This window comes from Hyperolius riggenbachi, chromosome 4, assembly GCF_040937935.1.
Source record: "Hyperolius riggenbachi isolate aHypRig1 chromosome 4, aHypRig1.pri, whole genome shotgun sequence".
Classification (NCBI taxonomy): Eukaryota; Metazoa; Chordata; class Amphibia; order Anura; family Hyperoliidae; genus Hyperolius; species Hyperolius riggenbachi.
The window spans coordinates 489,824,135-489,896,223 of NC_090649.1; the positions used below are offsets into that span (position 1 = coordinate 489,824,135).

At 43.9% G+C, this 72,089-nt stretch overlaps 1 long non-coding RNA gene across 1 annotated transcript; it reads left to right on the forward strand.

Moving 5' to 3' along the window:
* Positions 1-8,795: 8,795 nt before the first annotated feature.
* On the forward strand, positions 8,796-45,424 carry LOC137571026 (uncharacterized). The gene is made up of 3 exons (XR_011031288.1): positions 8,796-8,892; positions 19,086-19,481; positions 45,053-45,424. It is a non-coding gene; the product is annotated as an uncharacterized lncRNA (long non-coding RNA).
* Positions 45,425-72,089: the final 26,665 nt, after the last annotated feature.

A 72,089-nucleotide genomic window follows, 5' to 3' on the forward strand; every position in this document is an offset into this window, starting at 1 on the left:
CTGGGGTTCAAATTCAGAAAAGGGGGTGGAGCCACACACACCCCATATCAGATTTGTTTCATTTCAATGCAGATTATTGATACCAAAGACCGCAAAGCTCACAAACTTGGTCAGTGAGTAATTGTGTGTTAGGGTTAGAAAAAGTAGGCGGAGCCAACACCAGCCAAATACATACCCGGGCAACACCGGGCAATCAGCTAGTATACTATATTATACACTGGTGATGGACGGAAGTACTACTGATCCCAGCAGTACAGTGGCAATAGAAGAAAGTGCTATATACTATGTTATACACTGGTGATGGACGGAAGTACTACTGATCCCAGCAGTACAGTGGCAATAGAAGAAAGTGCTATATACTATGTTATACACTGGTGATGGACGGAAGTACTACTGATTCCAGCAGTACAGTGGCAATAGAAGACAGTGCTATATACTATGTTATACACTAGTGATGGACGAAGTACTACTGATCCCAGCAGTACAGTGGCAATAGAAGACAATGCTATATACTATATTATACACTGGTGATCGACGGAAGTACTACTGATCCCAGCAGTACAAGCTAGCTGACTGGCAGTACAGTGGCAATAGAAGACAATGCTATATACTATGTTAAACACTGGTGATGGACGGAAGTACTACTGATCCCAGCAGTACAGTGACAATAGAAGACAGTGCTATATACTATATTATACACTGGTGATGGACGGAAGTACTACTGATCCCAGCAGTACAGTGGCAATAGAAGACAATGCTATATAGTATGTTATACACTGGTGATGGACGGAAGTACTACTGATCCCAGCAGTACAAGCTGACTGGCAGTACAGTGGCAATAGAAGACAATGCTATATACTATGTTATACACTGGTGATGGACGGAAGTACTACTGATCCCAGCAGTACAGTGGCAATAGAAGAAAGTGCTATATACTATGTTATACACTGGTGATGGACGGAAGTACTACTGATTCCAGCAGTACAGTGGCAATAGAAGACAGTGCTATATACTATGTTATACACTAGTGATGGACGGAAGTACTACTGATCCCAGCAGTACAGTGACAATAGAAGACAGTGCTATATACTATATTATACACTGGTGATGGACGGAAGTACTACTGATCCCAGCAGTACACGCTGACCGGCAGTACAGTGGCAATAGAAGACAATGCTATATACTATGCTATATACTGGTGATGGACGGAAGTACTACTGATCCCAGCAGTAAACGCACGCTGAGCTGACTGGCAGTACAGTGCAGTGGCAAATATAGTATAGGAGGCTGGGGGGCCCTGGCTAGCCTAGCTGGTGAGAGAGAGTCTAACCTGCCTGCCTACCCAAAGCTAAACCCAAACGCAAGTGGCGGAGAAATGACGCGGTTCGGGTATTTATTTATCCAAACCACGTGACCCGCTCGGCCAATCACAGCGCGAACCAAACGTTCGGGGAACGTTCGGCCATGCGCTGTCAGGCCGAACATATGTTCGACCGCATGGTCGAACACATGGCCGAACACCGCGAGGTGTCCGGCGAAGCCCGAATCGAACTCGAACAGCCCGAAATCCGGGCGAACCCGAACAGTGGCGAACACTGTTCGCCCAACACTAGTGCAGATCTCCGCCTCTCCCCGCCCTTCTCTGTGAAGGAAGACTGAGAGGGGTGGGGAAAGGCGGAGATCCACAGCGATTGACTTCAGTGGAGGCAGAGCAATGCCTCTTTCAGGAAGCACTCCCCGGATTTTCCTCCGGGGATTTGTTCTAAAGCCCTTGTTTTGCCACGGGGATGCGGCAGTTTACCTTTTCTAAGACTGCTGAAGCGAACTACGATGTAAAAGTAATTTTTAGTTGCTTCAGACTCTCTTTAAAGAGACTCTGTAACAAAATTTTGAGCCTTATTTCTTGTATCCTATAAGTTCCTATACCTGTTCTAATGTGGCCCATCTTACTGCAGCCTTTCCTACTTGCACTGTCTCTGTAATAAATCTTATCTCCTTTCCTCTGTCGGCTCTGTCGCTGAGGCTGGAATGTGTGGAATGTGCAGCACTGCTTGTCATTGGTAGAAGCTTTTCACACACCCTCCAAGCTCTGCATGAGTCACACAGTAAGCTAGTTCTCAGCCTATGATACTCTGGTTAGAAGCAGAGCCGGATTAAGGCTAAATAGGGCCCTAAGCAAAGTAACTGATTTGGGCCCCCCCATCATGTCGTAATAGAATCAGAAGATGCAGCTGCACAGCAACATGCCGCACACACCGGGGCAGCCGAGCTACTGGTTGCTATGGGCAACAGCCCGCTTTCCTCTGTGGGTGCATAATGCAGGGAATAGCAGCGGCAAAATGCAGAGTGAGAGATGAATGGCTGGGACATTTGCACTCAGGGGCTGGGGCACCCCTGTGAAGAGGGCGCCAGATATCCCAGCAGCAGCACTTTCCCCCTGCATCTCCAGCCTGGCAATAGCAGAAAGCTCTGGACACTGCCAAACCGGACCAGACAGAATTACATAACCACCCCCACCACTGAACAACCGATTTCCTCCCAAACTAGACAGCCACCATGCAGCCTCCATCCCAGTGAATACGATAGTCCAGCAGAGAAGGCAGCCGCAGCGGGGGAGAATGACAGCACCAGATGACTCACATTCACCTATTGCGATCCAAGCAATAGAGGTCCCGTCATCCGGAGCCCATCTGTCTCCTCTAGAGTGCTGTCACTCTGTTACTACTACTATTACTACTTCCTACTTCCTGTCTGATCTGAGAACCAGGAAGTTCAGAGCGAGCGGCTGCACTGTAGAAGAGACAGGTGGGTTTCAGATGATGGGATCTCTATTGCTTGGATCATGGATAGGTGAGTGAGCGTTTGCCATCTGCTGCTATCATTCTTGTTGATTGTGGTTCTCTGTGGGAAGGGAGGGAGAAGTGGGCAGCGGCAGAGCGTACAGTAGCAGGAGGGGGACCTAGGAGAAGAGCCTGGCTCTGAAGACAATCAGCAGCGCACGGCATCATTTGACAAGACAAGACAAGACAAATAACATTTATATCGCGCTTTTCTCCTGGCGGACTCAAAGCGCCAGAGCTGCAGCCACTAGGAAGCGCCCTATAGGCAGTAGCAGTGTTAGAGAGACTTGCCTAAGGTCTCCTACTGAATAGGTGCTGGCTTACTGAACAGGCAGAGCCAATATTCGAACCCTGGTCTCCTGTGTCAGAGGCAGAGCCCTTAAAGAGACTCCGAGCAGTTCCTGTGGGTATGCCTTTAAGCATACCAACAACTAATTAATTACATCCTCACACCTACCAGCATGATGTGTGTAATTATATCCCCCTGGGTTCCTTATATTTCATTGCATTGTGCTGAATCGAGCTGCCGACTTTGGAGAAAAGTCGCCCTGTGTAATACAATGTAACTATGGAAAGATGCATATCATTTTGAAGCTCTCTTTCTCCTCTTTCCAATGATAGATAAACTGCCACCCTATGCCTTTTAGTTTTTGCTATTTTCGCGATCGAAATTGCCGTGGCCGTGATTTCGATCGCGAAAATATTGAAAACTAAAAGGCATAGGGCGGCGGTTTATATCTCATTGGAAAGAGGAGAAAGAGAGCTTTAAAATGATATGCATCTTTCCATAGTTACTACACTGCTCAGAGTCCCTTTAACCATTATACCATCCAGCCACTGCTGACAGGATGGCGAGGGCTGGTTTATGTGCTGATGGGGCCCCTTTGACTCTGAATGGGGCCCCAAGCGACTGCTTTTGTTGCCTGGTTGGTAATCCGGCCCTGGTTAGAAGCCATAACTTTTGTTTGTAAACACTGCCTAAAACTGTTAATTACAAGCCAGGATTGCAGCAGGGAGTGGCAGAAACAGCACAGAGGGGCCCAGGAGAACATAAGGAATAGAAAGGTATGCTTTGTATTGTAAGAATTTTAGAGTACAGATTGTCTTTAAGGGTAGCACTGTCCAGATCTGATGCTTTCGATTGTAGCTAAGCCAAGAGGTTGTCCCATCCAGGGGCGTGGCAATAGCCATTGCAGCCATAGCAACTGCTATATATAAACCAATGTTTGTGATTTTACATTTTTTTTTTTGCAGCTTCCAGGATGCGATTGACAGGTTAGGGAGGGGACCGTGTGGGAGATGTGCCTACATGGGGCGTCCCTGTAAAAGATGTAATCTACGACTACGTCCAACCGAAGCCTCCCACCTGAATGCTACCTAATTTATGCAATTCCTGCTAGATTTGGTACGGCAGGCAAAGGGTGTATGACAGTTCACATGATTGGCTGACTAGCGCCTGCTGACCAGATAAAGGTAGGAAATTGCTTCAACTAGTAGTGAGTAATTGTGTGTGTTGCAGTTAGCATTCAGTTTAGAGGCAATGGGGGTGAATTCCCTGGGGGTGAGAAGTCCAGGGCCCACCTGCACTTCCCTCTAGGTATCGCATAATGGTTTGGGGGCCCCAGCCAGTGAGAGAGACTGGGGCCCCCGGCTGTCGTGCGAACCAATGTTTGGGAACTGCTATGGGGCCCTGGAGAAGAGGGGGGCCTAGTTGTTCTTGGTGTGTTCACTATTAACTCTCCTTTGTTTCTCTGCCCTCTGACTGTGTCTCTCTTAGCTCTAGGACTATACACACTGTACATTGCATGGTAAGGTCATTTGCCCAATCAACTCATGTCCATAGGGTAGGGGCAGGTTGCATTGATCAAGAGTGACTAGTTCTGAGGGCCCCATGACAATTTTGCTATGAGGACCCATAATTTCTACCTACAGCACTAGTCCCATCAGCATTTTAATTTTTTAAAAGATCTCCATTTCTGAATTGCAGCTCCCTGCAGAGTTGTACTGATGGGAAGGGGCCAGGTTTGGCCTACAGCATTGAGGGATTCAGTAAAGAGGAGCCATTTTCTTTCCCACAGGTTACAGCAGACAGTGAGTAAAATACTTACCTGCTCGGAGTTCACCAGCACAATGGTCATGTGACCAGAGAAGTTGTGAGAGCAGCAGAGGAGGATTGGAGGAGGCAAGTATGCTTCTCAGTATGTAACATATACAGGAAATGGTTGAACACATCGAATACAGCGCAGGAGATTTGGGCGCAGCCGACACCACCATAGACGGTAATAGGAATTACGGCTATAGCTGTGCACAGTGAGTAACTTTGGCGCCATCAGAAGACTGAGCTGAATTACATTATTCCCCACCATCCACATGGACCTGGAGGGGGAACAGTAATTAACACCGCCGGGATTTGTGCAGGAGCAGGGTGAGCCATAGATCGGCTGTATCCTGCGCCTAAGTCTCCCAGCGGCGATTTCATAGGTACGCAAAATGTTAGGCATGTTAGTTAGTAAGATCTTATGTGGAATAGATCTTGTCCACATTCTCTCTGCTGTGTCCAAAATACCATCCTATGAAAAGTGCATACATTTGCATTTCATTTCCTTTGAAGAGTGCTGTAATTTGACATTTGAATATCACCTAGCCAACAGCCCCATTTATTAGCCCACTGGAAATAAGGGAAGCTGGCCAGTAATTGGTATAAGCTATTGTCAAATGCAAGCAGCAACACAATGTGTAGAATAGGAAGCTGTCTAAGCACATGAATAGACTGTCTGATGTGTTGGAGACAGCTAATAACGCAGGAAACTGTCTGATCAGTGCATACATGTAAACTGAGGCCTGTTGTTACCAAGAGGATATCATTTCTATCTTTGATACAAGACAGAACTTAAAATTATTTCCTCAGCAAATTGTTTTTCTAGGATAGAGCTACATATTGGGCTATGAAATGGATGCTCATAGATAGGATCAGTAAGTGTAACCCCTCTGGAAATTACTGCACAGCAACGGTTACCCTGATCTAAGTCAGCATGGGGTTCTCCCACCCAGGAATCAGACTTGCAAAAGAGTAGAGTTTTATTTCTGTTTAATTCCCTTTAAAATGAAATCTTTAATTAATAAGTTAGCCCTTTGTGTACGAAGCAGAGAATTTCCATCCCCTAGAGAGAGAGACTACAGAAACATTTCATTTGACCCGGAATAGGATCTGACACGTACATGACTCCGGCCGGTTTCACACTGCAAACTGGCGGCAGCGATGGGGTACGTCACACCTGCTGCACCGCATCGCACAAAACAGGCCTTTAGGTAACATAGTATGCAGTTAGTCTGTGGTGTTCCTTGTCTGGCCACCAGTCAAGCAGGAAGTGACGCGTGCTTGCGGTCACTTCCTGCTTCAGAGTATACAGAAGTCCACGACGGCGTGTTGTAAAAATAAGCCTCCGCGCATGCGCGCCACTACGTCAACTGACGCAGATCGACGTAGATCGCCACAGATCACGGTAACGTAGTTCTGTGATAGCGTTAGATTAGAGACTTCCGGCACAGCGTACTGCAGCGCGGGAAGCATGGACTTCACCATAGTGTTGCATTAGGCTGCGGTAGCAGTGCATCAATTTGACGCACCGCCCAGTGTGAAAGGGCCCTCAGAATAGAGAAACAGAAAAAATATAAATAACAAAACAGAGACACAATAACAGCAATGTTAGCAAGATACATTAACCTCCCTGGCGCTCTGGACGACCTAGGCTCGTCCAGAGACGCCGGAGGTCGCCGCTCAGGCCCCGCTGGGCTGATTTGAATATTTATTTTTTTAAAACACGCAGCAAGCACTTTGCTTGCTGCGTGTTGTGCCTGATCGCCGCCGCCCATCCGCCGCTACCCGCTGCGATGCAGCCTCCCCCCCCCAGACCCCATGCGCTGCCTGGCCAATCAGTACCAGGCAGCGCTGAGGGGTGGATCGGGACTCCCTGTGATGTCATGACGTCCATGACGTCAAGACGGTCATCACCATGGCGACGGGGGAAGCCCTCCTGGAATCCCGTTCAGAACGGGATTTCCGGACGGGTGATTGCGCCGGCGGCGATCGGAGGGTTGGAAAGGAAGCTGCAGGGAGGGGGGAATCATGTAGCTAGCGCTAGGCTAGTTACATGATAAATGTAAAAAAAAAATTGCAAAAAACGTTCCCGCGGCCACAGGGCCTTGGGAATCAGAACGCCAGGCAGGTTAACCACTTCGGCCTGCATGTGTTTTCACCTCAGAGCGATAATCCCGTGGCTGAGTGAGTTATATGCAGGAGCTGCTGCAGATCTCTCTGTGGTAAGTTTTGTCTCTTGTTTTTTAGACCCTAAACCTGAAAATAATCATAACGCCTGGGAGATTTTATATATATATATATATAAATGTTTGGGTACTATGTGGGGAGTGTGGGAGGGAAATAGTGAATTTTAGGTGTAAGTGAAGTGTAGGTATTTTTATTAAATAAAATGTGTTGTGATGTAGTTTTACTATTTGCCCACAAGAAGTCCTCAGTCATTATTTCCGATTCGCATACGTAAGGACGGGAATGGGAAATAATGCGTGGCAGTGTAACACCCGAAAGATACAATGACGCAGGCATCTAATAGATGCCAGTGTTCATTGACTCGGGGACTTAGATTAATGAATGGGAACTGCGTTGCCATTCATTCATTCCCCGCTAACGGGCGGTAATGGTAGCGCGTGCAGCTAGTGCCGCCCCCAGCTACCATTGACTAATTTTGGCGGCCCTGGGACTTCAAATGAAGACACTGTAGAAGCGTTTCCCTACAAGCGCCTACAAGTACTGGCACTTAACATCTTTTCCTTATGCATTGCCCCAATCGAAAATGGCGCCGCCGGTACTTCCGGCGGATGCCTCTGTATGCGATGACGTCATCGCCTACTTCTGGTTCCGCCCCTATCTCTCGGCGAGCGCGCAGATCAGCGGCCGCCTTGGATATTACAGAAGCTATTTAATACTGCTCCACAGAGCCCCCTGCAGAGGCTCCCTATGCTGGATCGATTTATTTCATTTGGTAAGTGACCTAACACTGATGTGATGTTTGCTTTAACTGACATCTGAGTATTAGAAGCTCCCCCTGCTGTTCATCCTTCATATTTATACTTATACTTAGCACCACAGCGAGTATTACAATTCATTTATTTTATCAGTGACCAGTTTATTTTTTAGCTATCAGCTGATGCTGTTAAATGATACTAGGATAACCTGAGATATGTTTATGTATAATAACTGGCCAAGTCTTATTTGTTATTATTATTGATGATTTATGCACAGATTTTAATGAACTTACAAATACCCATTATGATTTTATTACAATTTTTATCAGTAATATGATTATTTATTTTTACTTTATTACGTGGCTAACATCCTTTCTCTAGTGCTGACTAAGTCAGCTTTCACTATGTATATGTACTGTATGTACGGACACACTATATGTATACATATATATATATATATATATATATATATATATATATATATATATATATACCTCTGAAATTAAAAGTCCAAAATTGGACTTTCCCATTGCTATTTATTCATTTTTATTTTTATTTTTTATTTTTTTTATGACTACTTTCGTACCTCCTTCTAAAAATACCACCTTCTTTTTGGATAAAAAAAATCATTCCAGCCTTCACCCTACAAACATCAAAAGGCTTTGCAGAAAAGTTATGTGTATATGTATATATATATATATATATATATATATATATATATATATATATATATATATATATACAGAGAGAGAGAGAGAGAGAGAGAGAGAGAGACGGATTTATTGTGTATATATGTATATGGAGATAGACTTATTGTTATGTCATGCATTATCTATGATCTTGTTATTATTACTACGATTGAGTTTGATATCCGCGAATGGGTATATTGAGGAGTTCTTTTGCTATTATAGGCACTGTTACTGGCCTGAGGAAGCGGGCTGAGACCCGCGAAACGCGTTGCCTGTGCTAAATAAAAAATCTTTTGTATTAATACAGAGATTTCGTCATTGAGGTAAGCCACCTCATAATACTTATCGTCTTTAAGCTGTTTTTAGATGCTTTTATTACACCAGGGCGCCTCTTTCCCCCGTTTTCTCAGGATATGATTATACTGCAGTGACTGCACCTGGTGCAGTAAGTAGTTAAAGTAACCATTCCCCCACCCACCATATCAGACCCACTACTGCAGACCCGTGTCGGCAATGTATATAAAACATGTATAGGCCCACTTTCATAACTGCTGGCATGGTTGACGTCTTTATGGACTGAATGCAGCCCATATGAAGAGAGGTGGCAATGCTAAGAGTCAGCTCATGTTCCCAGCCATGACCTTGCCAGTCACGGGCCGCACTTGGTGGGAAACCCTAGAAGCATTTTACAACATATCTGACATTATATCGCAAGGCATTCGCCGTGCCACTCTAACTTCCAGCCTCCGACATATGGAAAGCTTCAAAAGAATTGGAAAAGTAAAAGCTGTCTTAATGAAGAATGTGAATGTAATCTGCAAATAAAACAAACCAGCTCATGTCCCACACAGAGTCCTCTCTCATCCATCACAGGCCCAGAGAATAACAAGTCATCTACCGCTAACTCCCAGCAAAGGTTCACAGATCACACTTCACACGTCTTCCACCGCTTCTCCCCAACAGCTGAACTCATTTCTGCTTCTTTCTCGCGTGAATATTTGCCAGAAACTATGACTCACCATGGTAAAGAATAGCAGGGGAAAAAAAGGCAGACGTTCGCAGTTAAGAGTAGGTTTGGCATTTGTGCCACTACTCGTATATTATGCTGTGAGCTCCAGTTTCAGGTCTACGGGCGCTATTATTGATGAATAAAGTGTCAACATATTCCGTGGCGCTGTACAAAGTAAGAAAACAAACAAGGGGTACGTAATGATCCTAACATTGCTATATATCAAATATGGACACTGGTACAAAATATTTTCGCAATATATATTTTTGGATGTGTTGTGGAAGGGCATTCCAGTGGAGGGGTGAGGCACATGAGAAGTCTTGTATACGAGAATGTGAGGAGGTAATTCTAGTGGAGGATAGAAGAAGCTCATGTGCAGATCTGAGATTCAGGTTGGGTTGGTATCTGGAAACTAGTGAGAAGATACAGTGGGATGCGAAAGTTTGGGCAACCTTGTTAATCGCCATGATTTTCCTGTATAAATCATTGGTTGTTACGATAAAAAATGCCAGATACATATATCATATAGGAGACACACACAGTGATATTTAAGAAGTGAAATTAAGTTTATTGGATTTACAGAAAGTGTGCAATAATTGTTTAAGAAAAATTAGGCAGGTGCATAAATTTAGGCACCAAAAAAAGAGAAATGAAATCCATATTTAGTAGATCCTCCTTTTGCAGAAATTACAGCCTCTAAATGCTTCCTGTAGGTTCCAATGAGAGTCTGGATTCTGGTTGAAGGTATTTTGGACCATTCCTCTTTACAAAACATCTCTAGTTCATTTAGGTTTGATGGCTTCCGAGCATGGACAGCTCTCTTTACCTCACACCACAGATTTTCAATTATATTCAGGTCTGGGGACTGAGATGGCCCTTCCAGAACATTGTACGTGTTCCTCTACATGAATGCCTTAGTGGATTTTAAGCAGTGTATACAGGGGGAGAGAGATTGTGGAGAGCTTTGTAGGTTAGGGTTAAAGTGGACCCAAATTAAAAATACAAGATTTCAGAAATAAAATCTATTTTCTAAATTATAAGAATAAATAGCAGCCTTTTTTCAGCTGCATGATGACAAATATAAAATATTTTACATTTATTGGAGGAACCCCTCCCTTCCTTTTTAAATTTTTTTCAGATTTTTCGACAAACTGGTGGAGTAGATGGTGTCCGGCAAAGGAGGAATTGCTAATGGCTGCCCCCAGTATAACCCTAGTTATGCAAAGAGGAGGGTGAAAAGCATGCACTGAAATGCTTGAAGGAGTGTTTATTTATCTTTGTATGTGTCAGAGTGGTGCAACTAAATATTTTTAATTAAAAAAATGTTTGGTTTGGGTCCACTTTAAGAGTTTGAACTGGATCCTCTGGTTAATTGGTAGCCAATGAAGAGCTTGACAAAGCTTGAATTTTCGCCATTCATTTTCAATATTTGCATTTTCGCCTGACTCAAACTTTTTGTAAATAAAAAATAGAATTTTGGCAAAGTACTAATTTTTGTGAAAATGACAACTTTCTTGAAAAATGTGTTTTCTCTTTCCCATTGCCTTCAATACATTTGCAAAAAAAAATTGTTTTCGCATGCTTGCCCATTCATTTTTGCACATGTACTCATATGTGCGAAATAGGTTTGCTCAGGTCCGTTGATTTCAATGCATTTGGTAAAAAAAAACCTGAAAATGTGTTTTCTCATGCCCATATACAGTATCTTTGCAAATATTTTCATTTTTGCAAAAATGATAGCAAAGAGAAATGGAAATATTTTCTCATCACTAGGCAATTCGCATTTTTATCGTTGTTGTGTCCATTAACCCCAATGAGACAGGGTCACAACTTTAAGGGATCAACTCCTGTGACCATAGGGGAACCCCAAGCTGTGGGGTCCAGGGGCGTAACTAGGGGGAACTAACCTTCCCTTCCTCTGATACTCCAGATCAGGTGTTTTTGTGGCTACACACGTTATGAGTGTGAAAATCATGATGGCCAACCTTGTTTTTTGCAAGTTGGGCCCCAGACTGTAAGGGCCATCAAGAGGAGGCAGGGGAAGGGTATGGACATTGGGTGGCTTCACCAAAGTTTTGTTGGGAGTCCCAAGATTTTCACAAATCTGTAAAGGACAAGGAGAAAAATGGAAGGGGTGGGGGAGGGCACTCAATAGGCAATTTGAGAAAACTGGTTCGCCAACCGTGGAATAATCTCACCTGAGATTCTTGCCGATTAGCCCATATGGGTTAGTCGGCTGAAGAGATTTTGTCCCACTCAGAACCGGGGACCAGGTCTTTCCAGCGATCTTCCTCCACAAGATGTACCGGCACATATGCTCCTCCATCCACTAAACTTTAGTCCTGGATCAGATGTATTTCCACTCCTCGCAAGTGCTACCTACCGCTATAGGCGGCCGTATTTATGCATAGGAGTGTCTGCACAGAGGTGACTTGGATGTGCAGGAGGAACCAAGTTTGCGCCTCGATTACTCCACGCTGCTCTGCACGCTTTATACTTGTAAGCCACAGGCTGCAGGAGCTCTTAAAGGGAACCAGAGACGAACAGTATTAAAAAAATGAAAAAGCTTTTATACATACCTGGGGCTTCCTTCATCCCCATAAGCCTGGATCGCTCCCACGCCGCCGTCCTCCGCTGCCTCTATTGCCGATACCTGTTCTCGTCACTTCCAGTGGACACGGCCAATTGTACGCAAGTGCAGAGACTCCCTCCATATCCTTACACATGCGCCTGCGTAGTATGGAAGCACATGCATAAGGATATGGAGGGAGTCCCTGCTCTTGCGTACAATTGGCCGCGTCCGCCGGAAGTGACGCACCGCGCTTGCGTCGACTGGCTCAACTGGCCAAAAGTACGGGACCCGGTACCAGCGGATAGAGGCAGAGGAGGATGGCGGCGTGGGAGCGATCCAGGCTTCTGGAGCTGGAGGAAGCCCCAGGTATGTATAAAAGCTTTTTTCCAATGTCTCTGGTTCTCTTTAAAGCTAGGAGCTGGCTCAGTTTGTGTGAGGGGTAATGGCTGGGAGAAGCTCCAGTTTGCATGTCTTACACAAGCAAGCAGCAGGCAGCTGGAGAGAGGTTTGAACTGACAAGCAGGTGGGTGGTAGATAAGATAAACGGCGGCTGCCGTGTAGTGTAATTAAAAGTATTTATTCTAATAAACAGCAACGCGTTTCCGAGAGCTGAACTCTCTTTCATTTTATACAAACTGCTGGATCACCTGTAGGTAATTCTTAGACAATGGTGATGAAGCAGCGCTGAAGTGTGAATAGGCCCAAAGTGCAGCCCAACCCAGAAGGAAAAGCAGGGTGACAAACTTTAAATGCATTTTACAGGTTTTTTAGTTTCAAAAACATTTTATTGAAACAGCGATAACATAAATCATAAATAGCAAATATTACACACAAGACATACAGTATACTATTATTAATCCTAAATTTGCATTCATTGTAAAGACAATCTTTAGAGATCAGAGTAAAGCTCAACACACACCATACAATCTTGGTTGTACAGATTTACCAAATCTATGTAGTATAAGGGCCAACAGATTGAAAATACCTTGAATGATTGATTGGATAAGCTCTTCTACTACATGAAAGTGGTAAGATTGAACAAACAAGATTGTATGGTGTGTGTTGAGCCTAAAGGTGGTTACACACCGTACACATTTTTATATTTCTTTTCAATTCAAGAATTACAATACTTTTTTCTGATTCATTGTAACACTTGAAAAATCTGACCAATGGTCCACACACGTATGTTCAATTTTTCCCCAGTTACGAAAAAAAATGATTGAAAAACTCTAAAAAAAATGTGCTTGGCTCTATACAGTAATACATTGACAATCTACCCTACACCATTCAATTTTTATAAAGATTGATCACAAAAATACACCACTCCCTATCAACTAATATAACAAAAATTGGGAAATTTGAACGTATAAGAATAAATGCTTTCAATTTTTCTGTATAACTGATCATTTTTATTGAATTGCCGTAAAATTGGATCATTTTATTGTATCGTGTGTGGTCACCTTGATGATAAGAGTTCTAAATAGTTATCAGGAAAGATAGAAACATAATTCAAGTCATTGTCTGCCCCAGTGTTAGAGATAGGAGTAACAAGAAGAGCGGGAAGCAAAATTAGTAGAAAAAAGTAATGGGAGCCAAATTCCTTACAAGACCAACATTAATATCTTCATATTACTTAATTTGGTTTCAAAAATAAGAATAATGGAGAGTAAACAGTAACAGTAACATTGTCTGGTCTATAGAAAACAAACTTAACCATAAACTCTTATTTCAGTATTTTCTTAAAGTGGATCCGAGGTGAACTTTTACACATTGCATAATTGTGTTCCTTTCCTATTGTTTATAGGGAATTCCTCAAGCCAAATACTTTTTTGTTTTTGTTTTAATACTCTAATTCCCTATAAACTAAATAAACCACGCCCACAGGTTTTCAGAGAGCCTTGGCAGTAGCAAGGGCTCATGGGAGCTCAGTCTGGGCAGGAGGAGGAGGTGTTACTAGCCATTTATTTCAGAGGAAGAGGGGAGGAGGGGGTGATTAGGTTTTTTTACATGCTGAGTGCTCAAGATACAGATAAGCCTGCCTCTGTGTAATGTTTACAAACAACATGGCTGCTGTCATTGTATCACAGGAAGAAATAATCATTTTCTATTAAAGCTGTTTGCAGCTAGATTTGCTGTGTAAACTATCTAAACTCTAGATAAGATATATAGACAAGTTACTTGTTATAGTTAGTTTTTCATCTTTGATCCGCTTTAAAAGGACAACTATCATGTAAAATTTTAAAAATTTAAAATCCAGGTACCGTATATATTCGCATATAAGCTGACCCGCTTATAAGCCGAGGTACCAACTCCCTCCTCCCCCCCAAAAACCATGAAAAAGTCATTGACTCACGTATAAGCCAAGGATAGGAAATGCAGTGGCTCCTAAGCTTCAACAATCAAAGTGAATGCCAATAAAATTACATTGCACACAGGACAGCCTGAGCCTCATAGCACTCACACAGTACCGTTGTCCTGCCTACATGCATTGTCCAGCCAACGGGCATTCACTGAAGCTGCGGCGAGCGGACTGAACTCAGAAGTTCATCTCAACGCTAAAATATATTAACTCTAAAAAGCATAATCACCTTTAAAGAAAAACATTCCTTTGTTAGAGCTGCAACTAATCCTGCAATAAATCTGCAGTGTTTTTACTTCCTGCTTTCATGGAAGCAGACCTATTGTTAACATTCTGTGCTTTCAAATTAGCTTATCTGCCACGGCAGTCAGCTGACACAGGGGAGAGATTCAATTATTATTATTATTGATTTATAAAGCGCCAACATATTCCGTGGAGCTGTACAAAGTTGAAAAACAACAAGGGGTACATAATGATACAGAAAATTATATACATCAAATATAGACATTGGGACAAAATACAGAACTGGTGATTACAATGACAGATGTAACATGATGAATAAAATGTGCATGCTACGAATTGAATAACATTCCAAGACACAAAAGGGTGAGAGAAATTACAACTTGTGATTAGTCACAGATGAGGGGGAGTTAGATAGGCTAAACAAGCTGGGGCACTGCCTCCAGTCAAACAAACCTCGCGAAGTGTGGAAAGGCCTTAGAGCAGCTACAAACTTCAAACCATCCCCTCAGCATGCAACACCCAGCACTACACTGGCCGAGGAACTCAATGAGTTCTACTGTAGGTTCGAACATCATCCGAAGCAGCCGGCTGACCCAGCACCCTCGATAGAGCCCTCTCTGTCGAAGGCCCACGGCGGCCTAGTGCCAGTAGCAGTCCGAGAAGCAGACGTACTCTATCACATCCGCAGACTCAACCCCAGGAAGACAGCCGGTCCGGACGGAGTGTCACCTACTTGCTTAAGAACCTACGCAGACCAGCTGGCTCCCACGCTCACCTCACTATTCAATAGGTCCCTGATGGCAGGCACAGTCCCCTCCTGTCTCAAAAGGTCCACGATCATACCGGTCCCAAAAAAGGAAGGACTCATGGAACACAATAACTTCAGACCCGTGGCCCTCACCCCCATCATCATGAAGATCTTCGAACGTCTGGTTCTCTCCCACCTGAAGCACTTCACCGACTCTCTCCTCGGTCCACACCAGTTTGCATACAGGGCTAACAGATCCGTAGACGACGCCATTAACATCAGTCTGGCGTACATCACGGAACACCTAGATAGACCAGACTCCTACGTCAGGATCCTGTTCCTGGATTTTAGCTCTGCATTGAATACGATCTGCCCAAACATCCTGACAGACAACCTTGCACACCTCGGAGTCGACCCCACACTTTGCGTGTGGGTTAAGGACTTCCTCTCCAACAGGACGCAACAGGTGAAGCTTGGCAACTGCCTCTCCAGTGTGAGAACTACAAACACAGGAGCACCACAGGGATGCGTCCTGCCCCCTCTCCTGTTCTCACTGTACACCAACAGCCGTACATCATCCACTGACTCCGTAAAGGTCATCAAATTCGCAGATGACACTACCATCATCGGGCTCATTGACAGGGAGGGGGAATACGACTATCACAGCAAGATCAAGAAAATCTGTAGATGGTGTGAGGCCAAAAATCTTGTTCTAAATGCAGCCAAAACAGTGAAACTAATCTTGGGCTTCAGGAGACACCCACCCACGCCACAACCAGTCCTCATCAACGAGGCTGAGGTGTCCATGGAATCTAGTGTTAGGTTCCTTGGAACAACACTGACAAGTGACTTAAAGTGGGGGCAGAACACCTCCAAAATCCAGAAGAAGGCTCAGCAGAGACTTCTTCCTACGCCAACTGAAAAAATGTGGTATGCCACGGAAACTGCTGTCCAGTTTCTACACTGCCACTATTGAAGCCAGCCTTTGCTCCGCCATTACAGTGTGGTATGCAGGAACAACTGCCAGGGATAAGTATAAACTTCAAAGAGTCATCAGCTCTGCAGAAAGGGTTATCGGCTCCCCTCTGCCACCCCTAGACCTCCTCTATACCGCTAGACTGAGGAAAAGGGCTGACAAGATCTCCCTGGACCCCTCCCACCCAGGCTTCCGTTTCTTCAAGCTCCTTTCATCGGGCCGTCGCTTCAGAACCATCCGCCCAAAAACCAACAGGCGAAGGGACACCATTTTCCTCAAGCAGCCCTCCTGCTTAACTCCTGCCACTCGAGGGGCACTCTTGCCCCACGCAGCTCAAAGACTCTAGGATGGGGTACACGGGAGCCCATTCCTGAATAACCCAGCCACCACCCTGATACACTTCTAAGAACAACTCAATTCCAGGCGCTGCGTGATGTTATGCATCCCCGGGGCTAGACGAATCCACTCCCTGGTGCGGACTATTCAGGGGCAAATTGCATGTTGTACAGCAGCGACTATTTTCTTGTGTACTGCTTGCCTGTCTTTTGCTTGTTTTTCACGGTGTTCGTCTTACCGCCAATTCTGTCTTTGATTGTTGTCTTAGCGTCAATTCTGTCTTGTTCTATTGCCAATGCCAGGTGAACCACAACCAATTCCGAGTACGACTTCGGTCGCACTTGGCGAAATAAAGATTCTGATTCTCTAAATACACACAGGGTGCATTTCTCTATGTTTCCTTCTGTCCTGTGCAAGAGTTCAGGTCCACTTTCAGCTCCGCCCTCTGCCTCCTGATTGGAGTGACCGGACAGCATATCGGTGATGATGGAGCGGTGATGGGGCATTGCAGCCAGCCGGTGTCTGCCACGGTTTGGATGTCTGCCGCGGTTTGGATGTCTGCCCTGTAGGCACTCAGCCCTTTAGATGATCAGCGGCCGCAAGTCCCTCCGCATCTGTTCCTCCGGCTGCATCTGCATGATTGGCGGAGGAATGGAATGTCCATCGGCGGGCATCAGCGCAGGAGAACACTAGTTTAACCACTTGAGAATCGTAGGCTTTCACCCCGCCTAGTGACCAAGCTATTTTTTACAATTTAGGCCACTGCAACTTTAAGGCTGCTTTCACAGTGGGACGTTACAGGCGCACGTTAGAGCAGCCTGTAACGCAGCCCACCGCACAGTAATGAAAAATCAATGGGCTGTTCACAGTGCCCACGTTGCGTTACAGTGTAACGCTGCACGTCAGTTGAATGTGCTGCATGCTGTGCGTTATGCGCGGCTAAGCCACGTTAGACTTTTTGCACATGCTCAGTAATGTTGGAGAAGGAGGTCTTCTCTCCTCCTCCTCGGCCAGCCACATGGCTAATTAATATCCACTGCACTGTGGTGACTCATGGTGGGACTGTAGTGTTTACTTCCTGGAGCGCCGCTCTGTGCGGTGATTAGCTGGCGGGACCACGTGATGCCGCATGCGTCCAAGAGTACGCATCACAGGACGTGTGAAGAGCCGCTTAACGCGGCTCAATGTAACGTCCAGCTACAACCCCACTATGCATTGCGTTAGGTGCACGTTATGCGACGTTAACGTAGCACCTAACGCAACGTCTTAGTGGGAAAGTAGCCTAAGGGCTATCTGCAGGGCCGTACAACTCACCATACAAGTGATTCCCCCCCCCCTTTTCTGCCCACCAACAGAGCTTTCTGTTGGTGGGCTGTGATCTCTGCCACCACATTTTCACCATATTTATTTATTTATGTGCATTTGTTTTTTTTTTTTTTATAAATGTGACTTTTTTTTTTTTTTTTAATTCCCGGCCCTCCCTCCCCCCAACAGCCAATCACCGCGATCGGCTGTCATAGGCATCAGCCTATGACAGCCGATCGCTCCTGTGCCTTAGATCACAGCGTTGTACATTGTAAATAGCTGGAGGTTTTGCTGTCTAACAGTCTCTTAGTGGCGACCGCCGCTGGGAGACTGATGACGGAGCGGAGATGTGCGCGCATCGGTGCATGCAATCTCCTGCAAAAACAGAAAGGAAAGGAGGCAGTGGGCAGAGCTGAAGGAGCGATCCTCCAATCAAGCAGCAGGGGGCAGAGCTGAAGGAACGCTCTCTCCTGTACAAGTAGTAAAGATAGAATAATTTGTACCTCAAACATGTCTCCGCACGGTTAATAGCACGTGTAACTAGGGATGGTAATGCATAGGGGAACTCATGGAGAAGCATGTGATCAGTTTGATCAGCTGATAGATCTGTAAGGTTCTGATTTGCTGGTTATGATCATGTGCTAAACCAGGAAGTTTCACAGCAAATCAGAACCTTACAAATCTATCAGCTGATCAAACTGATCACATGCTTCTCCATGAGTTCTCCTAAGCAAGTGACATCACATGTCAACAACCAGTGAACTCTCTGACTTCACAGGACAAAAAAGCCAGAAAAACAGTCGAATGGCTACGCTCCATGGATTGCTGTTTTTCCAATCACCCCGAAAATGGTCTTCCACAAATCCAAAGCATTACAGAACATAAAATTATATTCAGGGAAGAAAGGGAATAATTTTTCAGATGTTATTAACATGAACCTGACAAACTTTTTTTTTTTTTCCCTTCAGCATGAAAAAAATACAAAAAAAATGTAAAAAGAAAACCCCACAAAAGGAAGACATTTCAATCTGTCATGTTGGCACGTAGTTTATGGAAAAACAACCGGCCAGGTTTTAATGTTCCTATGGACACCTCCACCTACACGTGATGGGAAGACCACTAAACTATTCAGCAGCATCCATTCCATCATATAGAAACAGTTGCTACCACAAAGTTCATTCAGAGGATGATTTCACAAACTTGGAACCTGGCTGGATCATAAAAGATGTAAAATCCAGGAGGCATTTAATCCACTTGGCAACGAGGACGGACGTTACGTCCAAAGAATACACTTCAATAATCGCCATCCCAGAATAGTCTATATATGGTTTCACTGGAAAAGAATAACCGCCGTAAAAAATGAGGTGAGTAAACTGCATTATGTGACAATGTTTTTGAAGTTTATTCTAGCTATCACTTTTAGCAAGCCTTATTTTTTTCTCTCCGTTTGACCACAATTCAACAAATCCTTTTGTTCCACATTTTGAGTTCCTCACGGTTTTTGCTTTTAGGCTGGTTTCACACCAGGACGTTGCGTTTTAGGGGACGTTATGGTCGCATAACGTGCCCCTAACGCAACGCCTGGTGCTCTCTGCTTTGGACGTCAGAGTGAGACGCGTTGTGCAGCTCACTCTGGCGTCCGTGATGCCGTGATGCGTACTCTTGGACGCATGCGGCATCACGTGGTCCCACCCGGCCAATCGCCGCACAGAGCGGCCATTCCAGGAAGTAAACACTGCACGTCACTGAGTGCAGTGAATATTAATTAGCCATGTGCCCGGCCGCTTTCCGCTCCTCCCCAACACTACTGAGCATGTGCAAACAGTCTAACGCGGCTCTGCCGCTTACAAAGTACTGCATGCAGTATGTTATATTATGGCGCAGCGTTACACTGTAACGCAACGTGGGTACTGTGAACAGCCCATTGATTTTTCACTGCTGTGCGGTGGGGTGCGTTCCAGGCTGCTCTAACGTGCGCCTGTAACGTCCCACTGTGAAAGCAGCCTTAGTCTGACAATTGTTGCTTTTTTTTGTTTTTCTTTTGTTTTGTTTTTGACTGGATGCATTGTATAAACTCTAATATTTTATAAAGACAAAGGTGTTGATTCACTATAACAAATACTGTGCCTTATCAGAGTTAACATGCCTTATCAGACTTAGCATGCCTTATCAGACTTAGCATGCCTTATCAGAATTAACATGCCTTATAAGAATTAACAGGGTTGATTCACTACAATAAATAGCATGTCTTATCAGAGTTAGCATGCCTTATCAGAGTAGCATAGCGAGCGCTAAGAACTTATGCCTGCTAATTGCCAATGGCGAGAACTCCACTCGTCCTGCCCTGAGCCCCTGCGGGTCCAATCACTTTTCGGGTAAGTGAACACATAACATAAAATGAATGGCTGTGTTTTATGTCATGGTTTTTTTTTTTTTTATGTTGTGTGCGTTTTTGGTGCGTTTTTGGTGCATTTAAGTTAGAATTTTTACCGCAAATGCATTTTTCAAGCGTTTTGCATGCGTTTCAATGCGTTTGCGTTTCACATATACAAAATGCATATGCGTTTTGTATGCATTTTTCGTGCGTTTTTCTTTTGCGTTTTATGCAAGTCACTAGTAAGACAACAGGAAGCAGAAATACATCAGAAAACTATTTTTTTTTAATCAAAAATGTATAGAAAAACGTATTGGAAGACGCATACCATTGCGTTTCCCTTGACTTTCCTTATGTGTGCTTTTGATGTGTTTTTGAAGATTATGCAACAAAACCAGCGTTTTTGAAAATGCAGGCAATGAAAACGCCTATGCGTTTTTGATATGCATTTTTTCTTGCGGTCCATAGACTTCCATTAGCGGCAAAAACTCAGCGTTTTCCGCAACGCTTGCATTTCTGCTAAGTGTGCACCAAGCCTTCTGGACATTATCCCCGCACTGTCATTGGCCCGATAGGCTGCCTGTCACTTGACAGGAAACGTGACAGGCAGCCTATTGGGCCAATCAAAAGGCGGGGATAATGTCCTTTCTGCTGGGTACACACAATTTCTGATACGATTTTCCTATCAATTTCTGATTCGATTCTGTTATCTTTTTGTATCTATTTACATTCACTTCTTTAAGAAATCGATCAGAAAAACAATCGAAAATTAGATCGGACATGTCAGAAATTAGCTATCAAACCATCTATCTAACACAAAATTGTATGGTGTGTACCTAGCGTAAAAGTGATTGGACCCGCAGGGGCTCAGGGCAGGACGAGTGGAGCTCTCATCATTGCCAATTAGCAGGCAAAAGTTCGTAGCGATCGCTACACTACTCTGGTAAGGCACCTTAACTTTCACAAGGCATGTTATTTGTCTTAGTGATCAAGGCCGTTAACTCTGATAAGGCATGTGTTGTCCTGCTAAGGCAAGTTAATTCTGATAAGGCATGTGCTACTCTGATAAGGCATGTTAAACCTGGCAAGGCATGTGTTACTATGATAAGGCATGTTAAATCTGATGAGGCATGTTAACTCTGATAAGACACGCTATTTGTTATAGTGAATCAACCCCGATGTACTTAAAGGGGAACTGGAGAGAGAGGTATATGGAGGCTGTCATGTTTATTTCCTTTTAGACAATACCAGTTGCCTGGCAGCCCTGCTGATCCTCTGCCTCTAATACTATTAGCCATAGCCCCTGAACAAGCATGCAGCAGATCAGGTGTTTCAGTGGTTCAGACTTATAAGTCTGATCTGACAAGACTAGCTGCATGCTTGTTTCTGGTTTTAATCAGATACTACTGCAGAGAAATAGACCAGCAGGGCTGCCAGGCAACTGGTATTGATTAAAAGGAAATAAACATGACAGCCTCCATATACCTCTTACTTCAGTTCCCCTTTAAAGTGGATCCGAGGTGAACTTTTACTCATTGCATAATTGTGTTCCTTTCCTATTGTTTATAGGGCATTCATCAGGCCAAATACTTTTTTGTTTTTGTTCTAATACTCTAATTCCCTATAAACTAACTTAACCACACCCACGGGTTTTCAGAGAGCCTTGGCAGTAGCAAGGGCTCATGGGAGCTCAGTCTGGGCAGGAGGAGGGGGAGGTGTTACTAGCCATTGATTTCAGAGGCAGAGGGGAGGAGGGATTAGTTTTTTTTTCACAGGCTGAGTGCTGAAGATGCAGATAAGCTTGCCTCTGTGTAATGTTTACAAACATGGCTGCTATCATTGTATCACAGGAAGAAATAATCATTTTCTATTAAAGCTGTTTGCAGCTAGATTTGCTGTGTAAACTTTAGATAAGATATATAGACAAGTTACTTGTTATAGTTAGTTTTTCATCTCGGATCCACTTTAATTATTTTAAAGCTTAAAGAGAACCCGTGGCGGTGCGTCAGGGTGGCAGATGGGGCACAGAGGAATGTTTCCTGCCTAAAAAAAAACACCCCAAAGCACAGCCTCTGTTATCCCCTCAGGCATGCCGGTTAGTTGAGACTTCCGGTCCGGATAATGAGCACTTTGCCATACTGTGATACATGTCTAAGCAATTTTTCTTTAAGGATTTTTCGTCTACTTTTAGGTATTTTTTCAATTGCAAAGTGCTGAAAGTTACTCTAAATAGGAGATGAAAAATTATCTCCTAGGAGAAAACGCAGTAGAAAAACTAATTGCATATGTGCCAAAGAATTATTATTTAAAACTTTTTTTTTCCACAATAGTGCAACTTCAATTAATTTTAAAGGACCACTATTGCGAAAAAAGTAGGCAGTTAAAATCTGACAGAACCAACAGGTTTTGGGCCAGTCCATCTCCTAATGAGGGATTCTCAGGGTTTTCTTTGTTTTCAACAGCATTTCCTGAACAGCAGTTGCAATGTCTAACTGACAAAATAGTGTGCAAGTGAGTAGGGAGGCTGGCTGGCTGGTATCTTATGCTGGGTACACACATTACGTTTTTCCACTCGATTTTCCCACCTGATCTTTTTTTTTTCCGCTCGATCCTGCACTCAATTCTGTGCTAGATTCTCTTATCTTCGATTGTTTTTCTTATCTATTTCCATTCACTTCTATGGGAAATCGAGCGCAGAATCGGAAGGAATATCGGACATGCCGGATATTATCTATCAGATCCATCTATTGAGCAGAAAATTGTACCATGTGTACCCAGCATTACTATTTTGGCAGTTAAACTGCTGTTCAGGAAATGCTGTTGAAAACACAGAAAACCCTGAGAATCCCCCATGAGGAGATGGACTGGCCCAAAACCTGTCAGTTCTATCAGATTTTAACTGCCTACTTTTTTTGCCATAGTGGTTCTTTAAGGATACACTTCGCGAACAGGCACATATGAAATGCTGTATATACAAAGGATCAGCAGAAGCATGTTTGGACGCCGTTTCCATAAACGGAGACTCATGGAGCGGCTCGCCAAGAACGATAGGATTTGATTGGTTAGCATGAATTGTGCGCTTGAAAGGAAATTTGTTGGATTGAAGTGTGTTGCATATGCTAATAATTACATGCATTAAGGCGGAAACCCTATACTTCTAATGCAGTTACGCCGCACTCGCAGATATGCAAATCAGATTATCGTGAATGTAGGTACAAGATTTTATTACCGAGAAGTTGGCTCGCGGTCTGCGGGGCCGAGAGTGAAAATGTGAAACACAACAGAGCTGTAGGTAGTTGGCAAGTAAATCGACTTGAAAACAGATCAGAAGTCAGGAGTCTCAGGGAGTTCTGAAACCCTAAACCATTACGCTGTCGTACCGGGTTAACGTTTCTTTGCCTTCTGCAGTTCGTGTAATTTACCTGCCAGCAGCTCAGCTTTTCAGATTACAATTGATTTATCTATTCTCAGCTGCAACCTACTGATTATGTCAATTGACACCTTTCAAAGACAGTTATACTCTCTCTGAAATCTATTATTGTTTACCGCTAACAAACACGACTGTACGTTTCAATTGCTTCCAATTTTATTGACTGCTTTACCCAAAAGAAAATAAAAACAGCTGGAGAGAAACAAATACTCTATCAACATTTAAAGTGACAATGAAGAAAAAGAAAACTTATGATATAATGAATTGCATGTGTATTATTATTATTTAGTATTTATATAGCGCCGACATCTTCCGTAGCACTGTACAGAGTATATATAGTCTTGTCACTACCTGTCCCTTGGAGGAGCTCACAATCTAGTCCCTAACATAGTCATATGTCTATATTGTGTAGTGTATGTATCATAGTCTAGGGACAATTTTAAGGGGGACGCCAATTAACTTATCTGTATGGGATTTTTTGGGGATGTGGGAGGAAGGCGGAGTGCCCATAGGAAACCCACGCAGACACAGGGAGAACATCCAAACTCCTTGCAGATGTTGACCTGGCTAAGATTCAAACCTTGTGATGCAAGGCGAGAGTGCTAACCACTACACCACCGTGCTGCCACCGTGTAGTATGGATAATTAATAGAATATTAGTAGCAAAGAAAATAGTCTCATATTTTATTTTCAGTGATATTGTTTTTTTTAATCTATATAACATTGCATCATTCTCTAATATTTGCAGTTTACAAACTACTCAGCATTTTAAATAATTTTACAGAGCAGAGCTAACGACCTTTTCAGCTTTCCTCTGTAGTAAAATCTTACACAAACAAGATACAGTGAGAGGCAGTTGAGATAAAAGCTTCAGAAAACAGAGCTCTCTCCAACTTTGCACTTTGGTGAGCTCAGAGAGGCTCTTTTGCATAGATAACGACTGAAGTTTCTTAACTCTTCCTGAGCTGGAAACAATATCTGTGCTGCTAATGTTCAATTTCTTAGCTGTACTAGACATACAAATCATTATATCCTAAGTTCATTTTCACTTCAGATTTAAAGGGTTAGTGCATACTTCTCTTTGAAGCGGACCTGAACTCAGAACGTCCTCTCTGCTCTAAAAGATAAACAACAGCATAATAACCTTTAAAGAAAAAAAATTCTTTGTTACAGCTGATACAAACCCTGCAATAAATCTGCAGTGTGGCTACTTCCTGCTTTCATGGCAGCAGACATAGGGTTAACATCCTGTGTTTGCCAATTAGCTGCTCTGCCATGGCAGATGAGATTCCTGAGCTGACACAGAGATCAAATTACAGTGGTGATTAGTCACAGATGAGGGGGAATTAGTCAGGCTAAACTCTCTAAATACATACAGGGTGCATTTCTCTATGTTTTCTCTCTGTCCTGTGCAAGAGATCAGCACACCTGGATAGAGGCAAAGCTAGCTAAGCTAAGCACAGAGGTGCACTCATGCTGGATCCACATACCTCTGTGCCTTGCCTGTTACCCCGGCTTCCCATAGTAACTCCTTATCATTCGTCAAATAATTTGACTTTAACGCAAACCTGAAGCGGAAATAAACGTATGAGATAATAAATTGTATGTGTAGCACAGCACAGAACATTAGTAGCAAAGAAAAGAACCTCATATTGTTTTCCAGTACAGGAAGAGTTAAAAAAAATCTTCAGTTGTCATCTATGCAAAAGAGCTTCTCTGAATTCTTTGGCTCAACTTGGGTGGAATACAGTCCTGTTTTTAGAAGCACTTAAACAGCCAAGAAACAGTGAGAGGCAGCTTGAGATAAGGTTTTACTGCAGGAAAGTTCAAAGGGTCATCATTTCTGCTTTGTTTTATAGCTTAAAATACAGAGTGTATTTTACATTCAAAGTACTTTTATTAGCCTGTTTCAGCAGGCCTGCCCGACTGTCCCCATCTGCAGAGCTTTCAGGAACCTAATTGTTTTATTGAGCTAATTACCAATAGGTAAACAATGCCTTTTCATCAACAAAGGGGGTTAGTAATTAGGACTGTTTCTTCAAAGACATTGTGTGTGTCAATGTGTCAAGATAGCATCTCTGACTTCTGTAAATAATGAATGTGAGAAGGGGAGGGGGGAACATGGCAGCTTCTGTGCCAGGAGAGATTCCAGTGAAAGAGAATGTGCTCAGTTCCCTTTAAAGGGGTCCAAGCAGCTCTTGGCTTCAAATAGCTGCAAGGGCTGCCATTGTTCAGAAGCTCACTCCCCTGCTATTTTACAACTGCAATTATCCAGGCTAGGTGTGAAATTCTTCAACTGTAACTGATGTTTTCTGTTTGAAGTACAATGGGGGTTTGTTTGTGGTCAATTAAGTCTAAAGAGGTGATTTCTTATCTGTCCTCCACCATCTCCTGCTCAGGGACCTCAGGTCCTTTGCGGACGGACAAAGTGGCTAATTTAACCCTTAGATGTAAAAAAATAAGTTAAATTTTAATAATAAACCACATTTTTAGAATGCATTTTTAATTTGCTATAGAGCTGCCCTGGGTGTTAAAAATGATGCTCGGTTCACTTTAAGCTACAGTCAGATTTTCAGACAGGAAGAGGCTGGCTTGCTGCAATATTCCCTTCTATCACCTTTCCATTTGCTCCTCTTAAAGAGAGTGAATGGGGCGGGAAAAAGGAGGAAATGGGAGGGTGATAGGAAAGAACATCCCAGCAAGCCCGCCTCTTCCTGTCTGAAAACCTGACAATAGCCAAAAGTCACATTTTTCAAGGAGTGATTGCAGGCACTAGAGGTAACAAGGAGGGGAACGGACAATGCACAGAGGTACGTGGATGCAGAATGAACGTACCTCTGTGCTTATTTTAGGTAGCTTAGCCTGAGGTCAGGAATCCTTTAAGCGTGCTTAAAATGTAATAAAATGGGGCCCTTGATTAATAATGCAAAATACCTGCATTATTTATATAAACCCTTCTTAAAGGGTACCTGAAGTGACTGGGAGCATTATCAGATAAACACGTGAACGTAGATAGCCCCTGTCCTGCTTAGAACGTGTCTGTGTTGCTTATTTATTTTTATTGCAAAAGTTAATTCACTGACAATTTATATCTACAGTTGAACTGCAGCAGCAATTCTTCGGAAAACTAATTAGAAGCCACAAATACCCTGTGTGGCTGTGCAAACCTGGGATAGTGTGGTCATCAGTCCTCTGTGTGGGAGATGAGCGAATAAGTGGGATGATAAACATGGCCAAGACTTCAGACTTTCAGACCTTAAACCCAAAATAAGAATATTGGACTCCAGGGAAAGTTGTACTTAGGATTACTGCTGCAGACTCAATCACTGATCTCATAAGTTTAATTTCACTTCAGGTTGGCTTTATGAAGATACAGGCATGACAACCCCAGTGGCTTCAAATCACAGAATAAAGTGCAGTAGTACAAAAAAAAAAGTACTGTATATTCTGGCGTATAAGACGACTCCCCAACCTTTCCAGTTTAAATATAGCGTTTAGGATATACTCACCGTATAAGACTACCCCTCTTCCAACGCACACCAAATAAAAATTAAAAAGACATCATATACTGGTGCTATGCAACAGATACTAGTGCAGTATTGTATGTGGTACCCACTATGTAACAGTATACAGGTGATTGGCTGGTTGGATTGGTCAGCTCTCCCTAAGTGGATTGCTCAGCTCTCCTTGTCTCCCTGTTTATCGGAGCGGTATGGGAGAACAGATCGCGCTGTGCCCATAACACACGCCTCTTTCACCCGTCTAGCCACGCCCTTGTATCCTATTTACCTCCTTCTCTGCCTCTCAGATCTCGCATATGTGCCCCGCTTCACTACAGTCCTCAGCAGCGAGATCTGAGAGTCAGTAACAGGACAGGGCATATCACCCGGCATCCATGACACCCGGCTTATAAGACGACCCCTGACTTTTCAGATGATTTTCAAGAGTTAAAAAGTAGTCTTATACGCCAGAATATACAGTAGGTATTTTAACATTTTTAGAGCAATTCATCATTTTTCTACCAAATGAGAGGAGTGTTGGATAGGAGGTATAAAACATTTAGTTCGGGAAACGTTCGGTAGTTATGCGATAGTTATGCAGTAATTCTGAATTTGGTCGGTGTTTTTCTGTGTAGTAGTAGGCAGACACATGTAATAAGTAATATATATATATATATATATATATATATATATATATATATATATATATATATATATATATATATATATATATATATATATATATGATAAACTGCTCTTAATTTCACTCTCTTTTTTTCCTCTGTGAATTTAATTTCTGTCAAAATTTACCCATTTCATACCGCATTCCTACCGCACATTTACTGAAAATGTATTGACAATTTCCCGAATGGTCGTAAACTTGTTTTATACTTTTCTGTGAATTCTGCTTTTGAGTTACCGAGCTGAAATTGTTACCGAACGTGCAGTGATACATTCAGTAACACTCTATGAATGAAAGCCAGTATGTACAATGTAAGCTGAGCTTCTAATGAAATAAAGTAGTTACAGTGTGTCCTGATCGCTTCTTGAATAATATGCTTTACAATACAATATTCCAACTAAGTTTGTAAATTAGCACACTACATACAGTCATTATTAATGTTTTCACATAATTAAGGCACCGGAAAAATTGGGCACAGGGTAAAATCAAATTAGGCTTTCCCTGCCCCTGCAAAAGTCTGGCGACATTAATTATTTGTATTCCCCCTCCAGGTTGCTGCGGACTGTGGGGTAAGTTGTAATTCACCTGCCAGCCGAATTACGCTGTTTTTTTATTGCAATTTGGGCTCTATCCAATGGCATAACAATAGGGCCTGAAGCCCCTGCCCCCCCCCCCCCCCCGCACTTCGGGCTCTCCCCTCTGCGCCCCCCTCCAGCGTTGAATAGTTTGTGTATGCAGGCGGCGGGCAGCAGCAGATACATACCTTCCGTGTGCTCCAGCGTGGATGTTTCTCCCTCTAGTGTCTGACGCGACTTCCTGTATAAACAGGAAGTCGCGTCTGAGATTTTGAGGTGCACTCTGGGAGCGACCAAGTTTATGGAATCTGCTGATCTGAGGTTGTGAGAGGTGTGGTGCAGCTTCAGCAAGTCCTTCTAGCCGGTATGCTTTAAGGCCCCGTTCACATCACAAACACGGATGGCCATACGTGCGGAACGCAACGCATGCGAACGCACGCCATCCGCGCTTGTGTGCGTTGCGTGGCTGATCCCATCACTGAAAAGTGAATGGGACAGCGACACGTTTTTACCAAAAATGCGTGCAGCATGCGTTCCCGGAGCGCACAGGTCCGGAACGCATGCAGTGTGAACATCAGACAGTGCACTCTATGCACTGTCTGATGTCATGCGTGTCGGCCTCCCACACGCGTTTCCAAAACACGGCTGGAAACGCGTGCAATGTGAACGGGGCCTAAGCATTTTTTTTTTTAATACAGAATGTCTTATTTCAAGGACTGATTTTTGTAATGGAATAAACATATAAGGAAAAAGATACTTACAAAATGAAAAAAAAAATGCTCCTAAAAAATAGCGCCTATGAATGATTTCTCACTACTTAATAAGTTCCCTTCCCAGCTACCCCCCTGCTGGTGACAGACAGTCAATTTGTGGCCTAACGTTGGCAAACCGACGCCCTGGGTTAATTTATGCCAGAACGCTCTCCGTTGACACCGCAAGTCAATGTATATTTTTACATTTTTTTTTCTCATATACAGAAATAGTCCTACGGTAAAAGACACAATTTCCATGAGTTAGTGATATAAATGGACATAAACAGTGACTGTTCCAAACGGGAGAAGCCAGCGAGTCATGTGAGGTCAGTGCCCGCCGTACCGGAGCACAACATGGTTAATGTGTTTGGCGCTTTATAAAAGGATGGAGCAGTTGTTGGGGGGGGGGGGGGGCCTAGTCACTCATCCCTGCGTAAGAACGCCACTGATGAGACGTTACCTCATTACGGCTCCCTGTAATACATTTCAGCTCCCGCGTCTGAGGAATCCGCCGCAGATAAAATCTCAGCCAGCGTACCTGGAAAGACGGATTTACAAACACAGCCGTGTATATTACGGATCTAATAACCGATCTTTCTTCTCTCGTGCAGCCTCGTTCTCCAACCTCAGATGGTTTGTTCATTACCCAAATAAAAAAAAAAACTGAATTTTAGAAAAAAAAACATTTTTCTTAAAGCAGTAGGATTAGCCATACCATGCCAGGGAAAAAAACACAAAAATAAGTAGATAAATACTACTCACATAACACATGTATTGTACTGCCCATGTTTGATTTCAGTGAATTTTATATAATAAATTAAGAGAATTCTGTTCCTGGTGGGAACCATGTCTTTTGCCCACAGTTTAGGCTAAATCCTGATATCATTTCTGCCCTTTACTTTTTTTCTTTTCTCCTCCAATCGCTGAGTCACCTCAGCCTTGCTTGTAAACACAAGTGAGCAGAGGATCGTGTTTCAGATAAGCAGCAAGGTAGGGAAATAAAGGGAGGAGGAAGAATATATTATAGATAAAAAGAACACCCAGCATGCATCTGTTTGGCACGGACTACTAAAGGGCCAGTGCTCCTAAGGTATGTGATAACTCCATACCATAACAGCAGAAAAGGTTTTGAAAGTTTTGAATGCAGGATTAGCATCTTTATCACTTAATACACTCAGACCAGTTGCCGTTGAAATTAGATTTTTATGGTGACAATAACGCTTTAAAGGGAAAAGGGAAGTCTTTTTAACATTCTTTTGAGAAACTAGATCAGATTAATGTAAGCATCTTAAAGTGGTATAAAATCCAGCATTTCTTCTTTGCTCTAAAAGATTATTTACAGCATATAATATACTAACACAATTTTTTTTTTTTAGCAGAACCGCATTCAAAGGGTTAAAACACAGGACTTACTTTTTCAATAGAAAGCTTCCTGCAGGGAGATCTGCATCCGAACTGGTGATAACATTATCTTGTGTTTACTTACTTGTAGCAGAGAGGAATGTAAACATTCCCTGACTGTGTGCAGAAACCTTTTCTAATGTGTCCAGAACTGATACACTGCTCAGAAATCATTACTGGGTACAATATAAATACGCCAGTTATGAATAAAAATGCAAAGGCAGCTTTCAGAGCAAAAAAAACTGTACTTTGGGAACTTGTCATTTTTAAATGAATAATAATACTAATGCACAAAAGCAAATAGGATAACTGTATGGGATATAAAAAAAAGGCAAACACATTTTTATTGAATATTATATCAGAGCTAAATACCGCTTTAAATCGGAACCTGAACTTAGAACTTCTGCTGTAAAAAGATAAGCAACAGTATAATAACCTTTAAAGAAAAACATTTCTTTGTTACAGCTGATACAAATCATGCAATAAATCTGCAGTGTCTACTTCCTGCTTTCATGGAAGCAGACCTCTTGTTAGCACTCTGTGCTTTCAAATGAGCTTATCTGCCGTGGCAGTAAGCTAACTCATGGGAAAGATCTAATTACAAGTTGTGATTAGTCACAGATGAGGGGGAGTTAGACAGGCTAAACTCTCTAAATACATACAGGGTGCATTTCTCTGTGTTTTCCTTCTGTCCTGTGCAAGAGTTCAGGTCCACTTTAACATCGGCACTGATGCACCAAACTTAACTTGCTTTTCATATAGCGAGCAAACACTCAAAGTAAAATAAGCAGTCATGGATTAACTGAGGCTTGCTATTATTTTTCTTACCTTATTTTTAACACATTTCTGCTTGCTGAGGACTAAAAGGGGTACAGCAAAGTCCCCATTATCAGGAACTCAGGCGTCCAGAAGTCTCAACTAACCGGCATGCCTGAGAGATAACGTGGACTGTGCTTTGGGTTTTTTGAGGGGGTTTGCATGCCATAAAATACTCACCAAGCCTCCAGCGACGTTTTCTAACCTTCCTGTAGCTCCTAGCAGCTTTTGGTGTCCATGCACGGCTCCTGGCATGACATGTGACCCAACGCAGGTCAGGTGACTCGCGGGAGCCATACACGGAGGATGTCGGAAAGTCATTAGGAGCTACAGGTAGAGGTTAGTAGATGGCACTTCTGCCATTCATGAACTGCTAGATCACAGGTGTGGCACGCCAGGCCTGGAGGGCCAGATCCATGCCAGTGTAGTCCCTTACACACTCCAATGAGTTCTGGGTCACCATGAGCTTGCTGGTTAGTCTGTGCCTCTCGGATTCACAAGCCCTACTCCATAGAGCCAAATTAATCCATGCCATGCACTGATGAGGATCAAACAATCTGAAACAGTCTGTATGCATGTTGGATTATTATGGCTCTGTACAAATTAACAAGCTGACACATCATTGCATTCCAGCAGTTCTGGAGGTGTGTTTAGCTTCTAAGGGTAGAATGGTTAATTTGCATATATTCAGCAGTGGTGCCTGGGAGACATCTCAAGCTCACTCCAACCTGAATTATCGCAAATTCTTTCTGTTTTAGGAAAGCAAACTCTTGTTTTTCTTAACATCTTAGTAAGGGGGCTTTTAGGACCATTGTAGTCCCTCACACACTCCAATGAGTTCTGGGTCACCATGAGCTTGCTGGTTAGTCAGTGTTTAGGATGGACTGAGAAAGAGAGGAATGTGTTCTACCTGATGGACAGCACCTTTCCTAATTCAGACCCATCCATTCATTTGAGCTGTGTCAAAAATGTGTGAGGACCTCGGCCCTTGTAGGACCGGCTCTCCCTATTGGCTATCTACCACATCTGTCAATGTTACTGCATAGCGAGAGTGAGTTATCAGCTGGTCAGAGCTGGAGAAAAATACTGAACACTTTTGCTTGATTTCTCGAATGCGTTAATCTTTGTGATTTGCAATTTCTTGAGGTATTTACTGCACAAGACGGTAATTTATCTCACTCATTTATCTCAGTCTGTAATTTAAATTCTCTGTGCGGTAATAGTTGCGAATTGAAGCCTAAGTGTGGATTGGTTTGATCAGGGGCGTATCTGGGTGGTATAGAGCCTATGGCAAACACTGAAATTGCGTCCCTCCTCCCCCAGCCCTCTTCCCCTCTCTAAAAACAGCATCTTTTCTCACATACGTGTGAAATGTTTGCCTGTGTTCAGGATATTGCTTAAGTTACTTTCTTGGAAATCTCTTCGTATTCCCTCTCTGTACTCTTTTCTAGCACTAAGCCAAGTTATCACAGAGGCGCTCAAACCTATTGCTTGACCCACTGAGTTGTGCTCCCATTTTTGCCTGAGGAAGCGGGGTCACGCCCGTTAAACGCATTGCATTTGTGGAGTTGAATAAATTATTTGACAATTCTGTTTTATTGAGACTCAAGTGAGTTTTCTTTTTTTGTATGAGGGAGGTGAGTCCACCTTAACATCCCCCTCTCCTTTTGTAACGATTGTGGAATTCTCTCCGTGATCAGCGCACAAGATGTGCGCTGACACTGCGGAAATCTTCCACAAGCGTATAATTTGCGGGAACCCAGCAAAAGGTGCAATGCACCTGTAGAGGGAAAATTCCTGTCGACAGGGGGAGCTGTGGAGTGCAGAGGAACAGCTCCTCTGCCCTATCACACACGCCAGACAGGAATTGCACGAAGGGACAGAACGCAATCGCAAGAGAGGCGATTGAGAATGAGCACAGAGACAGATTGTATGTGTGTGCACCAAACTAGTCGCCAACCCGCGACAGTGCACACACCACAGCAGATATGAAGTAGGAACGCGATCGCGAGAGGTGCGATCGCCAGACGTGACACAAGGTTACAGCAAGGCAGAGCACGAGAGTAGCAAAGGCACAGCAAATCATACAATGAGGAGATACGGAAAATAAACGCTAGCTAAACGCGAACACCGCACTCATTCGCAACAGTGCACGCGTTTATGCGCGGTCTCCACGTGATAAGCACAATAGAGACAAACACGCCTAACTAACCACCGACAGACAAACATGAAACAGAGGACGCGAGCGCTTGCTTAACGGTTACCTCACCGAGCCTCCAGCAAGCGTTCGTAGCAGACAAGACAGATACACGAAAGCAGGAATGAACGAGAGATAGGATCCACAGCACTAGCGCAAGGCGAGTGCGATCCAGGCAGACAGAACAGAAGGATCCACAGCACTAGCGCAAGATGCTAGTGCGATCCAAGTACAGAGTAGCAGAACAGAAGGATCCACAGCACTAGCGCAAGATGCTAGTGCGATCCAAGTACAGAGTAGCAGAACAGAAGGATCCACAGCACTAGCGCAAGAGGCTGGTGCGATCCAGGGAAACAGATCAGAAGGGGCTACCAGTAACAACCGCTGTTCCGGTTAGCACCCAGACACACAGAACGATTTCCTGTCGACCACCGCTGGGACAGGACAATCGCAACAGACAAACAAAACAGATAAGCAATCCTAACTGCACTAGGGAAACCTGCCTAGTGCAGTCCCAGGAATTACTCTAGGCTAATCTTCAAACAAAGAGCAAGGCTGACACTCCAGGCGAGTGTTCCACAGGACTAACTCCTATGACCAGCCACTTACTGTGGGAAACATGGCTCTTTATAGAGCAAGCCCACAAAGGATGTGGCTAGGCAATCTGCATGACAAACATATGCAAATTCCTCAGCAGCAAGCTGCACAACTGACAAAAGGTCTCTCTTCCAGAGACCTGCAGAATGCAGACCTGAACAGCGGTCAAAAGGCTGCCTGCCTGCGCAGGCAGCCATGCGGATCCTCACACCTTTTAAGCGTTTTTTAAAACGTTTTACTCTACTCTGGCGCCTCTGTATACCGATGGAGATAAGGCAAGTTAGGTTCACTCAGATCCATAGCATGGGTGCACAGTAATGGAGGTGCATGATCAGGTAGGACACAAAAGGAGGAAGACCCTGCCCAAAGGCTTACAATCTAGAGGGAGAGGTAGGGGACCAGAGTTCAGCTGTGGGTTTAGAGCACTAGTGTATCTAGCTTGCTTTGTAAACACATGTGACCACAGCATAGTTCATATTTCAGCAGCTTCTGCAGAGGGGTGAGACGTATTTCCCTTCTCAGTCTCCTGTCACACTGAACTGCCCTCAGCCAATCAGTGAGGAGCAGGAATGTAGAAGGGGAGATATAAAGCTTCCCTCTCCCTGGCAATGTACCAGAATAGAACCAGGCTGACTGAGATAAGATTTATTGCAGCAGAAACATTTATAATTATATTGGGATGCTTGCCATGCAGGGTCGGGTTCTATACTTGTTAATAAACGCAGAGCAGTGGGTAAATGGGGTAAATGAAATTTGATTTTATGGCTGTCAATCCAGCTTTAATTTATGGTGATATTACCAATGTGCACACAGCGCACAACAATCTTATCAGAGTTAACGCTAGTAACATATTGGGCATTGCATACAAAATGCAGCCCGCATTGTGTACGTAACTCACCTTACATATACATAACGCACTACTTGTGCACAGCAATTTTTTACATTAGTAAATCAATTAGTAAATATTTAAACATTAGTAAATCAGCCCCATCCCTTCTTGGAAGACGGCCAGCCAGGGGTGTTACTACAATTCATGGGGGCCCCAGCGAAACTCTGATTAACCCCCACCCCCAAGTTTATACCCCTTCCCTTGCCTTTCCCTGGTGCCCTTCACAGCCTGGGGGCCCATCTCACAAGGTTCATACAACAAGTGTGGCCATCATTATCTTCACACCCATAACAAGTGTAGCCGCAAATACACCTGATCTGAAGTATAGTCAGGGCCAGATTTCTGGAAAGGCCAGAAAGGCCACGGCCGAGGGCGATAAAATTACATAAGATAAGAAGGGCGGCATGACTTGGAGAGAGAAGAGGTCATATGTCAAAGTAAATCATCTCTTCTGGTCCCGCAGCGCAGCCATCCAGCGCCCTGCTCTGCACTAATAGCTGAATTCCAGAGTTCCCCAATCCCTGCATCTCTCTCTCTCACTTCCTGATGTGTTAAAACAATCAGGATCAATCATAATAGTCACCGGATAATGCATTCCTTTGTATGATGGACATACAGATCGATGTGAGAAATACCAGAGATTTACATTACAAAGCAGATAGAACTAAGTTCTGCTGAGTTTTAATGCAGGCATTCCCAAACATCAGTGAGCTCTGCTAGTTTCTTCACCTCTTTTACAGCTTTGACACTGACCCCAGCAGTTGTTAATTTATCTAATCCTAATTTATGACTGTTTTCCTTTTTTTTTTTTTTTCCTAGTAGCAGTGGTCTTTTCTCTTCCTTAGTTAACTCTTTCCTGACTAATTTTCTGTCCTCCAGCTCCTACCATCTATGAGAACTGCAGGGATAAAAATGCTGTTTTCCTCCCTTTCATTGCTAAAATGTCATTTTAAATGACACCTGAGCAGTGGTGCTCATCCAATATTCGGGTATCCGAACTACCCAGATAATCTGAACTTTTTCCACTATCCGAACTTTGAATAGCAATTCGGATATTTTTTAAAATCCGAATAGCACTATCCGAGCAAACTCGGATTTCCCATCTGAGAGAGAGAGAGGGATTTTAAGTCCCCACATCATTAAAAAAACATGATGCTACATGCCCCATTTACCCTAAATAATGTTTTAAAGGCAATTTAAATAAGCCTTCTTCAGACGTTGTTCTCATATACTGTCAATATGTTAGTGCACACCACTATATGTACATTCAGCATTCAAAGGAGTTTCATAGATTTTTCAGCACATATAAATAATTGTCATTCAGATGCACAGGACAGAAGGAAAACAGAGATATGTACCAAGTATGTATTTCGAGAGCCTGTCTAATTCCCCCTCCTCTGTGTCACAAGTTGTAATTTGATCTCTACACTGTGTCACCTGGCTGCCACAACCTCTAAGCTCATTTGAAAGCGCAGGATGTTAAAAATATGTCTGCTTCCATAAAAGCAGGAAGTAGACACACTGCAGATTTATTGCAGGATTTGTATCAGCTGTAACAAAGAAATGTTTTTATTTAAAGGTTATGTTGTTGCGTATCTTTTAGAGCAGAGAGGAAGTTCTGAGTTCAGGTCCACTATAATTACAACAGAACATCCAAAGTGGGTCTTGACAGGATGTTTGCTACTTACCTGTTCTCTGTTTTGGATGGGTGTCTCTCCATTGCACTGCCCTGCCAGTTGTCACCTGTTGGTGGCTCCGACTGCAGCCAGTCGCACAGAGGACAAAGAAGCAGAGCATGCTCTGGCCACTTGCGCTCCTTGTAATTTCTTGCTCCTGACCATCAGAGGCGTAGCTATGGTTTTCAGCGACCGGGGACAAAGACTATTAATGCGCCCCCCAAAGTGAAGGTTGCGGCGCGTGCAGCGCGCCGCGCCAAAAAGGGGCGTGGTCACATAATAAATGTGGGCGTGGTTATGGGTGGAGCCAAATGTATATGGAGGTTAGCAGGCTCACGCTCACCCACCCTCCCTCAGTATGTACCTTCCAGCATGTTCCAAGACAAATTCAGCAATCATGAGCCCCCCCCATCAAGACAAATTCAGCAATCATGAGGCCCCCAACATAACCAACTCAGCAATCATGAGGCCCTCAACAAGACAAATTTAGCAATCATGAGGCCCCCAACAAGACAAATTTAGCAATCATGAGGCCCCCAACAAGACAAATTCAGCAATCATGAGGCCCCCAACAAGACAAATTCAGCGATCTTGAGGCCCCCAACAAGACAAATTCAGTAACCATGAGGCCCCCAACAAGACAAATTCAGTAACCATGAGGCCCCCAACAAGACAAATTCAGCAGTCATGAGTCACATAAATAGACAGCATTTCACATAAATAGGTAGAATGCCCCCTTAATATGGTAGACACCTCTCACCTGGCAGCAGTTCTCCAAAATACTCAATCTGACGTGGTTCCCCCAAAATAGGTAGCCCCAGGTCTATAGTTGTCCCCAGAATAGGTGGCCAGCAGTATAGATGTCCCCAGAACAGGTAGCCAGGGGTAGAGATGCCCACAGAACAGGTAGCCAGGGGTATATGTGCCCAGTATATGTAGGCAGGGATATGTGTGCCCAGTATATGTAGCCAGAGGTATATGTGCCCAGTATATGTAGCCAGGGGTATATATGCCCAGTATATGTAGCCAGGAGAATAATATGTGCCCAGTATATATAGTCAGGCGTATATGTGCCCAGTATATGTAGCCAGGGGTATATATGCCCAGTCCATGTAGCCAGGGGGTATATATGCCCAGTATATGTAGCCAGGGGTATATATGCCCAGTTTATGTAGCCAGGGGTATATATGCCCAGAATATGTAGCGAGGGGTATATATGCCCAGTATATGTAGCCAGGGGTATATATGCCCAGTATATGTAGCCAGGGGGTATATATGCCCAGTATATGTAGCCAGGGGGTATATATGCCCAGTATATGTAGCCAGGGGGTATATATGCCCAGTATATGTAGCCAGGGGTATATATGCCCAGTATATGTAGCCAGGGGTATATATGCCCAGTATATGTAGTCAGGGGTATATATGCCCAGTCCATGTAGCCAGGGGGTATATATGCCCAGTATATGTAGCCAGGGGTATATTTGCCCAGTATATGTAGCCAGGGGGTATATATGCCCAGTATATGTAGCCAGGGGTATATATGCCCAGTATATGTAGCCAGGGGGTATATATGCCCAGTATATGTAGCCAGGGGGTATATATGCCCAGTCCATGTAGCCAGGGGGTATATATGCCCAGTCCATGTAGCCAGGGGGTATATATGCCCAGTATATGTAGCCAGGGGGTATATATGCCCAGTATATGTAGCCAGGGGTATATATGCCCAGTATATGTAGCCAGGGGTATATATGCCCAGTATATGTAGCCAGGGGTATATATGCCCAGTATATGTAGCCAGGGGGTATGTATGCCCAGTCCATGTAGCCAGGGGGCATATATGCCCAGTATATGTAGCCAGGGGGTATATATGCCCAGTATATGTAGCCAGGGGGTATATATGCCCAGTATATGTAGCCAGGGGTATATATGCCCAGTATATGTAGCCAGGGGGTATATATGCCCAGTCCATGTAGCCAGGGGGTATATATGCCCAGTATATGTAGCCAGGGGTATATATGCCCAGTATATGTAGCCAGGGGTATATATGCCCAGTATATGTAGCCAGGGGGTATATATGCTCAGTATATGTAGCCAGGGGTATATATGCCCAGAATATGTAGCCAGGGGTATATATGCCCAGTATATGTAGCCAGGGGGTATATATGCCCAGTCCATGTAGCCAGGGGGTATATATGCCCAGTATATGTAGCCAGGGGTATATATGCCCAGTATATGTAGCCAGGGGTATATATGCCCAGTATATGTAGTCAGGGGTATATATGCCCAGTCCATGTAGCCAGGGGGTATATATGCCCAGTATATGTAGCCAGGGGGTATATATGCCCAGTATATGTAGCCAGGGGTATATATGCCCAGAGTAGGTAGCCAGGTGTCCCCCTCCCTGGCTCCCCAGCAGGAGGGGAGCAGCGCAGAGAAGAGGGAGAGCTGCTCTCCCTCCCTCGCTGTCCCCTCCATTAATGTCCGGGTGCTGGCAGCGGCGGGCGGAACTTACCTCCGTCTCGTCGCAGCGCGGATGGATCTGCCGCTACTCTGGTCTAGTCCAGACCAGAGCAGCGGCTGCGGGACCCGAACTTCCGGCCGGCGCTGGAGCGAGATGGAGGTAAGTCCCGCCCACTGCGCCAGACACCCGGACAATAACGGAGGGGACAGCGAGGGAGGGAGGGAGAGCCCTAACTAAGGTGAGAGAAGGGGGGGAGATGGCCCCCTTCTCCACCGTCCGCATAGCTCTCCCTCTTCTCTTCTCTGCGCTGCTCCCCTCCGCAGAGGGAAAAAAAAAATCAGCTCAGCTGGGCGCCCTTAGGGACCCGGCGCCCGGGGGCACTTGACCTACCCCAACCCCCCCTAGCTCCGCGCCTGCTGACCATAGCCGGTACAGTGTTATGCATACTTGATAAGTACCAGTCATACATCAGCGTCATTTCTCAAGTATGCATGTCCAGAACACTATCAGCTGCTGTGCACATTCGGGCAGGAGCGCAAATTACAGGAATTATTTGTTGAATGGGGGACAGAGCAGCACAACTGAAATGAGCCCATTCAAACCAGTGATTGCTAGTCAGAGTGTTGGACACATTTTTTTTTTGGGGGGGGGGGGGGGGGGGCGCTTGGTGACAGCAGGCCTAGGGCACTGGAGAGTACAAATCCGGCCCTGACTATAGTCCCCTGTATCGGAGGAAGGGAAGGTTAGTAGTTGGGGGCCCCCCACAGCTCTGGGCCCCCTGTGATCACAGTTGCTGCCCCCTCTAGCTAGACCCCTGCGGTCAGCAGCGCAGCCTTCATGTTTCTTACGGCACAGGTTTACTTTCCTTTAAAGTAACAAAAGTGGGAACTTTTTCTATCCTCCTATAATATACATGGGATTCATCTACAGCCCCAGATTCATGTGCAGTCACCGCTTCCCCTGGTGGATTCAATCAGCACAGCGACAGAGAAGCCCACGCCTGAAGGCTGAATGTAAAGCATGCTGTCACTCCTCCATGTGCTTCATCTAAAAATACATCTGTAATGATAAGCCTCAACAAATGCCATGTTGCTGGGTTATTAGCGGCAGATAGAGTTACCCACTCTGAGACACTGTCACTGGATAAATGTTGGCCCAACAGGAGGCGGCGGACATATAAACCATGACAGGGATGATTATTGGCGCTCACTGCCTCTCTTAAACACATCACATGAGCAGCGAGAAGGAATCAGGCCTCTTCTTGCTTCCCCTGACTACTTAGGGTTCCTTTATAGCAGGGATGTCAAACTCCGGTCCTCAAGGGCTGAGGTCCCAATACATTTTTGCCACAGCTCAAATTAATTGATTTGACTGAATCAGGAAAGATTTCGGTCATCAACACATTTCTCCATTTCCAAGTCCATCCTAAACACTGGCATGGCGTGGCTATAGGTGCCAAATGTGCACCGGCCATTGCCAACCTATTCTTGGGATTCGGGGAACGGGAGGTGGTCTTCGGTGAGAAATTTATGACATACCAGCCATTTATTTTTGGCTGGCATCGTTACGCTGCACTACACTAACCCCTGATGCCCAGCAGCTACATTACACTGACACTATATTACACTTCACCTTTAGTCGAAGATCTCACGTGATCCAATTGTCATGCTCCTTTTCTGCTCCGTCTCCGGTAATCGTGCCGCTGTAGACTCCGGCCTTCGACTAGAGTTAGGAACAGGAGCAGTGGGCAGCCGTGATTGGTAAATCTGGGGCAGCGCCCCCTTCCTTAAGCCTGTTAAAGTCCCTGTATGACCAGCCGATTGTGACCGGCATGTACCTGTCACCCGCAATACCCTCAGGGCACCCCTGACTTCCCGCTCCACAGGTACTGGCGGACTGGTAGCAGCAGACCGCAGCAATATATAGGTATTTGTGAGGGGACCACTGGCATAGGTCCGCATTGTATTTTTTGGAATATAAGACGCACTGACTCCCCCCCCCCCCCCAACCTTTGGGGGAGAAAAATTGTGTCTTATAGTCCAAAAATCAAAATGGATGAACAAATAAATATATATAAATATAGAAGTCATTAAAATACATTAAAATGGATCATTGGCCTCAATTCATCTATCAATATATAAATGAATCAATATATAAATGAATATTAACCTCCCTGGCGGTGCATTTCTGTCTGGAATTATGAGTCAAAAGCGGTAGTTTAAAAAAAAAAAAAAAAAAGAATTTTAAGGCCTCCGATTCTTAAGTAATAACTCACCAAAATATATAAAGCCTGGTAGACATTCCACATATAAATAAAGGACTAAAACATAAATTTGTTGAATAAATTAAATTTATGAATAAACTTAAAGAGAAACTCCGACCAAGAATTGAACTTTATCCCAATCAGTAGCTGATACCCTATTTTACATGAGAAATCTATTCCTTTTCACAAACAGACCATCAGGGGACGCTGTATGACTGATATTGTGGTGAAACCCCTCCCACAGGAAACTGAGGACTGTGGTACTCCTGGCAGTTTCCTGCCTGTGAACCTCATTGCATTGTGGGAAATAGCTGTTTACAGCTGTTTCCAACTGCCAAAACAGCAAGCAGCAGCTACATCACCTGCCAACAGTAAAAATGTCACCATGAAATAAATGTCAGAATCAGGGATGTAAAAGATTTTACAATGGGTAAACACTGACTAAATCATTTATACATAATTATTGTAAAAATGAAGCACTTTTTTATTACATTATTTTCACTGGTGTTCCTCTTTAAGATAATGATAAGCCTGCTGACCACCTAACATCTACCTAATAAACAGTAACCAGCACAACTGTCATCTACGTGTTTACTATTTACCTGCATCAGTGTTTTACTTCAGCTAGCATCTCGAAATATGCCTGAAGAAGGGGACTAGATCCCAGAAAGCTTGCATCATTTAACTTTATCAGTTGGCCAATAAAAGGTATTATCTCCCTAACACTGCTACTGCCTATAGAGTGTGTCCTAGTGGCTGCAGCTCTGGTGCTTTGGGTCCGCCAGGAGATGTTGGTTGGTACATATATACCATATATATATAGCTAGTAAAAAGGCCCACCCGTCACAGCCGCTATACCCCCCCCCCCCTTGCAATGTGTGCACATTCGCGTCCAGCTTTCTCGTTCCCCACCACTGTCTGAAGTATATGCACACAGGGAGCTGCTTGCTTGGCAGTTGGAAAAAGCTGTTATTTCCCACAATGCAATGAGAACCTCTGTGAACCACACACAACAAACTGTCAGATCCGACCCTGTGTCCTAACTGCCCTGGCTGTGCACATGCTCAGTACAAAAAAGCCAGGGACACACAACCATTCAGTTGATGTATACATGGGTGATTATAGTTAAAAAAAAAAAGAGCATCACTTACATTTTTCCCCATCCCCAATGATGTCATGCTGCCCGACGTCATGCTGCACTGCCGCAAACCGCCCCTCGGCCGTCCTGATTGGCCACCAGGGATCCCCGGAAGAAGAGCGGAGAAGGGGATTCCGGTGGCCAGGGGGAGATGCCTGGGTCCCGCTGGCAGCACCGATCGGACTCAGAAAAGTGCAGCGCGCGGCGGATTTGGGCGAGCCCGAGCTGAGCTCGGGATTACCACTCTGGGTTAGTGAAACTCAGCCCGAGCTCAGCTTGGGAATACTGCAGGGGGGTTACAGGGATTTTTTAAGGGTTTTTTCTAAAAAATTTGCATACTTGGGGCTTCTACCAGCCAGCCCCCTGATGTGGTCCCACACCAGGGCCCACATCAGTCCTCAAGGTTCCTCCGGTCCCCCGCCACAGCTAATTTTCAGTTCCGGTGACTTACAAGTCGATGGACACTGCACCTGTGCAGCCCTAGCTGCGCACATCCTCGCTCCCACTCACGTCGCTGGGTGCGTCCTGGGCAGGTGCAGTACAAGATTTTCTCATACTGTGCCTGCGTAGGACGCTGCCAGCGACATGAGCAGGAAAGAGGACATGTGCAGCCAGGGCCGTGCAGGCGCAGTGGCCGGAAGGCAGCAAAACGGAAGGTGAGCCGCGGCGGGGGACCAGAGGACCCTTGAGTACCGGCGTGGGCACAGGACTTCTTGGCTGGTAGAAGCCCCAGGTAAGTGAATATTTGAAAAAAAAAATCCTTAAAGAACTCCTTTAAACAATCACTTATGAATCAATTGGAAATAATTCCTATGATGAATTCATGCATTCATTCATAATCCAGCAGATTTTGAATACTATGAACACACTGTGCAGGTATGCGCTCATACTATGTGGAAGTGCAAAAACTAGCCAATCATCTGAAAATAAAAATTGGATGTGTGTACGGACATTAACTGCTGGCTGGTAGTTATAATTTTTACAGTTAAAGGTCAACTGAAGTAAGAGGGATGTGGAGGCTGCCATATTTATTTCCCTTCAAGCATTACCAGTTGCCTGGGGGCCTATGGCTAAAAGTATTAGAGGCAGAGGATCAGCAGGATAGCCAGGCAACTGGTATTGCTTAAAAGGAAATGAATACCTTCAGTGGCATACCCTGCATACTGTAAGGCTGCAGGTGCTCACAGCCCCGGGTGCAGCCATGGGTGTGGGTACCACTGTGTTGCTCAGTCACTGTGTTCTTCTACCTTGGGAAAATAGCAGCAGGCAGTGCAGGGGACTGTACTACTTCCGGCACTAGTCTAGATGTATCACCCCTCCCCCTTCCTGTCCATGGGCAATGTGTCTCCTCGCACTCTACACACAGCCTGCAGTGAGTGAATGTGCAGAACAGCAGGGTGAGTAGAGAGAATGATTGCTGTGCTGCAGCTGGGACATTCCCTAGGTATGCCACTGAGCAGCCCCACATCCCTCTCGCTTCAGGTTCCCTTTAATACTTCAATAGGTTTATATTCAAGTGTTTATGGCAATAAGGATGATAAAACACACAGGTCCCCTTTAACAAAATGTAGCCTCTGCACGGTCATGGTACAGCTACGCTTGCCTTACTGGAAAACAAAATGCGAAATCAAGATTAGAGCCTTTATATTACACTAGCATTACGGGAATTAGTAACGGAGAAGAAAAATTAGTTAGAATCAAACCGTGGCTTCTCAACCTTTGTGTGTGCCAGACTTAAAAATGTTATTTCTCAACCCAAATCTGTAGTACATCTGAAAGCATCATAGCAAGAATTAGACATGTTCAATTAGCACAACAGTTGTGTAGGGAGGGGGGGGGGGGTAAGCCTCAACTGTTGGAGACCAGCCAGGTATTTTTCGAGAGAGAAACACAGGCTAACATTCATGCTTCAGGTTAGATTTGGTCGATAATGTATGTTTGAAGGAAGTATGCTCATAAAGGATTTTCCACAGTTATAAGAATACAAAACAAAGACATTCAAGCCTAAAGCAGTGTAACTTCAGCCGCTTGAGGAAACCCAACACCGAGGTACCGGCGCGGCAAGCTGTCCGGTCATGTTTGGCGTTTGCTGAAAGGATAATGAGATGTTCGAAGGGTAGGTTATTTAAATTGAATTTGGTATTGTATAAATCTTTTTTTTTTTTTCTCCTTTGCACCCTCTAGGCTCCTTCCTGTCTCTGTGAGTCATGTATTCAATGTCTGAAACTCGAGAAGGTCCCCTTGATAGACAACTTCTGGAAATGAAACCGGATCTATGGCGTTGGGTCATGTGAGCGGCTCTCTCCATCTCGCTGACTTATCTTTAGTGCGCATTTATGTGGGGATAAAAAAAATCCATAATTCAGAGGAGGTCTTGAAGTTTTATGGTGCTGCAATAATGCGTTGTGGCTGAGGCGAGGCAGCGGTGAAGGGCCCCCCTTACCCCCGATATCCGATATATTTGTCTTTCGTCATGTGCAATCTACGCGTCCGCATCAGGGGAGGATTATTTTAAGCTGCGGCAAAGTGAAAACAAAAACTCAGCCTCCTCATACAGTTTAGATGTCCCAAGTTTGCTCTACATTCCTGCGTAAAAAAAATGATATAGAATAAAAAATCGTCAAGTTTTGTCTGTTTATAAAAAAATCTTTTCCAAAAACTGCTCTAGGAATTACTCCCTGCATCTGGGTTCCCCTGGATAGCCTAACATTTTTAATATAATGGAAAGTCTATTTCTCCGTCTTTGGCACTTTGAGGGCCCGTTCACACTAGGGGCGTTTTCCGCCTTTTGTCAAGCGCAGGCGCCCTAAAAAGGCTTGTGCAATGATCCCCTATGAGAGAGTTCACAGCTGCGCGGTTCGTTTCCGATCCGCTCAGCAAAGCTGTTCCTGTACCATTTTTGAGGTGTTTTTGCTATAATGGGAGGTATAGGAAAAACGCAAAACGCTCACAAAATCGCTTTGTGCAGAAATTGCATGTTTTTAAGAATAAGTACATTGTATTTATTCTTTTCCGGGTCAAAGAGTTCACTTCCTGACTTGCGTCAGGGAGTGAATTACAAAACCGCTCGGAAAAAGCACTTAGAAAAGCGCTTTTTCCAAAAACGCAGCGCGCAGTGGAGCACCGTGAGGGGAAAAAGACAGCTCACAAAATCACAAAATGCTTGCGTTTGCGTTTTTGTTTTTAGGTGTGAATAGGGCCTCAAAGCAAACCTATATCACACTTTCACGCAGTGTTGCTTATGGCAGATGGCCACAGATGGTCAGCGATTTGCAAATAATTCTGGCTTTCATGCAAAGGTAATGTATGTAATAATAGGACCAATTCTAAGCCATATACAATATGCATTATTATTATTATTTATTGGATGTATATAGCACCAACAGAGGGGAGGGAGGCTCACTGGCCTTGTATACTGTGGAAGGGGAGGGGGTTCTCTGACTGCTTATACAAAAGGGTGGGGGGTTCTCTGGCTTCCTATTCTGGGGGGGGGCACTGCATTTGGCTAACTAATTCTGGGGGCTGCATCTAGCTACTGCTTCGCATCAGTGTACTAGAGTCTACGGAAGGATGGATGGACAATTTTTACACCCTCGCCCTGGGAGTTATGTAGCCTAAAAATGGATACATGTGAATTGGCCACTGGGAGACTTGGGCGCAGGATACAGCCGGTATATGGCTTATCCTGCTGCTGCACAAGTTCCCGGCGGCGTTAAATACTATTCCCCCTCCAGGTCCACGTGGATTGCTGAAAGCCGAATTACATTGTTTTAAGAGCAACTTCAGCTCCATCTTCTGATGGTGCCAAAGCTACTCCCTGTGCGCCACTATAGCCGACCGTATTTCCTATTACGGCCTACGGTGGTGCCGGCTGCTCCTAAATCTGCTGCGCTGTAATTACAGCGCTCGCCTGAAACTCCCCAGCAGTAGACAACCAGATCTCCATCCCTTGAAGAAACAGCAGGTGCTGAATTTCCCAGCAGTGAGGGGCTTCAGCGCAGGTTTCCAGTGATCATGAAGCAGTACTACTTCATTAGATGGGCACTTTGGGGGTTTTGTAAGTTTTGGGATTGAGGTTGTCTGTAAGTGAGGGGGATGAGAGGGGGTTGCTGTGTGAGAAAGGGGTGAAATTATTTTTATATTGGAGGGGTTATGATGAGCAGGAGTGGAGGCCATTAGCAAGGACATGAAGTCAGGATAGTTTTACATCAAGAGGGGATGTGTAGATGTGTTGGGGTTACGCTTATGGAACGGTTTGCTAGCAAATGGAGGGGCAATGGTTGTTATGTTGAGAGGGCTTGCTATGTCATGGAGGTAAAATTGTATTTTATAACGGGGAGAATTTTACTTTGGATGGAGAAGCCAGATCATCCACAAGGCACCTAGGCAGGTGTCTTGGTTTTGATTAATGCAAAGAAGCCTAAATGCCACAACATTACTGTAACCACGTAATGGAAAGTGGATGCATTAAAATGTCCTGTTTGCCCCCCTTAAAGAGACACTGAAGCGATAAAAAAATTATGATATTATGATTTGTATGTGTAGTACAGCTAAGAAATAAAACATTAAGATCAGATACATCAGTCTAATTGTTTCCAGTACAGGAAGAGTTAAGGAACTCCAGTTGTTATCTCTATGCAAAAAAGCCATTGATCTCTACGACTTTCAAAGTCGTGGAGAGGGCTGTTTTCTGACTTTTATTATCTCAAATGTTAGTTAACTGTTTACTTTTTATCTGCCAGAGGAGAGGTCATTAGTTCACAGACTGCTCTGAAAGAATCATTTTGAATGCTGAGTGTTGTGTAATCTGCACATATTATAGAATTATGCAATGTTAGAAAAAACACTATATACCTGAAAATAAAAATATGAGAATATTTTCTTTGCTGCGAATCTTCTAGTAATTATTCATAGTGCACAACCAATTCATTATATCATATTTTTTTTCCGCTTCAGTGTCTCTTTAATGGCAACAGGAAGTTTTAATGTGTCACTTGCAGCTGCTGCCTTTGTACACATACATGCGCTTTCCACACGCACCTACCGAGACTCGATGATCTGTGGTTGATGAACGGGAACATGGGCTCCCCGAGCAAATCAAAGTGCCTGTAAGGAAAGTATCATTGCTTCAAGGAGAAGCCAATGATCTTCCCTGTAACAAATACTGCCTGTGTGCTCTGAATACACAGAATAAAATGTGTGAGGACATCTACTGGTAAAAAAAAAATACATAAAAACACATTTTAAACTAAATTTTACATTAAATACAAATAAATTAACCCCTCTTTTCTCCCTCCCCTGACCACCATAGTTACCAAAAACAAAACAAAAACCACTTGTAGAAAGAAAAAAAGGTGACAGGATGTCAAAAAATGCATAAATATTCACCTTAGGGACTCAACTTTTTTACTATGTATGTCATGAGGATATATGACTGTTATTTTTGCAAATAAGGGCTTGTAATTATTGATCAGGTATAAAAAAAAAAAAACAGAAAACAGACAAAATACACCTTTATCTCCAAATAATATATTGTCACCACAAATTGTACTAGGAACGTATTTAAACGTTATCATAACCAGGACAAATGGGCAAATAAAATATGTGGATTTTATCTACAGTAGCATTGTTTATTTTCAAACTATAGGGGATGGAACTGAAGAAAAAAAATGTATCTTTTTTTTTTTCTTTCCTTGGCTTTTCCTTTAAAGTGCATAGAAAGTAAAGTAATTACTAAAAACAAATATCACCACCAAAAAGCCCAATTTGTGACAAAAAGAAAAATAACATACATAATTTAGGTGTGATAAGTAATGATAAAGTTATTGGCGAATGAAAGGAAGGAGTGTTGAAATGTGAAACTTGCTTTGGTCCATAAGGTGAAAAACCAAGTGGTTAATCAGACAGTGGACAGTACAAGGTGCTGCAGTGAGCTAACAAGACTTACAGTGCCGCCCCTTACTGACTCGGGGAACCCTTTTATGATTTGTGGACAGCTCTATACAGTGAAGCTTGCTAGCACACTTGAGCTACTTGATGTATCAAAGCAATCTGCAAGATCTTTATTTCCAGTGAAATGCATAATTGAGAGGCCACAGTGAGCGTCAGTAGCTGATGACACGAGATATAAGGCAGACCCGGGACTCACCTGCAGCCAGTGTCTCTGCTCAGAGCGATGCTATCTTCTTCTAATGCACTATGTATTTGTACAAGGCTTTCCGTGGACTGGAAATAGATTAGATGTGACCTACTCTAAAACAAACAGAGAGAAGTACCATTAGCGAACAACTCCGCCATGGCTGAAACCGACGGTAATGTAATTTATCCGCTATCATCTTTATGTTGATGAGGCGACACCTTCTCGGGTTACCAGAGTATATTTGCTTTAGACAAGAGAACATATCAATCAATTGATTAAATTAGATCACGGTAACTAATACCACTTGTGGAGGAATTTGGTTTTATTAGGGCGAGAGCCACTAAGTGCAATAATGGAATGTGGAGACGCATGTTAGACACGTAAATAAAATAAGATCTTCCAAATGTTTCCACTATGTGGGAGAGTTTGCTGTATATTCGCTTTGTCACTATGGGGCCTCCAAACAAAACAGCGGTAGGCCGAAGATGCAGAACTGATAGCGAGAGGATTGTTTGTAATGAAAAGAGATCACTGTGAAGTCGAGCTGGGTTGGTCATGGAGTTGAAATTAGGCTTTGGTCTCTGCGGACTTCAAACACGCTTGTTTGACATTTCTCAAATGTACTTTTTATGAAGCTTCAGGAAAAAAGTTCTGCCGCAGATTTTCATGAAAAGTAACGTTACGGCCTCCACCTGCACACTGCGGTGATTATTTCGGAACAAAAGGGGATGTGACCACAAGTGACCAACAAACCCCTTCAAAACCATTAATGTCTCTTCTAGGCATTATCCATAGTCTAGTGTCATTAGGGAGGGTCGGTGTAACGTTTGCGGAATCGTTTTCGTGGTCAGCGCACGAGAGTACACTGACACAGCGAAAACCTTCCACAAGCGTATAATTGGGTGAACCCAGGCTAGGTGTAATGCACCAGCAGAGGGCAATTCCCACCAGCAGATGGTGCTGTGGAGTGCAGACGAGCACAGTCTCTGCACAGCCACAAATGCCAGATGGGAATTGTACAGATCTAAGACAGTGCGGAGCTGAACAGCCCTTAAAGAGACACTGAAGCGAAAAAAAAATGATGATATTATGATTTGTATGTGTAGTACAGCTAAGAAATAAAACATTAAGATCAGATACATCAGTGTAATTGTTTCCAGTACAGGAAGAGTTGAGAAATTCCAGTTGTTATCTCTATGCAAACAAGCCATTAAGCTCTCCGACTAAGTTAGTCGTGGAGAGGGCTGTTATCTGACTTTTATTATCTCAACTGTTCCTGGACTATTTACTTTTCCTCAGCTAGAGGAGAGGTCATTACTTCACAGACTGCTCTGAAAGACTCATTTTGAATGCTGAGTGTTGTGTAATCTGCACATATTATAGAATGATGCAATGTTAGAAAAAACACTATATACCTGAAAATAAAAGTATGAGAATATTTTCTTTGCTGCTAATCTTCTAGTAATTATTCATAGTACACAACCAATTCACTATATCATATTTTTTTTCGCTTCAGTGTCTCTTTAAAGAGAAGAGCACAGAGATAGGCTAAATGTGTGTTCCCCAATCTAGTCGCCACCCAGCGACGGTGAACACACTTTTACAGAAACAAAGTATGAACGTGATCGTGAGAGAGGCGATCGCCAGAAGTGACACAAGACTGACCAGAACAGAACACAAGAGTAGCAAAGGCACAGCAAACAACAATGAGAAAATAACGAAGATAACAAACGCTACCTAAACACGAACACCACACTCATTCACAACAGCGAACACGTTTACAGCGCGATCTCCATATGTTAAGCGCAACAGAGACAAGCACGCCTAACTAACCACCGACAGACAAACACGAAACAAAGAACGCGAGCGCTTGCTTAACGGTTACCTCACCGAGCCTACAGCAAGTGTTCGTATCAGACAAGACAGACAAACGGAGAATGGGAATACGAGAGATCCACTGCTCTTTCCGTCAGAGCGAGTGCGATCCGAGTTCAGGAACAAGAAAGCAGATCAGAAGGATCCACAGCCGCTACCACTAGTGCGATCCAAGCACGACAGACAGATGAGATAGCAGGGAGCAACCGCTGCTCCAGCTATACTCCAAGAACAAAGATCAGAAGGATCCACAGGTGCTACCGCTAGAGGCTAGTGCGATCCAAGCACGACCGACAGATGAGATAGCCGGTAGCAACCGCTGCTCCAGCTTACACTCCAAGAACAAAGATCAGAAGGATCCACAGCCGCTACCGCTAGGGGCTAGTGCGATCCAAACACGACAGACAGATGAGGTAGCCGGTAGCAACCGCTGCTTCAGCTTACACTCCAAGAACAAAGATCAGAAGGATCCACAGCTGCTACCGCTAGAGGTTAGTGCGATCCAAACAAGACAGACAGATGAACAGAAGGGGCTTCCAGTAGCAACCACTACTGTTCATCTCCACCAATGCCAATTAACGATTCCTTGGATTTCCGATTGATTTCTGAGTTCCAATTTCCGAGTAGCCTTTTTTTTTCTGGTTATTTTTTGCATTCTCCGACTGGCCAAATACATCTGAGTTGACTGCATTCTAGGATTGCTCCAAATGATTCTGAGTTCTGTCATTGGGCTAAAATCACCGAGTTCCTGTAATGTAGTATTTACACCAAAATCTGAGTTCCGGGGAGTACCTTTTTTGGTAATTTTTTGCATTGTACGATTGGCCAAATACTTCTGAGTTGTTTCTGCATCCTCTGATTGCTCCAATGCTTCCGTGTTCTGTGATTGGTCTAAAATTGCCAAGTGGTGGTAACGAAGTATTTCCGCCGAAATCCAATTTCCGAGGTCGGTTTTCCGATTGGAATACGATCGTGGAAATTTCGATTCCACAAAATCGGAATGAGCATCCCTACCTATCATAGGGCGGGAACGGACATAATAGTTATAACTCACCGTCTTCATCCGTTCCCCCGCAGTTTCAATATCTTTCCTTTTCCCGCGTCCGTCGCCTGGTAACAGCGCCCCCTGTGATGACGTACCGCATGTCATCACAGGAAGCGCCGTTACTAAAGACATAGATGCCGGGAAAGGAAGGACATTGAAGCAGCGCGGGTTCGGCGGAAGCAGGTGAGTTATTACTATTATGTCCACTCCCCCCGCTCCTGCGCCCACCTCATGCCGCCCATACCTAACTAACCTAAACTGTGGGAACCTACCTAACACCTATATTGCGGGGCACCTACCTAACTAACCTAAACTTCGGGAACCTGCCTAACTAACCTAAACTGCGGAAACCTACCTATCTAACCTAAACTGCGGGAACCTACCTATCTAACCTAAACTACGGGAACCTACCTATTTAACCTAAACTGCGGGAACCTACCTAACTAACCTATACTGCGGGAACCTACCTAACTAACCTATACTGTGGGAAGCTACCTAACTAACCTATACTGTGGGAACCTACCTAACTAACCTATACTGCGGGAACCTACCTATCCAAGCTATACTGCGGGAACCTACCTAACTATCCTATACTGCGGGAACCTACCTATCTAACCCATACTGGGGGAACCTACCTATCCAACCCATACTGGGGGAACATACCTATCTAACCCATACTGGGGAAACCTACCTATCCAACCCATACTGGGGGAACCTACCTATCTAACCCATACTGGGGGAACCTACCTATCTAACCCATACTGGGGGAACCTACCTATTGAACCTATACTGCGGGAACCTACCTATATAACCTATACTGGGGGAACCTAACTATCTAACCCATACTGGGGGAACCTACCTATCTAACCTATACTGCGGGAACCTACCTATCTAACCTATACTGTGGGCACCTACCTATCTACAACAACAATAACAATAATATTTCTATAGCGCTTTTCTCCCTGGGGACTCAAAGCGCTGTGACCCTGCATTATGCAGTCTCAAAGGCTTCGGTAAAGAGGTGAGTTTTTAGCCTTTTTTTAAAGCTGTCCAGAGAAGGAGCCTCTCTATCTAAACTATACTGGGGGCACCTACCTATCTAACCCACACTGGTGGCAACTATACAGGCTACCCTATACTGGAGGCACCTACGTAGATAACCTATAAAGCAGGCACCTACCTATCTAACCTACACTGGGGGCAACTACCTATCTAATCTATACTGGGGGCAACTATACAGGTTACCCTATACTGGAGGCACTTACATAGCTAACCTGTACTGCGGGTACCTATGCCTGGTTCCATGGGGGGGGGGGGGATTTTTACACCCTCGCCCTGGGTGAAATTTAGCCTAGAAACTGCTCTGCCTGAGCAGGACAACAATGGGGAGAAGGCGGAAAAGGACTGGAAGTCTCTGCTGTCATAGCCCTACTAAGCGTTACAATCCTCACTCTTGCTCTTACACCTCTCCTACACCTGGAATTGATGATGTTTCATATAGGACACCACAATGGGCATCCCCAGCCTGCTTCCAGGCTCTCCCCTGTTTATTATAGAGACTATATACACAATTGCTATCATCTGGCTTGAGGCTTGAAATCCAACTTGATTGGAAACTGGCTCCAACTTGTTCTGTGATAATCTTATTGCAAATGTAAATATTCCCCTCTGCATTTCACAAGTATCGCACATTAAGGCAGATGGCGTTTCAAATCTTCCTGCTAAACTAAATAGCAGCCAACAATGTGAAAACATGTCTGTGAAAAGCTTATTCCTATGATGTCTACCTAAAGTCACCTGGCAGTAAGACTGTCTGTGAGGCGGCTGTCAGTAGCATTCACAGTACAGAGATGGAGGAGTAAATTTAGGGAGTGACAAGGGGCTCAGACCGATTACTAAACTTTTTTCTATTCTATTTTTATGCATTATAAAAAAAATTCCCTGTGGAGATACGCACTTCCAATTGCTGGAGCCTAACCTTCGGTGATCTTGAAAGTCCTTCAGAAGCGACAGCAGGCTTGAGATTGAGGGTGGCAGATTCCCAAGTTGTTCTGAGAAGATTCTTTACCTTCTTATCCAATTAACCTTTCAATGTGCCAACATCTTCAAATTGAATATCCGAGTTATGAGACGCTTTGGAGAGGGAGGGGTCGAGCTTGGGAACCAGGCCCCAATGCTTCTGGTCCTCCATTTGAAATGGATATCTTTTAGCGAGCGATCCTGGCCAGAAAGCCATGATGGAACAAAATGGTTTGCCCCATGCCTTCTTCATCATATCTTCCAAGCTATTATGAACTAGGATATGAGCAACTTGAGAGTCCGCCATTTTGTCAAGAGCTGACAGCGACTTACATGGCACAACTCTTCCGAGTTGTCGGTAAAGAAGGCAAATTTCTTTAGGTTTTTTTCTCCTCCTCAGAAGATGACATTTCCTATAAAGATGAAATTTCCCCCTCAGATAAATCTGGCTCCTCAGACTCTCCAAGGCTTGTCCACTCCTTTGTCATATGTGGCAGCCCGGTCGCTGCGCTAACGCCATAACTGATGTTGAAGCTGAAGTTGAAGGTGTTGCAGAAGATTCTCATAGATGATTGAAGCGTGGATATCGTCTCGGATTTCATCCAGACCATGAAGTCTTAACATGCAGGAGGTGAATTCTCCCCACCTGTTGCGCACAAGACTGGCACAGTGGTCTGGGGGCGGACTTCGGCACTTTGACAAATCACCGTGTACATTCTACTGAATTACCTTCTGTAGAACCACCATATATGCTGCTTTTCACTCTTCTTAGCTTTCTACACTCTGGGCTGAAAAAAACAGTAACAAGCAAAAAAGAAAGCAGCATGACCTACGGTAACCATAACAACTAGTACAAACAGAATAAATGTGTCTCCATCACTGTGGAACTCCATACCAGAGAGAGACAGAGCATGGCTCTGCAAGCAGTACCACATTAATGGTTCAGGTGTTAAGCCACCATACCACCATCACAATCAGAGGCTGCATCCCAATCAGTTCCTGCTTCCGGGACCCGGGTCACATGAGGGGGAAGACTGAGGTCCCACCCGATCAGCTGATTGGCAGGAGCCAAAAAAAATGCAGACGGCTTCCGCTGTGCACATGGCCTGCGTTCCAAAATCCCAAAGACGCCCGCGCAACTTCATTGAGGTCTGTCACAGGTCTGGGAACTCTCTGCCCCGATCACCTCTGGCCGGACAAAGACCATAGCGGAAACCCACAGCCTCGCCATCTGACAAGAAGCCTGAAGTCAAAAATAAAAGCTAGTTAAAGGTTACACAAGGTGACATGTGACATGATGACATAGACATGGGTATGTACAGTGCCTAGCACACAAATAACTATGCTGTGTTCCTTTTTTCCTTTCTCTGCCTGAAAGAGGTAAATATCAGGTATGCAAGTGGCTGACTCAGTCCTGACTCAGACAGGAAGTGACTACAGTGTGACCCTCACTGATAAGAAATTCCAACTATAAAACTCTTTCCTAGCAGAAAATGGCTTCTGAGAGCAGGAAAAGGATAAAAGGGTCAATAGTTCATATATTTTATCTCTGGCATACTTCAATGACTGTGTCATTGAGCAAAAACAATTAAACATTTAAAACTTAGAAAGTAGATTTAAACATAAAATAAAACTGTGGATTATCTTAAAAAGTCATTTTTAGGAGAAGGAAGATAGATACCATCATTTATTTCATTAGTTTATTTTCGCTTCGGGTGTCCTTTAAGCTGATTGGCTTCATTCACAGGGCTCTGTGTACGCGCCCCTGTGATCTCGCCGCCAGGAGACTTGGGCACAGGATACAGCCGATATACGGCTTATTCTGCTGCTGCACATGTTCCCGGCGGCGTTAAATACTATTCCCCCTCTAGGTCCACGTGGATTGTGGGGGATTATGTAATTTGGCTTCCAGCTATTGCTGGTGGCTGAATTACAGTGTTTTAAAAGTAACTTCAGCTCCGTCTTCTGACTGCGCCGCTGTGAGCCGCTATAGCTGTAATTCCTATTACGGTCTATGGTGGCGCCGGCTGCGCCCAAATCTCCTGCGCTGTTATTACAGCACTCGCTGTGTACTCCTTATTCCCTTCCCCAGTTTGGGATTATGTTCATGTTTAATCTCTTTTGCAAAGGTATAGATTTGTGTGTATTATATTGAATCACTTGTGTTGTTGCAAGAAGCCCAAAATAAAATATTGGCACCATACATTGTACTAGGGACTTATTTTAAACGTTGCAATTACCGGGACAAATGGGCAAATAAAACGTGTGGGTTTTATCCACAGTAGCACGTTTTATTTTAAAACTATAATGGCCAAAAACTGAGAAATAATAATTTCTCTCCATTTTATTTTCTTATTTCCATTAAAATGCAGTTAGAAGAAAATAATTCTTAGCGAAATGTACCTCCCAAAGAAAGCCTAATTGGTGGCGAAAATACAAGATAAGAGAAGTTAACCCTTGAGGATGATTTCTGAGTTTTTTCCCCCCATTTTTATAACATTTATGAATAAGAATGTGACATGGTGCTCTGTAGAGTGTGAGCGCTCTTGACACTGCGCACGTTGCCAACCAGTAGCTGCAATCTCTCCTCTGCAGTGCTACTGAAGACACAGAGGTCAGGCCTGACATTGTACATATGCCTCTCTGTTTACATGTCAGCCAGTGGGAACGCTCTATGCCCAGCTATTGCCACCTGCTGCTCGACTCATACTTGGCTCATTTACATCTCATTCTACTTTATGTATATTTTAAAGAGGCCCTGTAGTGTCATATAGCAGAATGGAGTAAATTAAATACATTCTTTATTTTCAAAAGCACTTAGTGAATGGCAGTTGTTCCGTCCAACTGCCAAAAAAGTGTGCAGAGAGCAGGATGGCTGGCCAGCATCTTTGTAGAAATCTTTTTGAGGCCGGGTGCACACATGGCAGAAACGCTTGCAGAGTGGGAAACGCTGTGTTTTATGCAGCAATGTTAGTCTGCGGGACTCAGAAGTTCCAGCGTTGCACTTGCGATTTACAGTAAGCGTTCTGCAGACGCTGGTAGTGTTGCATAATATGCAGGCTGGCTGCCAAAACGCACATAATGAAAGTCTATGGTAACGCATATGCATTGCGTTTTCCATGCGATTTTTACTTAAAAAACATCTATTTCTGACGTGTTTCACTTCCTGTTGTCTTTCTAATGATTTGCATATATTTAAATGTAAAAACGCATAAAAAAGCACATAAAACGCATAAGTGTTTTCTATTAGCAAGCCGCAAATGCGTATGAACGCACGGAAACTGCTTGAAAAACACATCTGCCCTAAAAAAAATGAAAACCGCGAACGCACCAAAAATGCAATACAAAAACTCAAACGCACCTGCAGAAAACACCAGATTTTCACGCTATGCTATATGTGAACCCAGCCTGAAGGAGTGTCTTTATGTAGAATAAAGCCATGAGAATCCCCCATGGAGAGATGGACTAGTCCAAAACCTAATGTCAGATTTTTACTACTTACTGTAAGTGGCAGCAACATAGGAGAGGAGTAATATAAGGCTCATTTTACTCAGGAAGAAACATGCTTCTTACTTGTATGTGTTCACAAGTATTTTAAATTTTATGATTTTTGTGACAATGTAGCCCTTTATACTTGTTAATAAAATGCATTTTAAATCACCAGCAAGCAAAAAAAAAACAAACAAACCTTAAAATAGTTTTGAAAGTACTTTTTCACCTATTTTTTGGTATTTTTTCAATTGCAGAGTGTTGGAAAAATTATCACCCATGAGAAAAAACTTACTGCATATGGGGCCAGGTCTCATACGCAATGAACGGTTTCTCCTGAGTTATCTCCGAGGAGATCAATTTCATTTCCTATTGAAAATAACTTTTCAGCAATTTACCATTGAGAATGTGACCAAAAAGTTGGTGAAAAAGTACTATCAGAATTATTCTGAGTATTTTCATGCTTGCTGGTGCTTCATAAGGCATTTTATGGCAAAGGGCTTGATGACAAGTAAACTCCTCATATGTGCGCTAATAAATTAGTGTGACTTAATGATACCTACGAGCGCTAGTGGAAGCATAGCATGCGTTACTTAGCAACAGCCAATCCTTTCCATTGCCGCGGGCCAGTGACGTATCGCTACCGCGGCCTCTACTACGTTAATTAATCATGAATCAGGCCCATGGTGTGAAGATATCACCTAGGAGAAATTTAAGGAGAAAAAGTTAATTGGATATGGGCCCAGGTGTTGTTTCTACTGACTTCTGAACACGCAGTGAAAAAAACATTCCACAGTGCGGCACCTAACAACTGTAAATATGTCACTTCCTGTGATAACTGAAAGAATGTAAATCAGAGTGTGGAAAGATTTAACAATGGGCTAACACTGACTAAATTCTATATAATAAGACGCAAGTGTCTCTGCGTCCCATGTCCCTGTGTGTATCCTTTTTTTTTATTGTGCGCATGTGCAGGGAGGGGCACAGAGACACTGAGGAGAGCTGGGGAAATGATGCGGTGGGGGGCCAGGAGGGGCGGGCGTGTGTGCGCGCATGGCGGAACAGCGGAGACAGACCTAGCCCATTTTTAAACGGGCTAAGGTCAGTAGTCATTCATAAAGCAATGCAGACAGTCCCTGATGTGTGTAGGGAGAAGACAGATGCTTTGTGTGTTCATGTGGCTGTCTTTCTTTCTTGCTCTTGTGTCTGCCAACAGTAAAGGTGATTACATGCAGGCTGATTGTGGATCAAACAATATGAACAAATGACTTGGCGAATATCAATCATTTCGTGATCTCTCTTTTATTTTTTAACTTCCAATGTACTGATGTATTTATTTTTTCAGCCTTTCGCTAAAGTTCCTCTTTAAGGATCAGTGATTGGTATAATGATGACCATGTAATGTGACTTGATAACTGTGCTTCTGGTAAAGCTATAGCAAATGGTTGGCTCAGCCCAATCAAAAATCATCTTTCACTCGTCTGAATGCAAAAAGAAAAAGCCGAAATCTGATTGGCCGGCTACCCAAACTGCATTTTTCCTTTTAAAATAAACCTGATTTTTCTTTTTTATCTGTAAAGTCCTGTAATCCATTTCCTCACACGTCAGCTTCAAAGATATAAATGTGAAATACTGACGTTCAGACCCTTAATGCCAGCTGCCTTTTTATAGGCGGCTTCAAAGACTTCCTCAGTAAAGCAAACAGGTTGGCTGACCTGAATTTCCCCAACCATGTTGTCTTGTTTAATGATTTCATCCTCGGCGCTCAGAGCTTTATGGCACATAAACAGAATATTATGGGCCTTTCACACTTTCGCAAATATTTAGAACATAATGTAGATCTTAGTGCCTTTAACTAGAAGAGAAAAAAACTCACTGGGGACATTTTCCAGCCCTGGTTGGCGGTGTGAGCGTTTGGGGCTGTGACAGACGCACACTCGAAAAAATAACTGAACTGCCGCGCCCGTTCAAATAAATCGTGGAAACAACGACATGTTTTATTTTTTTGTTTTAACTCCTGGTTATTTTTGGTTTATTTTTCCATTTGCCCCACCGCTGGGCCGTGTGGTCCCCTTACTGGAAGACGGTCCACCGACAATTAATTTCTTCAGATGTCTGGAGAATTTGAATCTTAGGGATTTGCACCTTGGGAACCATGAGGTCCCCAACTGCTGGGATGTGATGTCAAATATTTTTCCAGAGCGTAATTAATCATGTAACACTCTTTATATTAAATAATAATATGGGGTTTCTTTGATGTACGAGAAAAGACGGCTAAGAGTCCCAGACCCAACTAAATTTCTCTCCAACCGAAATATATTTCCCTAATGTTTACATTTATTTGTTAAATTTGGTCGGGAAAATTTAATTATTTTTAAAAAAAATGTAATCATGTAATTAGAAATAAAAATAAAATATATACATACCACCCGCAGCCACCAGTTGAAGCTTTCAAGCAAAGGGATTGGTAGCTTTAACTTGAATTTTTATTGTGCTCATACGAAAAATTCAAAGACAGTACATTCAAAATTACAGCAAATTTAAGTATTGCAAGCCTTACATAGAAATGTACACAGTCATACAGTTTCCTATTAAAGGACATGAGATGTCAATTTCCCACTTTAAAGCATATTACTGTCACTCTTTGGCAGGGCTGTGGAGTCGGAGTCGAGGAGTTGGACCAATTTTGGGTACCTGGAGTCGGTGGTTTCAAAAAACTGAAGAGTCAGAGTCGGAGGGTAGCTCTATTTTTGACAAGATCACAGTAGTGATGGTCATGTCTAGGAGAAGTCATGGAGGACCATGTGATCAGTTTGGTCAGGTGATAGAGATGCAAGTCTCTGATTAGTGGTGGTTGTGTCTAGGCTAGGAGAAGTCATGGAGAAGCATGTGATCGGTCTGGTCAGGAAATAGATATGTAAGCCTCTGATTAGTGATGGTCATGTCTATGAGAACTCATGGAGAAGCATGTGATCAGTTTGGTCAGGTGATAGATATGTAAATCTCTGATTAGTGATGGCAATGTCTAGAGGAAGTCATGGAGAAGCAGGTGATCAGTGTGGTCCGGAGATAGATATGTAAGTCTCTGATTAGTGATGGTCATGTCTTGGAAAAGTCATGGAGAAGCATATGATTAGTTTGGTCAGGTGATAGAGATGTAAGTCTCTGATTAGTGATGGACATATCTAGGAGAAGTCATAGAGAAGCATGTGATCAGTCTGGTCAGGTGATAGATATGTAAGTCTCTGATTAGTGATGGACATACCTAGGAGAAGTCATAGAGAAGCATGTGATCAGTTTGCTCAGGTGATAGATAATGCACAGCAAAAAAAAAATTGGTAGTCACCCAATCAGGCTGATAACCTGGGTGGGCAAATACACACAGCAACATTTAAAGGGACCTGGGTTCAAAACTCACAGATAGCGAGCAGCCAACCCAACATCTCAAAATAACCAAGATTGTTGGTGCCATATATCAATGCACTTTGAGTCCTATGGGGGAAAAGCGCTTTACAAATGTTATTGTATTATTGTAATGTATATATCCAACATATCCTGTTGGATATGTGTGAGTTTTGAGCCCATGTCTCTTTAAATTTTGCCTGTTGGATATGAGGCACCAACAATCGTGTTTATTTTGGGATGGTGTGTTAGCACTATAATTAAGGTTTCAAACCTTTTGGATCTGTATGCTCTCAGGCCTTAGGGTGGCCACTAATGGTCCAATTTCTAGCAAAAAATCGTTGGAGTGATCAGAAATTCTGATAGGAAGAAAAATCGTTCACTACACCATCAAATAACTAATGTTTGCTTTCTATCTATCACAACCAATCAAGAAAATCCAAATTTTGGTTTGACAAAAATCCAATCGGACGACTATTTCTATAATCGCTCATAATCGATTGTGCCCATTAACTGAGATTATTTTCAACCAATCCGATCACAATTTTTGATCGCTCTAACGATTTTTCGCCAGAAATTAAACCATTACTTATCTCACTGTTACTCTATACAATACACCACCCATACACAACCAGATAATAGATAGCAAAAAAATCAAAGAACAAATGGTATCGTGTATATGCAAAATTGGTAAATACTTTATTAATACAAAACGTGACTAATAAAATAAATTAATAACAAGAGCACGTGGCGGAGCCACGAAAGAATGAATGAAGTTGGCAGACTATACTGGCGCTGAAGCAGGCATATCCATGTGCAAGTTGCATCCAAAAGTAGTCGCATAGCAAGCTGTATTATACTTCAAATCACTTCCACATCGCCTTTGCAGAGTAAGCAGCAGTGTTAAGCAGCACCTAAGCATCTCCTCATAGTAGATTAAAGGTTTCCTGCAAGCAGCACAGCATCTTTCACCTTCACCCTGAGGAAACGCCCAAGAGGGTGTGAAAAGTGTAGGTGGGCGGAGCCACGTCACACCTGGCCAGGCTGAGCACCAACTGCGCACCAAGCTGGAAAAGCGGCTCACGCTGACCTGCCACCAGTGGCGGCTCCAGGAAATTTTTTTAGGGGGTGCTATGCAGGTGCTGGACCAATTTCCAGGGGAGCTGACGACCTGCGGCGCGCGAAGCGCGCTGCGCCAAAAATGGGCGTGGCTACAACCTGCGGCGCGCGAAGCGCGCCGCGGCGAAAAAATGGGCGTGGTCATGACTGGATGAGGGCGGGGCTAACTGTAATTTAAAGTGAACCCAGGGTGAGAGTGATATGGTGGCTGCCATATTTATTTCCTTTTAAACAATACTAGTTGCCTGGCAGCCCTGCTGATCTATTTGGCTGTAGTAGTGAACTGAATTACACCAGAAACAAGCCATGCAGCTAATCTTGTCAGTTCTGACAATATTGTCAGAAACCCCTGACCTGCTGCATGCTTGTTCAGGGTCTATGGTTGAAAGAATAAGAGGCAGAGGACCAGCACGGCAGCCAGGCAACTGGTATTGCTTAAAGGGAGATAAATATGGCAGCCTCAATATTATTCTCACCTCGGGTTCCCTTTAAAAGTGCAACGCAAAGACAGAGGGCCCAAGTTTTGGTGACCCTTTTCCCAGAAAATTCACATAATTGTGCAGGTTTTCTCAAGAAAATACACGTAATGTGAGCAGATTTTAACAAAAAACACGTCCAATGACCCCAATATGCACAATCGTTATCAGATATGACCCCAATATGCACAATCGTTATCAGATATGGCCCCAATATGCACAATCGTTATCAGATATGGCCCCAATATGCACAATCGTTATCAGATATGGCCCCAATATGCACAATCGTTATCAGATATGGCCCCAATATGCACAATCGTTATCAGATATGGCCCCAATATGCACAATCGTTATCAGATATGGCCCCAATATGCACAATCGTTATCAGATATGGCCCCAATATGCACAATCGTTATCAGATATGGCCCCAATATGCACAATCGTTATCAGATATGGCCCCAATATGCACAATCGTTATCAGATATGGCCCCAATATGCACAATCGTTATCAGATATGGCCCCAATATGCACAATCGTTATCAGATATGGCCCCAATATGCACAATCGTTATCAGATATGGCCCCAATATGCACAATCGTTATCAGATATGGCCCCAATATGCACAATCGTTATCAGATATGGCCCCAATATGCACAATCGTTATCAGATATGGCCCCAATATGCACAATCGTTATCAGATATGGCCCCAATATGCACAATCGTTATCAGATATGGCCCCAATATGCACAATCGTTATCAGATATGGTCCCAATATGCACAATCGTTATCAGATATGGTCCCAATATGCACAATCGGTAGCAGATATGGTCCCAATATGCACAATCGGTAGCAGATATGGTCCCAATATGCACAATCGGTAGCAGATATGGTCCCAATATGCACAATCGGTAGCAGATATGGTCCCAATATGCACAATCGGTAGCAGATATGGTCCCAATATGCACAATCGGTGGCAGATATGGTCCCAATATGCACAATCGGTAGCAGATATGGTCCCAATATGCACAATCGGTGGCAGATATGGTCCCAATATGCACAATCGGTGGCAGATATGGTCCCAATATGCACAATCGGTAGCAGATATGGCCCCAATATGCACAATCGGTAGCAGATATGACCCCAATATGCACAATCCGTAGCAGAAATGACCCCAATATGCACAATCGGTAGCAGATATGACCCCAATATGCACAATCGGTAGCAGATATGACCCCAATATGCACAATCGGTAGCAGATATGACCCCAATATGCACAATCGGTAGCAGATATGACCCCAATATGCACAATCGGTAGCAGATATGACCCCAATATGCACAATCGGTAGCAGAAATGACCCCAATATGCACAATCGGTAGCAGAAATGACCCCAATATGCACAATCGGTAGCAGAAATGACCCCAATATGCACAATCGGTAGCAGATATCGCCCCAATATGCACAATCCGTAGCAGATATGACCCCAATATGCACAATCCGTAGCAGATATGACCCCAATATGCACAATCCGTAGCAGATATGACCCCAATATGCACAATCCGCATCACCTGAAAAAGAAAAGAAAAACCCATTTACTCACCTACAGCCAGAAGACCTTCTTTCCCGACCTCCTGTCCCGAGTCCCGACCTCATTGTGGCGCGCAGCGCCCGCGCGCCCACGATCCTCTTCCTTCCCGACGTCACCACGAGACTTCCTGCCTGCATGCAGAGAGCAGGGCTACGGGAAAATGGCCGCCCGAAGTCTGCAGAACAGGGCTCCGGGCGGCCATCTTACCGTAGCCCTGCCTGCTGCTCCGTGCTGCCGGTGTGTGAACTGACTTGGCGTCTTTTAGACGCCTGAAGTCAGTTCACTCCAGGGGGTGCTTTGGGGGTGCTTGGACAATTCTAGGGGGTGCTCGAGCACCCCCAAGCACCCCCCTGGCGCCGCCCCTGCCTGCCACTTGTATGCAAACCTACCCCACACGGAAAGACGCTATAGACGTGGAGACCTGGTGGTTTGGGAGGCTGAGACGCCAGCTGACAAAGGGCCCGCCCACTGCCGTTACTGGGGCAGAAGTTAACATCACAGCACTCAGCAAAATAGCCTGGCTATTTATGAGAGACTATCACAGGACTTCGGTGAGATGCATAAGCTTTCATACTGCTGGCTATATTGGAATGGTGATGTGACAGCTAGAGATGGCTCGAACCTCCGATTTTCGGTTCGCGAACCTCGAATGCGAACTTCCGCAAAAGTTCGGTTCGCGTGAACTTTCGTGCACCACAATAGACTTCAAAGGGGATGTGAACTTTGAAACTAGAAACATTTATGCTGGCCACAAAAGTGATGGAAAAGATGTTTCATCTGAGTTTTTGCATGGAAGAGTGGGATACACGCCAAAAGTTCCAAGGAAAAATGGATTTGACGCAAAGCAGCGTTTTAAGGGCAGAAATCACATTGAATGCTAAATTGGAGGCCTAAAGTGCTTTAAAACATCTTGCATGTGTATACATCAATCAGGGAGTGTAATTAGAGTTCTGCTTCACACTGACACACCAAACTCACTGTGTAACGCACCGCAAACAGCTGATTGTGTAGTGACGGCCGTGCTGGACTGGTGCGCACCGTGGCCAGAGTGTAGGCCTTGGCGGTTTTCCAGCCCATATGGTCGCCGGGCTGATGTAGCTCAATGACAGAACAACAGTGACTGTCCAGCTGATCAAATTTGGTCTGTCCACAATAAAGCAACGACCTTATTATCTTGGGAGTTTGCATGCGAACCGTTCGGGCCATCTCTAGTGACAGCTATTTGTGGAATTTTGAAACCAACTCAGAGTACCTTATGCAACTAAGACGTCGGTAATGTCTTGTCTAATCCACAAACCACCTTGTTCATGCTTATGTAGCTATATCTGAAAAGAGGCGCTGCCGTCTTGCATGAAACCTTTAATCTACACTGAGGAGATGCTTAGGTGCTGCTTAACACTGCTGCTTACTCTGCAAAGGCGATGTGGAAGTGATTGGAAGTATAATACAGCTTACTATGCGACTACTTTTGGATGCATTTGATTGTTGTATTATGATGAACTAACCAGCATATGCATTGGAAGTGATGTTTTGAGAGAACTAATATTGCTATGCATAGACGCTATTAAACATACCCCACATGCTATTGCAACTTGGATATACCTTTATCAGCGCCAGTATAGTCTGCCAATTCCATGAATATAGTGACTGTCTACTTACCAAACAACCAAGGTGGTACCAGCACCAGTCCTCTGAGTTAGCACATTTGTCTCTAGCTAGCTTGCGTGTGGTATGTGTGCTTGGTGTACCTGATATGATGAGCTAGCCAGCCGTGAGTCTTTCGTGGCTCCGCCCACGTGCTCTTGTTATTCATTTATTTTATTATTCATGTTTTGTATTAATAAAGTATTTACCAATTTTGCATATACACATGATACCATTTGTTCTTTAATTTTTTGCTTTGGTGTGTTAGCCACTGGCTGTGAGTTTTAACAAACTAACAAAGTATATATGCTCTAAGACACGCCCCTAGAGGCGTGCCCCTTAGGTGACTGTCAAGGATTTAAAGGTATATCTCTCACAACCGAGCAGCTAAAACACAAAATCATACAATGAGAACTACTGAGAACAACTAGGATGGTTTTCGTTAGGTGTCCAAAGCAAAAGATCCTTTGTCTACTGCTTTTATTTTGTGTTTACGTCACCATTTGAAAATGTACTCCATGCCATGCCATGTCACCCACAACAAAGTGAGAGAAACCTCATTATTAGAGATACCCAATCATTTCAAGCTGACGCAAATATATATCTCCAGGGGTGAGGGGTGAGCCTGGGGTGCCTGGCACCTGGGTGCAAGATTTTCTCTGGCGCCTATGGGAGTGGTTAAATTAACCGCGCCCAACCACATAACCACACTCATGTCCTGCCTAATCACACCTTCCACCTCTTTACGCATGCATGTGATACCCCATTCCTACCCCCCTTCCATGGGCTTGCTCCTGGCTGGCTTTGGCTTCCTGCGAGTCTGCTAGTCTCTGGACTGACTCAGGCTGAGAGGCTCTGCGAGTGTGACGCAGTCACACACTGCGTATTTATGGCTGCCTGCGGCCACCCTACTCTCGCTCGCTGACATCGGCTCCTCCCCCCTGCCAAGCCCAAGGTGGGCTGCCTGTATCTTTCCCGTTGCGCCACACAGCCTGCCAGTGTTGCCAACCTTTCACGTTATTTTTTTACTGACAAATACCTAAAAATGTACTGACAAAAGATTATTATTACTGACAAAATTTTCCCACTAAATGCACATAAGAGACAGCTTTTCCCCGTGTAAATGCACATAACAAGAGACTGCTTTTCCCCGTGTAAATGCACATAACAAGAGACTGCTTTTCCCCGTGTAAATGCACATCACAAGAGACTGCTTTTCACCAGCAAATGCACATAACAAGAGACTGCTTTTCACCAGCAAATGCACATAACAAGAGACTGCTTTTCACCAGCAAATGCACATAACAAGAGACTGCTTTTCACCAGCAAATGCACATAACAAGAGACTGCTTTTCACCAGCAAATGCACATAACAAGAGACTGCTTTTCACCAGCAAATGCACATAACAAGAGACTGCTTTTCACCAGCAAATGCACATAACAAGAGACTGCTTTTCACCAGCAAATGCACATAACAAGAGACTGCTTTTCACCAGCAAATGCACATAACAAGAGACTGCTTTTCACCAGCAAATGCACATGACGACAAACAGCCAGTGTCCCCAGAAAATATAGCCGGGGGTATATGTGCCCAGGATATGTAGCCAGGGGGTATATGTGCCCAGGATATGTAGCCAGGGGGTATATGTGCCCAGGATATGTAGCCAGGGGGTATATGTGCCCAGGATATGTAGCCAGGGGGTATATGTGCCCAGGATATGTAGCCAGGGGGTATATGTGCCCAGGATATGTAGCCAGGGGGTATATGTGCCCAGGATATGTAGCCAGGGGGTATATGTGCCCAGGATATGTAGCCAGGGGGTATATGTGCCCAGGATATGTAGCCAGGGGGTATATGTGCCCAGGATATGTGGCCAGGGGGTATATGTGCCCAGGATATGTGGCCAGGGGGTATATGTGCCCAGGATATGTAACCAGGGGGTATATGTGCCCAGGATATGTGGCCAGGGGGTATATGTGCCCAGGATATGTGGCCAGGGGGTATATGTGCCCAGGATATGTGGCCAGGGGGTATATGTGCCCAGGATATGTGGCCAGGGGGTATATGTGCCCAGGATATGTGGCCAGGGGGTATATGTGCCCAGGATATGTGGCCAGGGGGTATATGTGCCCAGGATATGTAGCCAGGGGGTATATGTGCCCAGGATATGTGGCCAGGGGGTATATGTGCCCAGGATATGTGGCCAGGGGGTATATGTGCCCAGGATATGTGGTCAGGGGGTATATGTGCCCAGGATATGTGGCCAGGGGTATATGTGCCCAGGATATGAGGCCAGGGGTATATGTGCCCAGGATATGAGGCCAGGGGGTATATGTGCCCAGAATATGTAGCCAGGGGGTATATGTGCCCAGGATATGTGGCCAGGGGGTATATGTGCCCAGGATATGTAGCCAGGGGGTATATGTGCCCAGGATATGTAGCCAGGGGGTATATGTGCCCAGGATATGTAGCCAGGGGGTATATGTGCCCAGGATATGTGGCCAGGGGGTATATGTGCCCAGGATATGAGGCCAGGGGGTATATGTGCCCAGGATATGTAGCCAGGGGGTATATGTGCCCAGGATGTGGCCAGGGGGTATATGTGCCCAGGATATGTAGCCAGGGGGTATATGTGCCCAGGATATGTGGCCAGGGGGTATATGTGCCCAGGATATGAGGCCAGGGGGTATATGTGCCCAGGATATGTAGCCAGGGGGTATATGTGCCCAGGATGTGGCCAGGGGGTATATGTGCCCAGGATATGTAGCCAGGGGGTATATGTGCCCAGGATATGTAGCCAGGGGGTATATGTGCCCAGGATATGTAGCCAGGGGGTATATGTGCCCAGGATATGTAGCCAGGGGGTATATGTGCCCAGGATATGTAGCCAGGGGGTATATGTGCCCAGGATATGTAGCCAGGGGGTATATGTGCCCAGGATATGTAGCCAGGGGGTATATGTGCCCAGGATATGTAGCCAGGGGGTATAGGGTCCCCGTTTAGGTAGGGAGTGACAGGAGCGCACCCAATCCTCCCCTCCCGCCGCTGCTGCCGCCGCCGCTCCCCTCTTACCTTGCAGCAGCTTGTTCAGACCTCAATCAGCGGGCGACCCGACCAGTAAGAAGGCACCGGACACACCCGCTCTATATGCGGAAGTGATGTCACTTCCGCATATCAGTGTGGTGTGCTAGGTCCTAGCGCCCGCCCGCCTGATCGAGGTCTGACGCGGCGGCGCCGGCGGCTAGAGGGAGGGAGGGAGCGGCGGCCACAGGGGGAGAGCTTCGGCCGGGCGGCGCCTCTCAGAGGCAGGCGCCTGGGTGCCTTGCACCCGCAGCACCCGCCCAGGCTCGGCCCTGTATATCTCCATCAACTTGAAAGGATTGGCATCTCACTGATCCTACTTACTCACTAGGAACAATTATTGAGATGCAAATTATTCTGAGCTAATATGGGATTATGTAAAGTGTATGCAGATGTATGCAGCATGAAAATGGACCAACCGAATCCTTCTGAGATAGTTAATTTTCATAAATGTACTTACAAAATTAGCATAAAACTGCATTAACTCTGAATTATTTACATCTCATTGGCTATTCATGAATTTTAGTTACGCCCCTGCTTACTGGTCACCAATGAAAACAGCAATAAAACAATAAAAAATAACAGAGTTTTCAACCCCTCTCCACTTAACCGAAAGGACAGCTATCAAAGTTAACTAAAATTCTAAATGCCACATACATTTCCAGTAATTAGCAAATAGCAATACAAAGGCTTTTTTCCTATTTCTGTGTTTTATGTGAAGACAATTACATTTACAGAGAACAGTTCTCACTGTGGGCATTACTATGGAGGACTGTGTCCAGCACATCCAGCATACAGAAACAATCTTCCCTAGCTGTAATACTGTGACTGGAATCTGTTCAGAGTGATAGAAAGCAGAAATATAGCTTCAAATGTGTGTAAATAATTATCAGCTGCAGCTGTGTGTGTGTGTGTGTGTGTGTGTCTCTCTCTCTCTGCTGCATGAAGTAAACAGTTTACAACCAGGGAGATTTCATTCTGAATGGGAAGCATCCAAGGGAGCATCCAAGTAAGGAAAAAGTACAGGTCCTCCTCTTCAGCTCCTTCTCTGTATCCGAAAATCCCTCAGCTGTTCTCATATGATCTGTAGAAAAGCAGTGTATGTGTGTAAGCAGGGCTGAAACAAGCAGTAAATCATTTCTCTGTGAATAGTGACAGAGAAGTGGAACCTAGCTAGATGGTTCAGCTCTGTCTCCCCCTTCCCCCGATGCGGACACAAGTTGTTACTACATTTTACTGTATAAACAAGGCATTTATTTCACACAGGCTGTAATGAGAGACTTCTGAAAAGCTTTCTAGTGTTGCTGGCAAAAAGTTCTATAGGTATGTGGGGTTTACAGAAGGACAGTTTCTTTGATAGTTGTTCTTGAAGTTGAAAAAAAATAAATAAAACATTTAAAAAATCCACGCAGCACATACAGCCAAACTGCAGGTTTTCTTTCCTCAACAGAACTAGAGTTAAAAAATATACATTGTCCAACTGGTTATGGATACTTCCTTTTTTTACCCTGGCACTAAAATCAGAATGTAATGCTGACTTAAATTTAATAATATATTTTAAAAAATGTAAAATGTATTTTAAAGATTTTTTTTTCTATAAAGTTGTAAAATGAAAAATCGAACATGAACGTAAAGTTTCCCCAATAATTATTTTTATTTCTTGATGATGTGTTTAATTAAAGAGAAATACAGGATCAATCAAGTGTAAAGCCTGAAAGAGCACCTGACAAGCTAAAAAGAAACGTAAACAGTGATTTGTCAAAAAGGTCTACCTCCCATATGGGAGTCATTCTCATTAAACCTAATTTCTATTGAAATAAATACGTAATAAGTGACCATTATTTGTATTAAAATAAAAATCGATCTCCCCCGTACAAAACTAATTACAGAAATAAAATGAAATTTTGTAACAGAGTAACTGCAAAGGCAATAAATGTCCATAATTTTAAAATGTGAAATATGATTGATAAGCCATATGTTGGACGAGTGGCGAGCCAGCTAGTTTTAAAGCCCGAAGATTAAAAGTGTTGTAAGAGATCCCTACAGACCGGCACACAGAAAATTATGTCTTTTTTTTTTCAAATTTCATTTCCTGGTTAGTAGCAATAAGTACAATTTTTATTGTTGAGTTTTTATGTACATGCGTAAAAGGGTGGGTTTAATCATGATTATACACATATGTCATTTCTATAATATTAATCTGGAGCTGAACCATCATAAATGGACAGAAGCTTCAAAAATTGTTCAAAAAAAGCCCCTAATATTTGTTAAGTACTTTAAAGGGGCACTTTGCTGATTTTCAGTCATTTGTTAAAGGAGAACTCTAAGTTTCATTGGATTGAGCAGTGAATAATATTTGTAGTTCATTTAAAAAGCAAAAGTTTTTAAACTGTATGATCTTTCTAAACACGCTTGTCATTTAACCAGTTCAACCCTAAGGGTTTTTACCCTAATGGACCAGAGCAATTTTCACCTGTCAGTGCTCCTCCCTTTTATTCCCTAATAACGTAACGTTATTACTACTTATCACAACAAAATGATCTATACCTCGTTTTTTTCGCCACCAATTAGGCTTTCTGTAGGTAGTACGTTTTGCTCAGATTTTTTTTATATTAAATATGTTTTAACGGGAAAATACGAAAATAATGGAAAAAAATCATTATTTCTCAGTTTTCGGCCATTATAGTTTTAAAATTAAACGTTCTCCTGTGGATCAAACCAACACAATTTATTTGCCCAGTTGTCCCGATTATTAAACCATTTAAATTATGTCCATATCACAATGTATGGCGACAATATATTATTTGGAAGTATAGGTGTTATTTTTCTTTTTGTCCGTTCCATAATTACAAGCCCCTATGTAGTAAAGTAAAAGTAATTTTCCCTCATAAAATATAGATTCAAAAAGCTGGGTCCCTAAGGCAACTATTTATGTATTTTGTCATGTCACCTCCGATGTCCTTTAAATAAAATTGACTTAAAAACAAGTATAGTCTGTTGGGTGAATTACTTGGGTGCAGGTGGGGTAAAAGGGCACCCTATTGGAGGAAAAAAACACAAACAAAAACGGGAGCCAGAATAGCGAAGTAAGTTTTTGACAGGGGTGAGTTGATGAAAAGAATTAAGTGGCTACTCACAGAAGAGGGTTGCAGAGGGGCAATTGACCTCTGGAAGCAGGTGGAGACAATGAACCTGACTCTACTCAGGGTGTCCATATGGACCTGGATATGGTCACTCTCCTTCTGAAAAATTACTGGCTCTTGGAATGGTGTTGGCCAATAAAGACCATGGGAAAACCCTCTCCAACTTCAATGGGATGGGTGGGTGAATGCAATATAAAGGGGT